A 71,811-nucleotide genomic window follows, 5' to 3' on the forward strand; every position below is an offset into this window, starting at 1 on the left:
CTTGCTGTGTTTATTTTGTACAGCACAGAGGGAGGGAGCTAGAGAGTCTCAGTGAGGGGACAGGGACGGGGAGGTCTCTGTAGCTTGAGCAATCTCAGGCTGTAAACATCTAGGAGAAAGAAGCTACAGTTGGTAGTTTTTCTACACAGTGATCAATTTTCTGTAAGAAGAATTTCAAGCCTGGTCTATACAGGGAAAGACTTTGTCCTTGGTTATTTTCACGGCTGTGCCCATGGCAACACCGCACATTCATTCAGAACTTCACACACAAAGGGCTTCCTAGGATCCCTACAGCTGTCTGGCCCACAGGCACCATGACCGACAAATACTATTAAAATAAGTCTTTATGTCATCTCTTCCTAGATCACAGTAAGAATGACTGGGTTTGCTGATGTCCATCCCTGAGAAGACTGACCAGTACACACTATTTTCTGACGCCTGTAGGAGAAGGACTCCACAGTGTGCAGTATTTCACTGATCACATACATCCAGGTCAAACCAGATCAGGAATGAAAAGCCTTCATGCCACTATAGATGTTGCCATTATGCTAAGTCCATGTTTGGGCCTATATTCAATTCCCCTATGCAAATATGATCTACAAGCCAACAGCAAGAAGGGTATTAATAATGTCTATAAAAATGTTTACCTGGATTAAGCCGTTTCCAAGACTTGTTAGATACAGGGAAGGACTCCCTCCTGGTGAGAGGAAGGTCTTTTTACCCCAAACCGGGCCACATAACCACCTAACACAAAACAGTATTGTTAAGGCTTTCTTTCTTTAAATGAAACTAGAATTTTATATTTTATATTTAAAAGAGTCGCATCAACACCAGCCAGAACACACCAAATAACTTGCAAGAATTTAAAGCTAAGCACAGCAAAGAATTTCACAGCTTACCTCTTGGTTGGAGATGGCATCTCAAAATATAGATTAGTGTTTGAAAGTGACTTGGCGAGATAAATGTGTGAGCTGTGAGGCTTGCAAACCATGAAAGAAAAAAAAAAGGTGGGGGGGGGGAACCTCTAAATTTCACTTCCAAAATGTACCTAACACAAACATTCTTTTAAGAAAGACTCTCTTCTCTCCTCTCCTTCTTGCTCTGAATAAGGAGGATTCGTGAACGGCTGCAGCCCCTGGAGAGTAATACTAGACACACAGCAGACAAGATGCTTCACACATTGGTAACACTCCCAGCCCAAACAGATGCAGAAACGCACAGCCGTTCATTCAGTGAAGACCCTCTCAGTTGCTTGTAAAATGCAGAACACTTCCCTGAGAACACAGGTTTTTCTCTTCATCTGTCATACTCACAGTTTGGACATACACTGACCAATGAGCTCATGGTCAGAGATGTGTTGACATATTTTTGTACTAAAAGTTCCTCAAGTATTGAAAGATGTAATTAATGAGATTAATGAAGTTACTAAAGTGATGTCAATGTATTCAAAAATAAAAGGAAAAATGACGTCTGTCTTAATATCATCCATGAATCAATTTCCTGTCTTAATATCATCCATGATTCCATTTCCTGTCTTAATATCATCCATGATTCCATTTTCTGTCTTAATATCATCTATGATTCCATTTCCATGTGCTGGGGAGAAACGGAGGTAGGTAGAAAACTGGAGTCTCCTTTATGAGCAGTGAGCACGAAGCAATCAAGCCACGTCGTCACTAAAGGCTTTCGAATGTAACAGACTGGTGACGGCTCTGGGAAGTAGAGCAGTCTGAACTGGCAATTAACTACATGAGATGCAATTTCCCAAATTCCCTCTCTCATCTCAGGATGGAAACTACCCAACAGGTCAAGGGACATAGTTTTACAAAACACTGTGCCCTGATGACAACTACATATGCATCTGAGTCCTGTTCAAATCAACCTCGGGATATAATCTCTTCTGTATCTGTTCCTCTAGGGATGTTACCCCAGCCTCCAGTCTTCCTCCACAACTTCCTTTTTCTATGCACAGAAGGAGAAACTTGGCTTTCTTGTTTGAACCACTGAGCCCACCTTGACCACAATGGTGCTTACCAGAGTTTCTCTCAAGGAGTAAGAATTTGTGTAAAGGCATTCAGGCCCTTTGGTCCTTGATATCAGAACGTAAGGTTCAAAGAGCCACTGGGCACACACATGAGTATCCCATGCTGAGTAGCAAACACTCAATGGTAGAGAAGTAGAATGGAGAGGAGAGGAGGCACCGTGGAGTTGGGGAGAGGGGGCTTATAGGAAGCACAGGTAGAAACTCAGAAACTTCCGTGTGGCCGGAAGGGGAGAGAGGTGGAGGCTAACATCACGCTAGCTCCTGTTTTAAAGCCCCTGGAACCAGCTGGCTGTGCCCTCCAACTCCATTTCCCTGGAAGCTCCTTGGAGGCCATCCCTAAACTCCATCCATAACAACTCTTTGATCCCTCCTCCTTCAGCCATCTGATCATTTCCTGCCGACTTCTCACCATCTGAAGCACACCACCTCGAGCGGACATACTTCTTTCCAAAGGCTCTTTCTTCTGTCTGTGCTCATGTAGGTTCTTTGCCACTGTTCCTGTGGGTCTAAACTGCTGCAGCAAGTAAGGTTAAGTTTGAAATAATCTAGCCTTGTTCTCCTTCACGCTTGAATACAGGGCTGGGAGAGCCCTTTATGAAAGGGCACTTCCTTCTAAAATCTCGCTTGCCTTTAATAAGAACCAGAAGCGGATAATCAGGAGTTTGTAGCTGCAGTACTGGAAACAGGGCCTCTGACGCAGCTGTTTCTCAGGTCTGTCACATCTGGCTGGTCTTCTCAGTGAGCTTGTTTTCTACTCTTGAAAAAGAAGAAAAAGGGGAGAAATTACTCTCTGACTTTCCGTAGATGTTAGAGATGCAGGGTACTTAACTGCCAAAGAGTCCACGGTTCAAAACCATATTAAAGGTTTGACAATTAACCTTCCTCTTCAGAACAAAACCCTTCTCCAAAACCCCTGACTTACGTGGCTAACAAGCCCTTAACAAGCTTAGCAAAACCAGAAAGATTCAGATTTCCGAACAGGCAACTGAAAAATTCCAGTCTCGCTTAAGCAAGAGAAAAGAGCCACCCTGGACACATCTTGGGTTCTCAGAAAAGGGACTGGGGCGCTTTTCCCATCAGCTCAGTGTTGCTGAGTTATCACAGGAAAGTCCCTCAGCTGTTGCTTGGAATACTGAGGGATCAGACTTCCATGTCCCAAAGTTTCTTCTTTATCATCTTTATAAATAACTGCTTACATATAACAAGTCATAATTGAAAACTGCCTCTGGCACCATTAAGGCTATAAAACAGGTATCACTGACACACACAACCCCTCCTTCTCTCCCTCTCTCCCCTCTTGCCCCCCTCCTCTCTCCCCCCTCTCCCATTCTCCCTCTGTCTCTTCTCTCTCCCTCTCTTCTCCTCTCCCCTCTCCTCTCTCCCTTTTTTCCTCTCCCTCTCTTCTCCCTCTCTCTCTTCTCCCTCCCCCCTCCTCCTCCTTCCTCTTCTCTTCTCTTCTCTTCTCTTCTCTTCTCTTCTCTTCTCTTCTCTTCTCTTCTCTTCTCTGTATAGCCCTGGCTGTCCTGGAACTCACTTTGTACACCAGGCTGGCCTCAAACCTGGAGATCTACCTGCCTCTGCCGTCCTGAGTGTTGAGAATAAAAGCATGCACCACCACCATGGCTCTTTCATACTGACTCTTTCTTACTCACACCAGAAAAAGAACAAAGTGCAAACAAGGCCTTCAACTCCATGACAGTGTTTTACAAAATCCATAACCTCGGAGAGTTCTTCCAAACAGCCAGCTCACCTTGGAGGTAGCATTTCCTCTGAGAGGGTCTGTGTTGGTGGGAGACTGAAGTCGTCTGCACAGGGACCTCTTGAATTTGCTTCCAGGCATGTGGTTTCGTTATTAACTCTTAGGAATTCCTTAACGTTCTTTATGAGTCTGACTTTGTGGAAATTGTAATAAACAGGAAGTGTTGGGGGCATTTTTAGATTTTATTTCAAGGTCATATTAATTAGTAGATTTTACCTGGACCCCAGGCCTGGGGACGCAGTGGGCACCGTCTGTTTTATGAACTCTTCTCTGCCTCCAACTCGACTCTCCCTCCCGCTTTCTTCTTCTGGTACCATTTTCCCCACAATCCTTTGCTGGCCAAGGAAACCTCAATCTGTCGATCCTACCACCTTTCCCAGGTCCCAGGACCCCTTCCTGTCATCACCCTTCCTCTCTCACAGCTCAGCCTCCGTGGTCCATCATTGGTAATTGCTCCCTTGGTCAGACCCTTCACTATTCGGACCCTCTCTCACTTTGTCTTCCCGGCTTGGCAGAGCTCCAGTTCTCTGCCTAATCTGCACTGCACCTGCTGAGCCCATTGTGGCAGGAGACACGCAGCTCTCTTTACCCTCTGGACTGGAACCTTAGAGGGGGCCCTTTCCAGTGTAGTCAAGTCCGCTACCCTGGCCAAGTCCCTGTACCTTGCTAATCTAAACCAAAGTTTCCTATCTTCTTTTCATCGTGCCTCTTCTCTCTCTTTCTCAGTTGCCACATTGCTTTTCCGTTGAGAGCACGGTAGTAGGCTGCAAACTTCTCCAGGTGCCCAGAATCACATGCAGCCCATCTGGAGCTGTGAGACACGCTCTGCCTTTTTTCCTGTCGTTGTGAATGAGCTTCCCATAATCCTCAGGGCAGTCAGTCCCAGGCCCGCTCACCTACTTGAGAATACACTCAGCAGCCTGTCCACTATCAGTTTCCCATCTCTGAGAAACGTTGCCCACCAGGCAATGTGTATTTTGTCGGCTATTCCTTCTTAGTTACTGCATACTGTTTCATAAGAGCTGTGTCTAATTTGGCTAAAACCAAGACCCTGCTGTCCCATCCTCAAGCCCCAGATATCTCCCCCAGCTACACGTCAGTTAATGGTGTCACCATTCTCCGGCGACTAATTTTTGAAATAACTCTCTTTCATCCACATGCCATAACAGGTCAGCAAATCTATAATCTTCAACATATTAAGATATGCTAAATATGGCTTTCTTATCGCTTCTTTGCGCAAACCTGGTTATATCCGCCAGCATTTCTCAACTGTGTTATCTCATTAACTCCTAACAAGTCAGTTATCTCAGGCAAGGTTCAACCCCACAGCACAGGGACTGGGTTAAAATATTAGCACTGGGCAGCTAGCTCAGTGATAGAGACATTGCCTTGCCATGTAGGAAGCCCAAGGTTCCATCCCTTTTATCCCCTGTGCCATCGCACATACACAAAAACTGATAGCAATATCCTGCATCCCATCTCTGTATGTGTGCACGCACACATACACACCCACAGAAGATTCTCATGTCATAGAATTAAGGCTATCCAGGAAGTACAGTAAAAGACCCTGCATCTCTGAGTCATCTCTGATGATCTGATGAGGTCATCTCTGAGTTTCTCTGTTCTGGATCTCACTTTCTGCCTCCTTTTGGTCTTTTCTGTTCCTCAGAAACTACTCAGGCCAGGCACTCTTGGCAGAAAACCACTTAACACATTCCCAATGCCCTACTGGGACCTTACTCAATAGCTGTCAAAGTGAGGCCTGAAATCACCCTCCCTCATCCAGTACTCCCTTCTCTTCAGTCCAGCTGAGTTACTCTCCTGTCATTATTGAGAAAGAATCTCTCTCTCTCTCTCTCTCTCTCTCTCTCTCTCTCTCTCTCCCTTTCTCCCCCCCCCCCCTTCCAATAGGGTTTGCCCAGGCTAAATAAGCCTTCCATCATTCGGCTATATCCACAGTCCTGGGTTTTTTTGTCTGTTTGTTTTAACTTGTGTTTTGAGACAGGATCATGCTAAGGTATCTAAACTGGAAATGAACATTTTAGCTCAGGCAAGCCTCAATTTTGCAGTCTAGCTGTCTTCACTGCTCTGAGTAGCTGGGGTTACAGACCTGTGCCCACCAGGCCAAGAACTACTTTTATTTTGTGCCTGTGCTAACAGGTATGCTCTCTTTGGCCACAGTAGACAATAAACCAGAACAAAACTTTCTTGAAAGTGGGGGATAAGTTGTCTATCTACTGCAATATCCGACACCTGGATCAGTACCAGACACAAAGGAAGCCCTCAAAATTTGTTTGTGGAATAAATTAAGAATGACATCTGTTAGTCTATGTCTTTTTATTGGGGAGTTGAGTCCATTGATATTAAGAGATATTAGGGAGAAGTAATTGTTGCTTCCTTTTATTTTTGTTGTTAGAGTTGGTGTTCTGTTTTTGTGGCTGTCTTCTTTTAGGTTTGTTGAGGGATTACCTTCTTGCTTTTTCTAGGACGTGGTTTCCGTCCTTGTATTGGTTTTTTTCTGTTATTATCCTTTGAAGTGCTGGATTCGTGGAGAGATAATGTGTGAATTTGGTTTTATCTTGGAATACTTTGGTTTCTCCATCTATGGTAATTGAGAGTTTGGCTTCCTTCAACCAAGCCACACCTACTCCATCCAGACCACACCTCCTAATCCCTCTAAGCAGTGCCACTCCCTAATGACTAAGCATTCAAATAGCGAGCCTTTGGGAGCCATTCCTATTCAAACCACCACACTCTTCACTATTTTACCCTGAAGCTCACTGGTCTTAGATGGTATCCTTTCTCCTTTCACTGTATGCAAAGCAAGTAGAGGGAAATGTCCTGCTCTCTCTTGGTCTAAAGGAACTGCTGACTAAGGGAGATGCAGAGTACTAGTCTCTGACTAATACAACAGAATAATGGTAGCTTAAACAAGAGAGAGAGCTTTCTCCAGAGGTTTGGGGGCTAGAAGTCCAAGACCAATGTCCCAGTCATTTCCAATGACATCATCCTGAGCTTCATAGCCATCTTCTCTCTCTCCCATTCTGGACCTTTCTGGCACATCCACAGAGTAGTTAGGTATCAAGGACAGACAGTTAACTGACTCTAATTTTTGGGCAAGGTGATTGAATTAAACAAAGTCTTCAGCAAAAGAGATGAATAGCCACACTCAGTTTTGAGACAAACTGAGACAAATGTGGGAAGAGAGAAGTCAAATGAGAAATTGCCTTTATCACATTGGCTTGTGGGCATGTCTGTGAGAGCGTCAAACCCATTCTAAGTGGTGCAATGGTGGGCATAAGGGCCTGGGCTATAAAAGAAAAGTAGAAAGTCTCTCATGGCAAGCCATGAAAAAACATGCCAGTAAAACGCATGCTCCCTGGCTGGGCTTGAGTTCTTGCTTTGGTTTCCCCTAATGATAGAGTCCTGTAGGATACACAAACCCTTTTCTCCTTGGTGAGTATTTTATTATAACAACAGGGATGCAAACTAGGACAGCATGTTATGCCCTGTGCCATTTGGGGAATTCTGCCAGCAATAAGCTCTTCCCCAATGTAGTCCCTGAACTTCACATGGGAACATAAACCAAAATAAGTCTCATGTCTTTGTGTTTACCAATCTGTGGTACTGTGAAAACAGAACGTAAACTCAAGGACCAGCCTTACAATGCTGATATTTAAGCTAGTAGATTCCCCCTAGGACGCTATCTCCACATACCACACTGGAGACCAGGATGTGTTCAGGAACAGAATCTGCAGAAGCTCCACAGCACAGAACTGGGGCCATTGGATCCTCCTGCCTCAGGCCCTGTACAAAGAAAACTACTGCTTGTTTTTCAATTCTTAGGATGGTCTTTGTTTTTCCTCACACACATTATCTTGACAGTTTAGGATTATGCTTTTCCTTCTTAATATGATTGTTCGCCATCTGTTTTAAAACAGTCAAAGCATCCTGGTGCTTTGTTTGCAAAACAAAATCACACCACCAGCAACAAGAAATTACTTAATGAGTTTTAAGGTTCTGCTCATGACCAGATACCCAACCAATACCCAAATGTTCTAGAATTTCCAAGTGCTTTTTTAAAATACTTCTTTTATTATTTCTAGTTATGTGCATGTATATGTCTCTGTATGGGGGATATGCACATGTGTACCCTTAGAAGCCAGAGGGTCATCTCTTAGACCTGGAGTTATAGGCAACTGAAGTTCCCTAGCCTGTGAGCAAAGAACCAAACTAGGGTCCCCTGCAGAAGCAATGCGTACTCTTCGCCACTGAGCTGTCTCGCCATACCCCAGCCCCAAGTGCTATTTTAAATCCATGAATGTAGAGTCCTCAAAGATCACAGACAAATCACATGGCATTGTCCTCAGATTCAAGGAGCTCTTAATCTCAGGAGAAAAGATGAACGCAGGCCATGACACTAAAACAATGTGTACCATGTATACCATGGTAAGGTGCCAGACACAGCACAAACAGTGGAAAGTCAGCCATTTCTTTACCAGGTAAACCACATGAAGCTCAGGCATTTCTAAGGATGGAAATAGTGTGAGCTTTTTATATTTCAGTGAACTTTAATCAAACATGATGCATGAATTCCAAAACAACAACAAACAAACAAACAGCAACAACCCTGATTATGAGGAAGGAGAAAAGAAGAAATGATCATAGCAGTACTTTGTGTTAATGAGGAGAAAACAGACCCCTTCTCTCTCTCTCCCAACCCTGGTATTCAAAAAACAAGAGGAAAAGGCCTGGCGGCTGTTAAAAAAAATGCTTCCTTTTAATCATAGGCTTGCTACTTTTAAAATATCTTTTTAAGTTTCAACCACAGACTATAACTGTACATATTTATGGGGCACAGTTCAATAGTTCAGTTTATGTGGATATTGTTTGATGATCAACTCAGGGTATTTAGATGACCTAGCATCCCAAACACACACACACACACACACACACACACACACACATACTCTCGCTCTCTCTCTCTCTCTCTCACACACACACACACACACACACACACACATTCACACACACTCACACACATTTGTGAAGAGAATCTTCAAAGCTTTCTCTCCTTGGCATTTTAATCTATATTTTACTGCCAACTATTATCACCCTTCCTATGTGCTGTTTGTCAAAAACTTTTAAGTCCTGACCCATCACTATAGTTCTGTTAAGTCTCCTTTAAGACCCACTTTGTAGCCTCTAAACTTTTAATTATTCAATCTGAAATACTTCTTTTCCTCAAAAACTAGTAGCAACTATTGACCATAACATTGATATATCAGCCAATACCCTATCCACCCCCCACAAGACCTTTGAAAGTCCTATTTCACCCTGTCTCCCTAAGCTCAGCTTTTTATATTGCATTCAGTTGAGAGTTGGGTAGCATTTGTCCTTCTGTGCTTGGCTTATTTCACTTAAACATTCTGAATCCCAGGTTCATCCTGTTGACCCAAATGGCAATACTTTATTCTTACACTACAGCTGGAGAATCAGGCCTCCGGACCTCCATGGATTGTCCAATCATCATTTTGAAAGCTGAGACAAAATCTCCAGTCATCAGAGGAATTTAATATTAGAAGATGGTGGCAAGGCAGAATTCTTTTTCCCCAAATTTTGCTTTCGTGTTTGTTCATGGACACTGGACTTTTTGAATCTTTCAGAGAAAAGTGATATTTTTTTTCACTTGGTTGAAGCATGTGCAAACATTTGTTCATTGTCTAATGGCGTCAAAATGCGACATAAACCATGCCTATACACTTTCTGGTCAGTAAAAAAGAGTTCTGAAGAATTCAGTTGTATTTTAATTGAGTGTTTGTATTTCATCATACTGAAGACAAGTTGGTTAAGAAACTGAAGTGTTCGAAAAATGAACAGCTGCTACTGCATACAAGTAGTCGGCTGAGTTTCCACGTTTTCTGGGATGACGACAGGCAAGATGGCATGAGTTCTGCCACCTGATCAGTATGATTGGCATTTGTCTTCCTTTTTGCAGTACAGTTCTTCATAGTGAGCAGTAAGCTCTCTACTGTAGCTCTGAATATGCTACCGTTATCTCTGGAAATGACTTGTTCACACAATGGCTGAGAAATCTGTCCAGACAAGAGGAACATGGGTAGCATTTTTCAGAGAAAAAGAACACTAATAAGCTACGGTAACTTATACCAGGACCTACTTTTATCAGCAGAGAGCCCAGCATTATGAAAGAGCTGGCACTTGGTGCTCCTTTTGGAGCATGCAGAAATCACAGCAGAAACTCTGATGAATCACAGGTCAACCCAGGAACTGTCTGCTGCTCTATAGAAGCAGCCTTGGTGTTTTCCCTAAACCATTCAACCATTGGTTCTTCTATTTGTGAAGTAGATAATGTGGAGGTCAAGAACCAGTACAATTTGGTAACATACACACTGATGTTATTAGCCCACCTTTTCTTATGCTACTACTGCCAAAGCAGAACATCTCTCTGTTTACTACTTAATGTTACATTCTACCTTTACAACAATCATAGGTTTAAAATGGTTATTTCTCCTACTTTGTCTCCAGGAACATTGTCTGCATCCTTTCCTCTGACCTGTTACTGTCTCTGAGATATTTGTGCATGCTATCCTGCCCTGATAATTCAACCCTTTAAATTGTCAGCTCCAAATGTTTCTCTTGTGTGTGTGTGTGTGTGTGTGTGTGTGTGTGTGTGTGTGCATGTGTGTAGGTACATGAAGCTGTCTATCAATGTGTATGGAACCCAAACTTGGCAAATCTTCCTTGTGCAAACTTTATTCTTCTTGAGATGACATTCAGTCAAACCCAAAGCTGGCCAGTATGGCTAGTGTCACTAGCCAACTTGCTCCAGGGATCATCTGTCTTGTGAGAAGAGTTTCAGATGAGCCAATAAGTCTATTTATGTACATTCTGGGAGTCTGGATACTGGTCTTCTTGCCTGTTTGTCAAGCACTTTAAGTCATGAGCCATCACTACAATCCTGTTAAGTCTCCTTTAAGACCTACTTTATAGCCTCTAAACTTTTAGTTATTCTATCTGAAATATTTCTTTTCCTCAAAAACTAGTAGCAACTGTTGACCATAACATTGATACATCAATCAATTATGTGCATCAAGAATATACAAGATTACAGGATTTTGAGACTGCTGGTGAGTGGAACACAGCTTCTGCTCCAGTCCAATCACGCGGGACCTGAGACTGCTCTGGTTGGGGAGGCAGAAATAAGGCCTACGTAGGGCCACAAGCCTCTTCCGGTCAGAAAAGCACCGGGGTAGCTAGGGCGCAGGGTCGGCTGACACTCGCCAGCTACCCACAACACCCGCCACAGGATCTTAAGACTTCTGGTGAGTAGAACACAGCTTCTGCTCCAATCCAATTGCGCGCGAGACCTGAGACTGCATTAGTTAGGGAAGCAGAAACCGGCCTGAGTAGGGCCACAGGCCTCATCCGGCCGGAACAGCACCGGGGTAGCTAGAGCGCAGGGTCGGCTGACACCCACCAGCTACCCACGACCCCCGCCACAGGATTTTGAGACTGCTGGTGAGTGGAACACAGCTTCTGCTCCAATCTTTAAACAGTGACAACGACAACAACTAACCCCAGAGATTACCAGATGGTGAAAGGTAAACGTAATAATCTTACTAACAGAAACCAAGACCACTCACCATCATCAGAACCCAGCACTCCCACTTCGCCCAGTCCAGGGCACCCCAACACACCGGAAAAGCTAGACACGGATCTAAAAGCATATCTCCTGATGATGGTAGAGGACTTCAAGAAGGACTTTAATAACACACTTAAAGAAATACAGGAGAACACTGCTAAACAGGTAGAAGACATTAAAGAGGAAGCACAAAAATCCCTTAAAGAATTACAGGAGAACACTGCTAAAGAGTTACAAATCCTTAAAGAAAAACAGGATAACCTAATCAAACAGGTAGAAGTCCTTAATGAAAAACAGGAAAACACATCCAAACGGATGATGGAAATGAACAAAACCATACTAGACCTAAAAAGGGAAGTAGACACAATAAAGAAAACCCAAAATGAGGCAACACTGGAGATAGAAACCCTAGGAAAGAAATCTGGATCGATAGATACCAGCATCAGCAACACAATACAAGAGATGGAAGAGAGAATCTCAGGTGCAGAAGATTCCATAGAGAACATCGGCACAACAATCAAGGAAAATGTAAAATGCAAAAAGATCCTAACTCAAAACATCCAAGAAATACAGGACACAATGAGAAGACCAAACCTACGGATAATAGGAGTGGATGAGAATGAAGATTTTCAACTCAAAGGACCAGCAAACATCTTCAACAAAATTATAGAAGAAAACTTCCCAAATCTAAAGAAAGAGATGCCCATGAACATACAAGAAGCCTACAGAACTCCAAATAGACTGGACCAGAAAAGAAATACCTCCCGACACATAATAATCAGAACAACAAATGCTCTAAATAAAGATAGAATACTAAAAGCAGTAAGAGAAAAAGGCCAAGTAACATATAAAGGCAAGCCTATCAGAATTACACCAGATTTTTCACCAGAGACTATGAAAGCCAGAAGATCCTGGACGGATGTTATACAGACACTAAAAGAACACAAATTCCAGCCCAGGCTACTATACCCAGCCAAACTCTCAATTAACATAGATGGAGAAACCAAAGTATTCCACGACAAAACCAAATTCACACATTATCTCTCCACGAATCGAGCCCTTCAAAGGATAATAACAGAAAAAAACCAATACAAGGACAGGAACCACGCCCTAGAAACTACAAGAAGGTAATCCCTCAACAAACCTAAAAGAAGACAGCCACAAGAACAGAATGCCAACTTTAACAACAAAAATAACAGGAAACAACAATTACTTTTCCTTAATATCTCTTAATATCAATGGACTCAACTCCCCGATAAAAAGACATAGACTAACAAACTGGCTACACAAACAAGACCCAACATTTTGCTGCTTACAGGAAACTCATCTCAGAGAAAAAGATAGACACTACCTCAGAATGAAAGGCTGGAAAACAATTTTCCAAGCAAATAGTATGAAGAAACAAGCTGGAGTAGCCATTCTAATATCTGATAAGATTGACTTCCAACCCAAAGTCATTAAAAAAGACAGGGAGGGACACTTCATACTCATCAAAGGTAAAATCCTCCAAGAGGAACTATCAATCCTGAATATCTATGCTCCAAATACAAAGGCAGCCACATTCATTAAAGAAACTTTAGTAAATCTCAAATCACACATTGCACCTCATACAATAATAGTGGGAGACTTCAACACACCACTTTCACCAATGGACAGATCATGGAAACAGAAACTAAAAAGGGACACAGTGAAACTAACAGAAGTTATGAATCAAATGGATCTGGCAGATATCTACAGAACATTCTATCCTAAAACAAAAGGTTATACCTTCTTCTCAGCACCTCATGGTACTTTCTCCAAAATTGACCACATAATTGGTCACAAAACAGGCCTCAACAGATACGAAAATATTGAAATTGTCCCATGCATCCTATCAGATCACCATGGACTAAGGATGATCTTCAATAACAAAATAAATAATAGAAAGCCAACCTTCACGTGGAAACTGAACAACACTCTTCTCAATGATACCTTGGTCAAGGAAGGAATAAAGAAAGAAATTAAGGACTTTTTAGAGTTCAATGAAAATGAAGCCACAACATACCCAAACTTATGGGACACAATGAAAGCATTTCTAAGAGGAAAACTCATAGCTCTGAGTGCCTCCAAAAGGAAACTAGAGAGAGCACACATTAGCAGCTTGACAACATACCTAAAAGCACTAGAACAAAAGGAAGCAAATTCACCCAAGAGGAGTAGACGGCAGGAAATAATCAAACTCAGGGGCGAAATCAACCAAGTGGAAAGAAGAAAAACTATTCAAAGAATCAACCAATCAAGGAGCTGGTTCTTTGAGAAAGTCAACAAGATAGATAAACCCTTAGCGAGACTCACTAGAGGGCACAGGGAAAGCATCCTAATTAACAAAATCAGAAATGAAAAAGGAGACATAACAACAGATCCTGAAGACATCCAAAACACCATCAGATCCTTCTGCCAAAGGCTATACTCAACAAAACTGGAAACCTGGATGAAATGGAGAAGTTCCTAGACAGATACCAGGTACCAAAGTTGAACCAAGATCAGGTTAATGATCTAAACAGCCCTATATCCCCCAAAGAAATAGAAGCAGTCATTAATAGTCTCCCAACTAAAAAAAGCCCAGGACCAGATGGGTTTAGTGCAGAGTTCTATCAGACCTTCAAAGAAGATCTAATCCCAGTTCTTCACAAACTATTCCACAAAATAGAAACAGAAGGTACTCTACCCAACTCATTCTATGAAGCCACAATTACTCTGATACCTAAACCACAAAAAGACCCAACAAAGATAGAAAATTTCAGACCAATATCCCTTATGAATATTGATGCAAAAATCCTCAATAAAGTTCTTGCTAACCGAATCCAAGAACACATCAAAACAATCATCCATCCTGACCAAGTAGGTTTCATCCCAGGGATGCAGGGATGGTTCAATATACGGAAATCCATCAACGTAATCCAGTATATAAACAAACTCAAAGACAAAAACCACATGGTCATCTCGTTAGATGCGGAAAAAGCATTTGACAAGATCCAACACCCATTCATGATAAAAGTCTTGGAAAGATCAGGAATTCAAGGCCCATACCTAAACATGATAAAAGCAATCTACAGCAAACCAGTAGCCAACATCAAAGTAAATGGTGAGAAGCTTGAAGCAATCCCTCTAAAATCAGGGACTAGACAAGGCTGTCCACTTTCTCCATACCTATTCAACATTGTACTTGAAGTCCTAGCCAGAGCAATTCGACAACAAAAGGAGATCAAAGGGATACAAATTGGAAAAGATGAAGTCAAAGTATCACTTTTTGCAGATGATATGATAGTATATATAAGTGACCCTAAAAATTCCACCAGAGAACTCCTAAGCCTGATAAACAGCTTCGGTGAAGTAGCTGGATATAAAATTAACTCAAACAAATCAATGGCCTTTCTCTACACAAAGAATAAACAGGCTGAGAAAGAAATTAGGGAAACAACGCCCTTCTCAATAGTCACAAATAATATTAAATATCTTGGCGTGACTCTAACTAAGGAAGTGAAAGATCTGTATAATAAAAACTTCAAGTCTCTGAAGAAAGAAATTATAGAAGATCTCAGAAGATGGAAAGATCTCCCATGCTCATGGATTGGCAGGATCAACATTGTAAAAATGGCTATCTTGCCAAAAGCAATCTACAGATTCAATGCAATCCCCATCAAAATTCCAAATCAATTCTTCAACGAATTAGAAAGTGCAATCTGCAAATTCATTTGGAATAACAAAAAACCTAGGATAGCAAAAACTCTTCTCAAGGATAAAAAACCTCTGGTGGAATCACCATGCCAGACCTAAAGCTTTACTACAGAGCAATTGTGATAAAAACTGCATGGTACTGGTATAGTGACAGACAAATAGACCAATGGAATAGAATTGAAGACCCAGAAATGAACCCACACACCTACGGTCACTTGATCTTCAACAAGGGAGCTAAAAACATCCAGTGGAAGAAAGACAGCATTTTCAACAAATGGTGCTGGCACAACTGGTTGTTAACATGTAGAAGAATGTGAATCGATCCATTCCTATCTCCTTGTACTAAGGTCAAGTCTAAGTGGATCAAGGAACTACACATAAAACCAGAGACACTGAAACTTATAGAGGAGAAAGTGGGGAAAAGCCTTGAAGATATGGGCACAGGGGAAAAATTCCTGAATAGAACAGTAATGGCTTGTGCTGTAAGATCGAGAATTGACAAGTGGGACCTCATGAAACTGCAAAGCTTCTGCAAGGCTAAAGACACCATCAATAAGACAAAAAAACCACCAACAGATTGGGAAAGGATCTTCACCTATCCTAAATCAGATAAGGGACTAATATCCAATATATATAAAGAACTCAAGAAGGTGGACTCCAGAAAGTCAAATAACCCCATTAAAAAATGGGGCTCAGAACTGAACAAAGAATTCTCACCTGAGGAATACCGAATGGCAGAGAAGCACCTGAAAAAATGTTCAACATCCTTAATCATCAGGGAAATGCAACTCAAAACAACCCTGAGATTCCACCTCACACCAGTCAGAATGGCTAAGATCAAAAATTCAGGTGACAGCAGATGCTGGCGAGGATGTGGAGAAAGAGGAACACTCCTCCATTGTTGGTGGGATTGCAAGCTTGTACAACCACTCTGGAAATCAATCTGGCGGTTCCTCAGGAAATTGGACATAGTACTACCGGAGGATCCAGCAATACCTCTCCTGGGCATATATCCAGAAGATGTCCCAACTGGTAAAAAGGACACATGCTCCACTATGTTCATAGCAGCCCTATTTATAATAGCCAGAAGCTGGAAAGAACCCAGATGTCCCTCAACAGAGGAATGGATACAGAAATTATGGTACATTTACACAATGGAGTACTACTCAGCTATTAAAAAGAATGAATTTATGAAATTCCTAGCCAAATGGATGGACCTGGAGGGCATCATCTTGAGTGAAGTAACACAATCACAAAAGAACTCACACAATATGTATTCACTAATAAGTGGATATTAACCCAAAACTTAGGATACCCAAGATATAAGATACAATTTGCTAAACGCATGAAACTCAAGAAGAATGAAGACCAAAGTGGGGACACTGTGCCCCTTCTTAGAATTGGGAACAAAACACCCATGGAAGGAGTTACAGAGACAAAGTTCGTAGCTGTGATAAAGGATGGACCATTTAGAGACTGCCGTGTCCAGGGATCCATCCCATAAGCAGCTTCTAAACGCTGACACCATTGCATACACTAGCAAGATTTTGCTGAAAGGACCCAAATATAGCTGTCTCTTGTGAGACGATGCCGGGGCCTAGCAAACACAGGAGTGGATGTTCACAGTCAGCTATTGGATGTATCACAGGGCTCCCAATGGAGAATCTAGAGAAAGTACCCAAGGAGCTAAAGGGATCTGCAACCCTATTGTTGGAACAACATGATGTACTAACCAGAACCCCGGAGCTCTTGTCTCTAGCTGCATATGTATCGAAAGATGGCCTAGTCGGCCATCAATGGAAAGAGAGGCCCATTGGACTTGCAAACTTTATATGCCCCAATATAGGAGAATGCCAGGGCCAAAAGAATGGGAAAGGGTGGGTAGGGAAGTGGGGGGTGCTATGGGGGACTTTTGGGATAGCATTAGAAATGTAATTGAGGAAAATATGTAATAAAAATATTAAAAATTTTAAAAAAAAATGGAAAAAATACAGAAAGAATGAAAAAAGAAGTAACTTAGAATAAAAAAAAAAAGAAAAGAAAAGAAAGCAGGATTATCAGGCCATTAAAAGCAAGCCAGTGAGTAGCACCCCTCAGTGGATTCTTTGTCACCTCCTGCCTGTAGTTCCTGCTGTTTGAGTCTTTGTTCTGACTTTGTTCATGTAGGAACAGTGATATGGAAGTGCAAGCCAAATAAACCATTTCCTTGAAAAAAATATATATATATACAAGATTATGCCTTCTCTTCTCTAGGCCCAGTTTCCTCAATGTTTAAATGGTATTTTTTTTAAAATTTGTCTCATCTATGATTTTCATCCAGAATACAATTGTAAATTTCTTGATAAGAGCAATCATAATCCATTCAATTCCCTGAAGCAATGACTCTCAATCCTGATCCCTGGACTAGCGATGTCAGCGTCTTGGAACATGTTAGAAATGTAAATTTTTACGTGACTCCTAAGACCTACTGAATCAGAAATTCTGGCTGAGGCCTAGCAATCTATGCTTTAACAAGCCTTTGGGTGATCTGGTTGTTAAAGTTTGGGAACCAATGCCCTAGAGCATCTAAAACAATCCCCTGAATATTTATTCATTCCACATCCATTCAATAAATATTTATGGGTTTCCTACTACCTGCTTGGCATTAGGTGAGGTACACAGCACAAGAACAGACATGGACCCTGCTCCCCCACATTTGTAGGCTAGAGAAGAGACAGATATTATTAAGCAATCTCATGAATAAATATAATATGGCAGCTGTCATAAGTTGTACACAGAAAGGCACATGAAAACACGCAATGCTATGAAATCTTATGGAGTGATCATGTCTGAGGTATGCCTCTGAAAAAGAGTACCACTTCAGCTGCAAATGAAGGACGACTGTGTATTAACCTGTGATGAGAAACCAAGGCACTGTCCTGACTGGGGAGACATCTGTGCAAAGACCTGTGTTATCAGAGGCTGTAACCAGACAGGCCAGAACTCAGCAAGTCAGGAGAAACCTAATTTGAGTTCTAAGATGGAGTTTCAGTGTATATGGAAAAAAAAAATCATGACCTTGTAAAAGTATGGAGATCAATTGAAGAAATATTTAAACAGGAGCTTGGGTGGGTTTAGGGTATACCATGACTATAGCTGTCTGGAACAGATGTCAATGTGAAAGTGAATGAAACAGCAAAGGAGAGGAGATGGTAAGGCATTAGCTTTTGCTGCAGTGTAGAAAAGAAAGATGCCAGCCTAGACCATGAGCATGGCAAAGAAGGGAAGTAGAGTTGGGCGAAAAGAAAGAGTTAGGGGTTAAAACTTGGCAGAACTGATGGTTGATTGGATAAGTGTCAAGGATGAGTCTAGGGTTCTCGGGTTTGAATGATGGAAGAACGATGTCATCATTCCCAAAGGTAATAAACACTGATGAAGAATGAGAGTGGGCTTGGGGGTAACCTGTAGATTGGTTGTCAGGAGAATTGATGAGGGACGTGTAGGAGGCTGCTGAAAGCACTAGAGAGTATAGAACACCAATGAAATGACTTATTCAGGAGGCAAACCTTCTTTACATGACAGAACAAAGAACGGCTGATGTCTGGTGGGACTAGGCTGGGACGTTTTAGTAGAAGGATCAGGTAGGTCCCATCTAACAGATCCTGCACTTCCAGGGACTAAACCATGTGGTCTGCTTAGAGGTGGGATGCAGTGTTTGGTGGTAGCCTGTGAATGGAGAAGATCTGAAAGCTGTTGCAAGAGATGAGATTTATTTCATCAGAGAAATGGGATCACATGAGAAATGGTGGGGTTAGTTAATGTTTTGAATTCATCACAATAACTATCTGACCTAGGATGCAAATTCCTCTTGAAGGTCCCCTTGTCTTACCATGGTCACAGAGGAAGTGAATGAAGTTACACTAAATGAATTTGAGTTTTTAATCATTAGTGAGATGAAATGTTGAGAACTTAGAACCTAATAGCAGTGCATAAATTACTTAGTGGATGGTGAGTGACGAATGAATTCTATGAAATGCTTGAGTTTGTTCATGTATGAAAATAATCACAACTAGACCATTTTACGTACGATTATATATCATAGCAATGTTACACTAATTCTAACCTTGCTTGAAGGCAGCCCTGGCGCAACTATTGCAGCATTTTCTCTCAAAATTTCGGCTGTCACTTTCTCTCTTTACTTGTTCCATTTGATGAGCCCAAATTGCATGGGGCCTAACTGTAACATCAGGGGCTAACCTCAGGGAAAGGTTCCAGGATCTCATTACTGGTGACCTGATTGGGGATGAAAGGGCCTGAGCTCTGCCTGTGGCACTGATAAAAAGCCTGTGTTCCTTCTCCCCTGCCTGTTCCCTGGCAGGGTCAAGCCCAGCCTGAGTCCACCTCTCCTACATGATAGAATTTTTACTCTGCATCAGGACACAGCCTAGGTGAGGTTACTAAATGCAAAAGTGGGTGGAGATGGAGAACACAGAAGGCCAGAAATCTTCTAGAATTCACTAGGAAATGAAATAAAAGTAAAAACGTCTAATTCTTTGTATCTCTATCCTACCTCTTCCCTTCTCTTCTGATGCCTGGATTGTGAAGGTTCAAGAGGATAATGATTTCTGAGAGAGAGAGAGAGAGAGAGAGAGAGAGAGAGAGAGAGAGAGAGAGAGAGAGAGAGAGAGAGAGAGGCTTGTATGTTATTTTCCAGTGAACAAAGGTCCCTGAGAGAGAGTGGGGTGTTCACATTTCCCTCTCAGCTCTGACTCCATAGCAACCATCATAACCTGAGTGCAGGAGGCTGCAGAAACAGCTCAGTGGGCAAAGATGACCTGAATTTGATCTCTGGAACCCACATAAAAGTGGAAGAAGAGAAGTGGTTCCACAAACTTACCCTCTGACCTCCACGTGTTTCACGGCACACACATACAAATAATAAGTAGCTTTTAAAAATTCAAAGACTATGACAGGATAATTGCTTTTCGAGGTCCTGATAACTCTTCCTTCACAGGAGCAAATGAAGACAGAACACTGGAGGCCTGCAGGAGAAGGAAGTCTGGCTCCCGTAGTAACTTCTAAAGCAATTGTTCTTAAATGTCTTGACTTCAGGGCCCCCTTCACATCTTTAGTATTTACGGAGGATCTTGTTTTCCCTTGTTGCTTACAGCAATGTTTAAGAAATTAAATTCTCCATCACTGGAAAGAGAGGCCCATCTCTGGAAAGAGAGGCCCATTGGACTTGCAAACTTTATATGCCCCAATATAGGGGAATGCCAGGGCCAAAAGAATGGGAATGGGAGGGTAGGGAAGTGGGGGGCAGTATGGGGGACTTTTGGGATAGCATTGGAAATGTAATTGAGGAAAATATGTAATAAAAAAATCTCTTATATCTGGCTGTACTTCTAATCTGTTACATTATTTTGGATGATAGTATACAAGGGGAATATACATTTGGGTGGAGAAAGGAACCTTATTCCAACCTCTCAGAAAATGATGAATAGGGCTGGGGATATAAGACAGAGAGCTTACCTAGCATGGAGGAGATTCAGTTTCCAGTGCCATGAAAACATTAATGAAAGAAGCCAAATAATTGTGAATTTTCTTACTCGGTATTGCATCAAAACTCAGCAATTGCACATGTGTACATGCAAACAGACCTGGACAACTACATCTTCATAAAGGATAGCTGCAGTATGATGTAATCTGGAAACATAACAATCAACCCCTGTGGAAACGGCAAATCACATCTTAGAATTAGGAGAGAGAATTTGACTGGGAGGAGTTGGTTCTCACCCTGGCAACCTTTGCAGTCTCACAGCCACACTCGGAGAAACCTTGCCTTAGAATCCTCATGAAGAATCTGAATGACTGATGTGGATGGATAAATCCAACTAAAACATAATAAGCTACATGGCATCAGCTCTACATCCTAAATATATTTTCAATGACTAGAAACTATGATAGAATAGGGAGCTATCAAAGCTGAAAGAAGCATTGATGTGATTAGCCTAAGTTCTTATTTTTCGGACTAAGGAATGAATACTAAACTAGGCTTTAGCGGTGATTTCGTCGACCGCTTTGGCTCCTTGCAGGATACACATGCTGTACCCATCCAAGAGCTCTCTGAATTTGCAAATGAAACACACACACACACACATGCACGCACACACTTGTCAGCTAATTTTGATATGCCTTGACTAGCTCAGTGGTTGGGCACTTCTAAACCTCCCCACTACTAGCAAGGAATTCCTGAGTTAACAGCATTTAATATCTATATTTAATCTCTGCTACTCCAGGCCCAATAAGGGCCACATTCCCGGATTCTTACATGCCAGCAGGCCTTTCAGTTTCATCTTTCTGCTTCCCTGTTATGGTGATTTACCCCTTCTCTCTCCCTCTCCCCTCTCCCCTCTCCCCTCTCCCCTCTCCTCTGTCTTCCCACTCTCTGTCCCTTACCCTCCCCCACCCTCCCCACCCCTGCAATCTAAAAGTTCTGCCCAGTCTCCCTTCCAGCCATTGGCTGTATGGCAATTCTTCATTAAGAATCGAAGCCAGCTGGGTGCAGGGACCCTCAGGTCTGGAAGTGTGGCTTTTGGGAGCTGAAAATAGACAAAGCATTAGAACCAATTCCCAACACAAGACCAAAGGTAAAATAAAAGGCCTCTTACCAATTAAAGAGTCGAACATGGACTTCATCTTATTGGCGAGTTATAAAATATTGGGATCCATAAGCTTATGGCATATTTTGAGTGCTCTAGAGTATTTTCTTAATACTTATTTTTATTTACATGTGCATCTGTGTGAGTGAACGGTATGGATGTCTAGGTGTCTTCAGAGGCTAGAAGGGGGCATTGAATCCTCTGGAGTTGGAATTACAGGTGACTGAACTACCTGACTGGGTGCTGGGAACCAAACTTGGGTCCTCTGCAAGAGTAGTACACTCTCTCTACTGCTGAGCCATCTCTCTAGCCCCTCAGTTCTTCTTCTCACCATATAGGCCAATAAGAAGATGAAAGCATGCCAAATATCAAAAAGACTCTCTAGGGCTAGAGAGATGGCTCAGAGGTAAAGAGCACTGGCTGTTCTTCCAGAGATCCTGAGTTCAATTCCCAGCAACCACATGGTGTCTCACGACCATCTGTAATGGAATCTTATACCTACTCTCTTCTGGCATTCAGGCACAACACTGTTATGCATGATAAACAAATCTTTTCAAAGAAGACTTCTCTAAAGCCTCGAAGAATGCTTTATTTTCCACCTATGTTGTTTTTTTTCCCCCCTTCTGGACCACTGGCATATATCTGACCTTAAAAAAAGAACATCTTAGAGGTCCAAATGCCAGGCAACCTTAACTGATGAGAGAATAAAACAAGAAAAAATGGCTTCTTAAAGACATTATAGTTTGTGATAATAATGCTCTTGGCTTTGAGCAGGGTACAGCCCATGCCATGTGCAGCACTCCTGCCAATCTCCTATGGGGGGGGGGGGAATGCCCTTATGGGTTCTGACTGTCTTGGTCACTTCCCCCACACACTGTTACAATATTTTAATAAAGCATTTATATTCCTGGGGCTATCGCTTCTCGGCCTTTTGGCTAAGATCAAGTGTATTCCTGGGGCTACTTACTCATTTATTCAGTATATGTGACATGGCAAACAAAAGGAAAACAGAGATACTTTCCCAATAAAATACTTAAAAATACTTTGTTAATTAACAACACACACCTGTCACAATCTCCAGTGCTTGTGTTACACAACAGTTTAAAAGAATGAAAGCCTCCTGTAAAAAGAGTTGTTTTCTTTATGCTAATGGACTTTCAGATTAAATACGTGAGGGCCGGAGAGATGGCTCAGAGGTTAAGAGCACTGCCTGCTTTTCCAGATGCCCTGAGTTCAATTCCCAGCAACCACATGGTACCTCATAAGCATCTATAATGAGATCTGGTGCTCTCTTCTGGTGTGTACATGTAGGCAGAACACTGTATATATAGTAAATAAATACATCTTTAAAAAGAAAAGGGATCAGTTTCAAATGAAATACCTGGATGTTCTGCTTATCAGTGTATATTGCATAGAAATGGTTCCACGAAACATTTAAATAAAACATTAAGAAACCAATTTTTGAATGGCTGCTCTACCTTAAATTTAGTAAGTCAAGTTGTATTCATACCTTTAAAATCATATGTTCTGTAGGTATAAAAAGTTTTTTAAGTCATTCCAGATTAATTTTCTAAAGGCTTCTAAATTTTATTTTCAAACACCATTGTGGTTTCTGTAACCACTGTCTCTCAGGTGCATTTAGTTAGTTCTTTTTCTATTGCTGTAAAGAGACACCATAACCAAACCAACTTCTAGAGCAAAGAGTTCATAGAGACTTACAGTTCTAGAGGGTTAGAGTCCGTGACCATCATGGCAGGGACAATGGCATCAGGAAGTCAGACATCACATTGAAACAGTAGCTAATGGCTCATATCTATCTTATCTACAAACACAAGGCAGAGAAAGAGGTAACCAGGAATACTCTGGGTTTTTGAAGCTGCAACTGCCAGTGACACACCTCTTTCAATGAGACCACACCTCCTAATCCTTCCCAAACAGTTCCACTAACTGGGAACCAAGTACTCAAATATATGAGTCAATAGGGCCATTCTAAGTCAAACCACCACAGCGGTATAGCTGTATTATGGTATAGTTTACTGTCATTACAAACAAATAATAATTATATAGCAAGGGGATACTTATGATATAATCATAAAATTTTAATGAATAAACACAAAATTATAAGTTTCAGATGATCATGAGTAATAACAATACTGTACCTCTGTGAAGCTGTCCTGAAGAGATATCGTCCCCAGTCTCAGTATCCTATAGACTTGGCCCAAATACCAAATAAACTACTATCTATGTTCAAGACAAGATCTACATCATAACCACTGCTTCATACTGAGTCTGCACTCACCTCGAATTTCTCAATGTTTATTTTTTTCCAATATGCTCCTGCTTCCTCCCATGTGTTAAGTCCTCCTTTATTTCTCTTTATTTCACTCCTTCTACCAACTCAGAGCCCAAGAGTGTCCAGGCAGTTTCCCAGAATCCCCACAGAGATCATAGAGAGAGATGAGGAAGAGGAGGGGTGGGACTCCCCATTGTTTCTCTCCCACAGCAACCAGAGCAGATTTTTCTTACACATGAGGATACTGACAAAATTCCATATGCTGTGAGCATTCCAGGGAAAGTAGCTCAACACCACTGCCATAGCTCATGTCTGAGCAGAGGGAACTCTGGGTCTATGTGAAGTTGTACATTTTCTTCTTCCCATATTTTATCTCATAGGTTCAGATCAGCATTCTGGTAGCTAGTGTCATTTCTATTCTGATTTCTGCCATCACTGCATTTTTCTGTCCCTCCCAGCTTTGTGCCATCTGCAGGGGTGACTCACTTGACAGCTCCATCCTTAAACTAATTCAGTAATAAAAATGTTGAAAATAATTCAATCCCTGAGCAAGCCCCTAGACACCCCCCACAGGTGTATTAATTCATTAATTGGCACTCTGGGACTGACTGTCCAAAGCAGTTCTCAGCTGAGAGAACTATACACACCAGCCCTCTTTCCTCGAGTCTAAAATTGAGATGCAAATATGTTTGGCAAAACAGATAAGCTTAAGAAGAGTAAGCTTTCAGGAGTCAGCTATCTGGAGGTTTCTGGCTGAGATTTGAATTGGTTGTCTTCCTCTTGTTGTAACCAAACACCTGACCAGAAACAAGTCGAAGGAGGGAGCATGTGTCTTGGCTCACAGTTGCAGAGGAGACAGCCATCCTGGAAGGAAAGCACACAGCAGGAGAGAAAGCACACTGCAGGTAAGTCAAGGGTGCAGGTGTGCAAGGACTCTTCACCCATTTTCTTGTCAGAACAGGAAGTAAAGAGTGGCCAGGAAGTGATACCCACCTATAAAGTGCCTGTAACCTACTTTCCCCAGTGATGATCTTTCTCCTGAAGGTTCCATAACCTTGAGGAACAGAACCATCCACCAGGCTCCAAGTGTTGAAACACATAAAGCTAAGTGAGACATTTCACATTGAAATTATAACAGGGATGATGAAGGGCACTATACACAGATACCTGTTATAACAGGGCCGAAGACAGAAAGATAGAACCACACCCTCTTATTTCAACAACAACAACAAAACCTTATTCTGAGCTATTTCATATATTCTCTTCTGTGAAAAATTCACCAAGCAAGATTTCTTGCTTAAAAAAAAAAAGAAGAAGAAGAATTTGTGAGTGAGAATTTTTTTTAAATATTCTCATCTGCAAGCCTAGTTATATTTTAAAAGTTCACCTGTCTAAAAAAAAATTTGCTTCAGAGCCTCTTATTTTAAAGTTCATACCCTGTTCATTAATCCCCACAGCTAGCAGCATCCTCACATACTTATCTAAAGGTCATATTTATTCTATTAATGTAGAAATGACCAATTATATTGGTCACCATGCATCTCAGAGAGGTCATGCTTAATAAGGACGATTAGCATCAATTCGGTGGAGGAAATTAATGCTGTTTTTCTAATGTGAATAATACAAAATCAACAGCAATCCTCGGAAAACGATGAGTTGTATAATCATGGAGCTGCAGCACGGAGGGGAGGGGCCCAGCAGGTACCTCCCCAAGCACAGCAATTCTCAGCTAAGATGCTACCATCTGCAGAAGCACTGCAAATACTTCACAGCTGTGCTTGCACGCATTAAAGTTTAATGCCACTGTTTGGTCAATGTGTAAAAATCTATTCATTCTTTTTTCTGTGTTAGCCAGTGCTGTTGGTTTGAGATTGTGTAGTACCAGCTAACACTTGCTGCAAGTTGGGAAGGGTCAAATGGAACTTAACACTAAATCTGGCACCCAAGAAACAATTATGCTTACTAAAATGTGATACCGTGCCTTATGAATATATAGGAAATTCTACTTGAGGAAGCCCACAATCTTACTCAGCCCAATGTTCATGAATGTAGGACAGAGATGCCAAGAAATAACTACTAAATGCCTCTGTCATTAATGGAAGGCATGGTGATTCAACATTACTGAATGACTTATCAGCATTTGCCTTTTGAGGGGGAGGTTTGTTTTGTTTTGTTTTTTAATTTTTGAGACAGGGTTTCTCCGTGTAATAGCCCTGGCTCTGCTGGAGTTCTTTAGGCCAGGTTGGCCTTCAACTCATAGAGATTCACCTGTTTCTGCTGCCCAGACTGTTGAAATTAAAGGTATGTGCCATCATTGTCTAGCCTATGTTGGCCACAAACTCATGATTCTCCTGTCCCCACCTCCTTCAGCAAATCCTACCAGTGAGTGCCACCACAACTGATCTTGTCACCATTAGTGACTTAATGTTTGTTTGAGTCTTTTAATTTTTTCCAGCGTGATCTACAGGGATAAGAATTCATAAAAATAGAAAGGATTCCCAGGTAATACAACTCTTAAGATTTAAAACAAAGAGGTCTTCCCTCTTTGGCAAGGACACCAAGACCAACCATTGACATGCAATAATGCCATTGTATTCTTCAAGTAGGGTAAAACAGTAAGCACTCTTCCTTCCGTCCCAGAAGGGTAACAGGATGAAGCACTTACCAGTCTTAGAGACACCATTAAGAAGGAGAAGTACCAGCAAGAGAACAGGAACATGTCTTCTGTCACAAGGAAGCTATTGAGCTAATGTCATAGGTCAGCTAGCACAGTGCTGACCTAGCGTGCCTAAAACCCAGGTTAGAGTCCCAGTATCACCAAAACCTGGGTGTGCTGGTGTACAACTATAATCTGAGGCAGAAGGATCAGAATTTCAAGTTCCCTTAGCTACATAGCAAATTCAGTATCAGCATGAACAACATGAGTCTCTGCCTCAAAAGAGACAAAGGGTATGCTGTAATATTTGAGAATACTTAGAAAATGATTAGACTTGTGGTGTACATATGATAAAGGCCGAATATTACTCATATCACATGTTATGGGGAGGTCAGGAAGGAATGCATTAATTACAACAAGTACTGATGGGGACAACTTTGATGGAAAGAGAATAAATATAAATTATAAATGAGGGACACTTTTGAGATTCTCACTTAATTTGCATTAATTACATTCTTAGCTGCAGTTACCAGACTACAAGCTTTAACAAAACAACGATGGTTTTACTGTTATAGAACTTGAAATTTTTGTATGATATATGTTTATATGATATATAAAAATACTTTTATAATTTATTATATAATATAATTATGTTATTAAATAATTTATAAGGTATTATTTAATGAAATTGAATATTATATAACTATATATAAATATATAAATTTTATATGATATATAATGGTTTGGAGATTGTTGTTTTTTTTCCTAAATTTTTCATCCTTAGTATCCTATATGCAACAAGTAATGAGAAAAGAATTTAGAGTTGGGCATGCTGATAGAACCCTGCAATCCTAGTGTTTGGGAAACTGAGGCAGGACAATCATGAGTTCTGTTGGGCTACATAATGAGATCCAGCCATCTGGGCTGCACAGTGAGAGCCTGACAGAGAAAGATGGAAAGAAGAAAAGGAGATTTAGGTACAAGAAAAAGTAGTGTAAAGTATCTCATAACCAGAGAAGATACTGTGTATAAAAGCAGGACTGAGAGAAGATACTGTGTATAAAAGCAGGACTGAGAATCAGTGAGCTGGGATGTGGTCAGTGAGAGGCAGAGCTGGCAAGGAAGGCACATGACCTGGAAAGGCAAGATGGTACTAAGACATGAATGCTAAAAGTCTCAGAGAGGAGTTTCTGTTTCAGGATGCAAAGAGCAACCAGAGAAGAATCGAGGAGTTAAGTCAAGCTACCTAATGTCAGAGAACCTCATTTTATAAAAACAAATGTTATTAATCCTAAATGAAGAGAGAGGTTCTTACAGGCGAGATTCCAAACACCTATTCTCGTAAACAGACAGATCATTCAAACAAACAAACAATAATAACCAAACATCAGGATTAAACTGTGCTGTGGGTTACATGAGCTCGACAGGCATTTACAGAACATTCTATTCAACAGCTTCAGCTTCAACACTTCTCTATCAAAACATGGAGCTTTCTCCATAATAGACCATATATTAGGCTACAAGCAACTTCAAATGCATCGAGATCATATTCTGTCACAGATCTGCTCACAATGGAAGGAAACTGGACATCAACAACAAAAGAAATTATGGAAAACAGACAAATAAGACAACAGCATGCTTTTCAATGAAAAGGTGCATCCTTAAAGAAGTCAGAGAAAAAAATTTAAATTTCCTCAAAACAAATGAAAAAGAAAGGGACAACACATCAAAGACTTAGGGCCAAAACAAATCAGTAGTGGGATGGAGATTAAAACAATGAATGTTCATTCAGTGCCTACCAGAAAAATAGACGGAATGGCCTGAAGAGGTGGGTCTGTAGTTAAGATCAGATACTGCTCATTCAATGTCCAGCACAAGTCAAGCAGCTGACACCTGGAGCCTGTACCTCCAGCTCCAGGGCCATCAGATGCTTCTAGCCTTGCAGTACCTACACACACATGTACACACCCGGATAACATATAAATATTTTTTAAGACAGGAAATATTTTTTTATGAATTTATTTATTCACTTTACATCCCAATAACAGCCCCCCTCTCCTCCCAGTACCCCCTCACATGGGTCCTCCCCCCATTCACCCTCCCTTTCTCCTCTGAGAAGTCCTCCCCTGGGTCCCATGTGTTCAACCCCATCCCCTGCCCTCCTTCCCTGCCCCAGATACCAAGTCATTGCTGAAGCCAGACAAGGCGTTCTAACTGGGGGAACAGGATCCACAGGCAGGCAACAGATTCAGGGACAGGCCCCATGTCAGTTGCTGGGGGACCAGCATGAAGACCAAGCTACACTTCTCCCGGGGAAATATATTTCAAATAAACAACCTAACAATATATCTCAAGGAGTTAGAAAAGCAAGAATAAACCAAAAATAAAATTCGAAGGAAAGAAATAATAATCATCAGAGCAGAAATAAACTGATGAGAGACCCCCCACTCTCTAAAAAGATGAAAGCACATGAGAGATTAATGAGGTGAAGAACAGACTCTGTGTAAGCAGAAAATGAACGAACTTAACTCAACTACAAAAAAACAAGAAAGTGCCCGAATAAACAAACTTAGAAATTAAGACAAAAGTTTAAAATAAAATAAGTACAACAGAAATAAAAAGAATTATTAGGAATTATTTTGGATAAATATAAACTAATAAAGGAATTCTAAGAGAAATGAATAGATTTCAACTTAGCAGACATAGAAAACGCAAGTAGATGAGTTATAAGAAATTCTATCATTAGGAAGAAAACACCCACGGAAGGAGTTACAGAGACAAAGTTTGGAGCTGAGACAAAAGGTTGGACCATCTAGAGACTGCCATACCCAGGGATCCATCCCATAATCAGCCTCCAAATGCTGACACCATTGCATACACTAGCAAGATTTTGCTGAAAGGACCCTGATATAGCTGTCTCTTGTGAGGCTATGCCGGGACCTAGCAAACACAGAAGTGGATGCTCACAGTCAGCTATTGGATGGATCACAGGGCCCCCAATGGAGGAGCTAGAGAAAGTACCCAAGGAGCTAAAGGGGTCTGCAACCCTATAGGTGGAACAACAATATGAACTAACCAGTACCTCCGGAGCTCGTGTCTCTAACTGCATATGTAGCAGAAGATGGCCCAGTCGGCCATCATTGGGAAGAGAGGCCCCTTGGTCTTGCAAACTTTATATGCCTCAGTACAGGGGAATGCCAGGGCCAAGAAGTGGGAGTGGGTGGGTAGGGGAGTGTGGGAGGAGGGTCTGGGGGGACTTTTGGGATAGCATTTGAAATGTAACTGAAGAAAATACCTAATTTAAAATTAAAATTTAAAAAATAAATTAAAAAAAAGAAATTCTATCAAATTTGTTATAAAATTTCTCCAAGGAAATGCCCAAGGCCAGGCAGCATCTTGCTGAAATTATACCAAACTTTTAAATGCCTAATGTAGTAATGTTTTCACTACAACACCTGATGGAGGAAAGGAAGAGGCAGGCGTTCAAATGGGAAGAGATGTTTACCATGATTTGCTAGTGACACTCTTCTAACAGAAATGACTAAAGACTGAACCAAAAGAACATTAGAACTGAGAAATTCGGGAATGATACAAAATAAACGTACAGAAATCCTGGCTTCTCTAAACAATAACAAATTTACAAAGAAATCTTGAAATGAATCTCAACAACAGTTAACAAAAATATTTACAACCACCTAAAATTTACACATACCTGAAAACAGGTTTAACTGAGGAGGAAAAGAAATTCCAGGATGAAAAAACCTTTCATGTTAATGAACGAGATTGAAGACACTGAAGCACAGTAAACCAAAGTGAGTTGAGTATTACTGAGTGAGGGATATCTTCCCACAAAGCTGCTGCAAGGTGAAGGGAACTGTCCACAGTGAGCAGGCACCCTAACAAATGAAGAAAGCACTTGTCAACTCTGACAGAGGGTTTACATCATACTTTAGGTTTCTATTACAGTGATAAACACCATGCTCAAAATCAACATGGTGACAAAGGCGATTACTTTGGCTTACCTGTCTAGATTGCAGTCTGTTATGGTGGGAAGTCAAGCAAAAACTGAAGACAGGAAACAAGGGACAGAACTAAAGCAGGGACCATGGAGAAAAGCAGCCTTCTGACTTGATTAGTTTGTTTTGTGCTTGTGTGTGAGTGTGTGTGTGTGTGTGTGAGAGAGAGAGAGAGAGAGAGAAAGACAAAGACAGAGAGAGAGCGTGCATGCACACATGTGTGTGCGTGTGTGTGTGTGTGTGTGTGTGTGTGTTTGAGGACAGGGTCTCACTATGTAGCCCCAGCTATCCTTCTATGTAGACCATGCTGGTCTCAAACTCACAGAGATCCTCCAGCCTCTGCCTCCCGAGCACTGGGATTAAATGCATGTGCTACTTGCCCAGCACAGCTTGCTTGCTTATATATCCCAAGGCCACCTGCTCAGAGTGGGCTGGGCCCTTCCACATCAGTTATTAATCAAAGAAATGTCCCACAAGAATGCATACAGGTCAATCTTATGAAGGCATTTCTTTTATTATTATTATTAGATATTTTCTTTATTTACATTTCAAATGTTATCCCCTTTCCTGGTTTCCCCTCTGAAAATCCCCTACCCTCTACCCTCTCCCCCTGCTCACCAACCCATCTACACCTGCTTCCTTGCACTGGCCTTCCCCTACACTGGGGCATAGAACCTTTGCCGGACCAAGGGCCTCTCCTCCCATTGATGTCCAACTAGGACATCCTCTGCTACATATGCAGCTAGAGCATTTCTTAAATTAGATTCCCTCATATCAGATGAACATGGTTTGTGTAAAGTTTACCAAAAAGAAAAAGAGTTGAGGGAGTCAATTCATATCCAGACTATACACAGAACTCAACACTTACCAAAAAAAAAAAAAAAAGAATCCAATTAAAAATTGGAAAATAATTTGAATAGACACGTCTCAAAATGGCTAATAAATATATTTAAATAACCAGTATCATTAGCTATCTCGGAAACACAAATGAAAACTCTATCCTGAGACCATCTCAACTCAGTTAGAATGACTATTACCAAAAATAAATAAATGACAATTGGTGGCCGGTATTTGGATAAAAATGAATTCTTATACATTATTGGTAGACATGTAAATCAGGACAGCTTTTTATGGAGAAATATGGAATTAAAAAAATAAGATTAGAACTATATATGGTCCAGCTTTTCCACTCCTGGGTAAGGATCGGACCCAAGAGAACACAGAGTGAGTGCAGTGGGCAGGTAGGGACTTGCACCAGAAAGAACCTCAGTAGGAGAGGCAGGAGGCGATCCCAGTCTATATACAGTTCACAACTCTTTTTCATGGAGTCTGCCACAGAGGGATAGAAGCAGAGATAACCCTGGCCCTCCACTACTCGTTCTCCACCTTCTTCACAGAAGTAACCTTAGTACCTTGGGCCCCCTCCTACAAGGTCCGTCTGTGGCCCCAAACTTCCCTGAAGCAGTGGGCTTTAACTTTATAATTCAAGCTGCCCTTGTATGTTATTGTATTGTGTATTCACCTTTGTTGTGACATGATGTAATTGTTAATTGTCTATTGGCTTATGCAATTTTGGTTTTGCTGAGATTCAGAAAGCTTTCCTGATCTTCCAAATAACAGAAAGAGATGACCCTTTTCTGTAGAAAGACTCACAATCTCCTGGATTACATACTACTACATCATGAAAGAAGGTATCCAACCACCACTTACATATTACCTATTAGAGGTCTCTAGCTAATGGTTGTGCTTTCAGGATGAGTCAGAAAACAGGAATCTGGAGCAGCATGGTATCTGAATAAACCATACAGCTTCATAACAAGAATGCCTTCCTGTAACCAGGAGAAAGCTCAGCCCCAGAGAGTAAGAGGGTGAGTGAGGGGCTTCACCCTGCGTGGCTCCAGGAATCAGCCTAACTTGGACATTGAGGGCATAAACAGATGAAAAGCGCATGGACACAGAGAAAAACTAGAAGAATTAGGTGGCCTAGAACTTCTCTGATGGAGTAGCAATAGCATCCCAGAATCCCAGTGTATTTACCTAGTTGAACAGGGAAGGAGGCATGGTTTTTACACACAGCTGAACAAGGAGGCAAGGATATCCATACAGAAAAACAGGGAGGTGGTGTTATTATACACAGCTGTTGCTGTGTACAGCAGGAAGCAGGGTTAGCTAATCTAGGTAGGAGTCGTCTCCAAAGGGGAGCAGACTTCAGGCTGCAAACATCCAGAGGGAGAAAGCTATGGAGATCATTGTCTGCACACAAAGTCAACGTTCCCATTCAGACCCAATGACAGCCTTCCCATCATCCTTCTGAGTCTCACCTTGAGAAGGGTTTGTCACTCTCATAGGGCCAAGGCTTATGATATGACTGCTGATATAATGCAGTTGCTCAAGACTCCGGTTGCTCCCTACAAAGAGGAATGGCCAAACACAGGTAGAATGTGACCTAGGTCAAAGACCAAAAGTCAATAAGATCTGGTAAGTGGGTGACAAGAAATGGTTTTTTTAAAAGAATGGGAGAAAAGGAGAATGTTATGGAGAAATGCTTCGCTTCAGAAATGCTGTTCACGGAAATGAAAAAGCCCAGACATTTTCTGAAGAGAAAACAGGAGTTGAATTTTACCTCCGCTGCCCTTCCAGCAATAGCAGAGATGGAAATGTCCCAAGAAATATATTTGGAGTCATTACTGAAAAGTTGAACCTTTAGGAAAGAATGTGGTTTTCAGGGATGCTCCTAGCTCTGACTGGTGGGCTGGCTCTGAGTCAGCAGAGCTGCAGGGGGAAATAGCAGGTACAAAGCCTGTGGGAAAGAACTTCTCAAGAGAAGCGAGTCCTGGGGGTGAAGAGATCTGGCACCCGAGACGATGTAAATAAAGATAGGGAAGATGCTGTGAAAGAGGAAAGGTTTCAAGAAGGTACTTCTCATAGAGCAATAGGAAAAGAAGCTCAATGCAGAAGGCAAAGAATTTAAGAGAAAATGGTGGTGATTGATGTTAGCACATCAACTAAAGCTGGTGGGAAATTCTATGATGTATTAATCGTAATCTCTCCAAATGGAATTCAATCTTCAGCAACACTTTAGAGCAACAAAGAAGAGGTTCGTCGTGTATTAGCCATATTGCTTCACTAACAACGGAAGAAGACTATCTGGAGGGACTAAACAAAAACTTTTGGCAACAAAAGTTCCTTCTGGTTTCTCCAAAGGAAACTCTTACTAAGCCTAGACTTGTGGTTCAGCAGTACAGCCCTTGGCTAATGTACCTGAGGCCCTGGGTTCAATGCCTGGCACAAAAGAAAACAGATTATGAGGGCATGTAAACTAGAAACAACACACATCTGTCTTTGTAATTTCTCTTTCAAGAAATAAGAGATGGAGCAGAGCTGCAGCTCCATTGGTGTGTAGTTGCATAGCATGGGCAAGCCCTGGGTTAATCTTCAGTGCTGCATAAATAAAACCTGCAACAGGGATGTAAGCCTGTAATTCCAGCACCCTGGGAGCAAAGGTAGAAGGATCAAGGCAATCCTCAACTATATTTCAATTTAGAGGCCAGCCTGGGATACCTGAGACCTTGTCTCAGAAAGAAAGAAAAAGGTTGGGGAGGAAAGGAGAGAGGGAGGAAGGGAGGAAAGAAGGACAGAAGGGAGGGAGGGAAGGAGGAAGGAAGAAATTTGAACCAATCTAGTAAGGCACCTTCTAGCAAAGAGAATGATTCTCTGAGTTTATCCATATCTGAGAAATAAATAAATAAAGTCAAATCCAGTCCAACCACACTGACTCCATGCTGGCTGGGTTGGCCTGAAGAAAGACATTTAAGCACCCCCTGCAGGTACCACTACAGAGAACAAATGTATGATGGAGAGATGGGGAAAATGAAGTATGCATACAGTGGAGATATGGAAGAGGAAAGTGAAACCAAGTGGTTTGTACACTATGCTGAAAGGTGGAACTGGGGAGTCAGCGCCAGTGAGGAACAGGCGGAAATGCGGGGCCTGCACAACCTGAGACCACAGTGGTGTCTGTGGTCTGTGCTGCCACCAAGGTCCACATCTGTGTCCAGCCGGGCTTCTGCTGATGCCTGTGGTCTGAGTTACCACCAAAAGCCAAGCCATTTGTCCATGGTCTGGGCTGCCCTGTGGATATTTGAGGGCTATGCTGCTGTCCGGGGACATGCTGATCTGAGTGGCCTGTACTGCCACCTGAGGCCATGGGGAAACCCAGGCCATGCTGCTGGGAGTCATGTCTGATCCTATGGTAGCTGGAGTCTGTGTTGATGTCCCAGGCCTGTGTTACCACCAAAAGAACATAGAGATATCCGTGGTCTGGACTGCGGTCTGAAGCTCTCATCAACCACCACGATCAGGAGAGCTGACCCCGCCCCTTGTCTGTCTGCTGGGAGTTGATGTGGGAAAGAGAGAGATACCTTTCCTGCTGCCTGCAGAGCAACCAGATGAGCTGGCCCCAAGGTCATGAAAAGTGAAAGGGCTGGCCCCACCCCTCACCAGTTGCAGCACTCAGGAGAATGGTCACAGCACCTGGGCGGCACAGTAGAACTGGCCAACCGTGAGATCAGGAGAGCTAACCCTGCCCTTTTGCCAGCTGCAGCATTGGGTGGGCCAGCTGGGGCAGTGCTGGAGAGCTCACCCTGTAGCTACTTCCAGGCCCAGATCTAGGACTTTGAGTTGGCCCACCCTTACATCTACCCCCATCTATGATCTGCTGAAGTTCATGAAAGGGCCAGTCCTACAGATCCAAAGCTGCAGGATCTCCATGACACAGGGTAAAACGGGATGTCTGAGAGGAGTCCCAGTGAGGGTCCGATAGTGTAGCAGAAGCCAGAGGCCTGGAAATAGGTCAATGCATTTGCAAATAAAGATGTGTGAAGCATAGAGTATACTGTTACTGTGTAGCACACTGTGACACACTACAGCTTCCACAAGATTTGTTTTTATTGTATATTATTTTATTTTCCTTTGTGGGGAGAGGCTGTAATGGCAGATATGAAGGGATAGGGAGATAAGCAGGAGTGAGGTGCATGATGTGAAATTTACAAAGTCAAAAAGAAAGTTGTTTAAAAAAAAAAGTAAGATCCATAGTAAGAGTTTGGTTGGTGATATAGTCCAGTATAAAATAGTCAAGAAAAAAACCCTACCATTGTTCATATCAAGTGGCTAATAATCCATTGTGTGATAGGGATTCACACTAGGAGAGTTGCATATGTGTGAACTGCTTCTTTGTTGGCCTCAGGGTCTAGCTCTCTTGCATAGTATGCACATTTACCATGCCTTAGTGAATAAGCAAGTCAATAAATTTAATAATGTTTCCATCTAATCATGAACTCATTGAATTCTAAACACTTTAAATATCATTAATGCTAATTTTTGAATCAAAATATTCTATTGGCAATGTGATATAACTTTTATTTCTGCTGCCCTCCATAATAGAAAAAGTCAATTAAAGCCATTCCTTCCAAAAAATATAATTCCTTTTGTTGCTTACATTAAAATGCATACATTGGTCAAATTGAATATAGTAGCATATTTGGTCACTTGAATATAATAGTTCAAGACAGCAATTCCAATAAAAAGAAATGTTATAGCCAAGCTGAAGGAAGGAAGTAACCTATACGGGACGAGAAAATTACTGTCGGCAGCTGTGTAAGGGAACTCGACCACAAACTACTTAATGATAAGTAGGCTTATCAGTGTACCCAAATCAAATAATTGCCATTACTTACCTGTTTGATTTGCATTTAATTAATAACTGGTTTTAAAAGGTGTTAGAAAGAAAGTATTCAACACATACAGATGCACACAACAGGTTAATACTGTTGAATTTAAGAGAAAAAAATTGAATATATAATAACCAGAACCATCGGAAATATATCCATATCTTCGTCATTGCAGTTTCCAAATGTGCATACAGAAAGCTAAGGCAATTCTGTGATCATGTTTTATAGAGTAAGCTATACCAGTTCTTGGTATAGAGGAATGCATACCATCATTTACTTATTGACTTCATAACATTTTTTGCAGCTCTTTAAACACTGTCTACAGTCTCTAGTTCAGGTAAAATGTTATGAATATTACATTTGAAATAATTTCCCACCATTTTTCTTTTAAGAAACTATTCTTGCTAGCTGAATTCAAACAACTGCTTGAAATCCTGAAATACCTGGGTGCTTATTCATTTTACAGAATTAAAGTCTACTGTGTAACAAATCTAACTAGAAGTGATAGACTTCAAGTCAAACCACTGAATGTCAAAGTCAAAGCTGAGAGCTCTTCATAGGTTTTGCTCCTTTGGAAAAGGAAAAGGAGAAAAATAATAATGATAAAGTAAATGCAATCTCACCTTTGAATTTCTTTATTTTTGTCTATTTGTCATAAATAACATAAATAGCCTCAAGGTTAATGGTTTCTCATTTTATGTAACAGTATAAAAATGGATTCATACATAACATGAAATAACAGAGGCCAGAGTATCTTCTTTGTAGCAAATTTTATTTCAAATAACCATAAAAGGTATCCAGGTACTCTTCAGAGTAATTTCTGAGATCATGCATGGTGTAAACAGAAAAGTCCAAAGGAAAGAAACACTCCTGATGGTTCTAACAAGTGAGCTGAAGGGACACAGAAACCGACACCAGAACTTTCTACCCAGGGCTGATGCCTGCATCTTTATCCTTGTCTCTTGACATTTCAGCACAAGATAAAATGTAATATGGAGAAGCAAAAATCAACAACCTAAGAGAAGAGAAACTTGCCAATGGGATACATGTTTGGGGTGGTTAACCTTTTTGTTACTGTTCACAGAGAAATGTATCGAGCAGGAGGTGCTGTCTGGTTGAAACATCTATTTTGCAACACAGTTAACAAGGAAATGAATCCTGGCAATTATATCCCTGCTTACATTCTATTCAGGGATTTCCTTGAGCATCATGCACAGTTCTGAACTTGTTCTTTTTGCTATGAAATTCAGCAAAATAAAATGGGAATGTTCCCAGAAGGTATTAAAAAGAATATTTTAACTTGGGATTTTATTTTGAAGATAAAGGAAATCATATTAACTTGAGAAATATTACAAAGACAAAAAAGGCATGACAAAAAAAAAAACAAAACCAAACCAAACCAAAACAAAACAAAAAAACACCTAAAAATCAAGAGCAAAAGCTAAAGAGATTCAGTTCCAATTTTTTGACATTCCAATTTTTTGACATCGCCTGTAGAGCAAAGAATTGTACATCAGACTTTTGGTGTTTTAGTGTTACTTTCCTTTCAGTCTTCAGAATCGACTTCCCATTAGAAATAGAAAACAGATTCACCCACAGGCCAATACAGACCTTCTCTATATGCACGGTGTCAAAGAAAATGCAGCAGTACTTCTTTAATCTAGACTAAACCCCAGTGTTCTTACTGTCTCCTGATGTCTACTGACCATACAGGATAAAAGATCTTGGATCTCCGTGACAGTTCATAATCTTCCTACAAGCAAAGCTACTGTGCTAGTAAAACAGTTGAAAATGAAATAAGAAAACTCTACCCAAAACTTTATATTCTTATAACAACAGCATTATCTTTTGTGTTTCCTTAAAGGCCTACAATGATAGAAGGCTGTGGTTCTGTCCCAGCACTTCCTGCTTCCAATGCTTCACACCCCAGTGTTCTCTGCAGGCATACTGCTCTAGAAAAATGATGCTATCTTATGTGTGGCTAATAAAAGAGGCTTTCACTCTGAAAACTGTACAGCAAAGTCCACTGGGGTTTGGCTAAGTAAAGCTATTAACATTTTAGGTCATGAAAATCACCAAGGCTTTAAGACTTGAGTGCTTTGGTTTCTCTGTTACGAAGTTTTGCCCTATTTGAAGTATCAAAAGCCTACCTACTATGTAAGTCAATATTACAGTGATAGTCAACCAAAGTTCACAGATACTGTCGGTAAGAGTTTGTGTGCCTAGGATCAATTTGCCAGAAGTTAGACTTGTCTAGGCATTGGGGAGGTAGAAACTATAAAATCTGGTGCCCTGCACCCATCTAAAACGTCCTCAGTCTTCCATGCCAAACAATAAATTTGCAGTTGCCCAGACTGAAGACTGCTGTACATGATAGGAAAGTGTGTTGGACCTTCCAAGTCTGTTTCACGTGCTTTTTCCTCTTCCCTAGCACATAATTAGTGTTCTTTTCCTCTCCTTTAAAAAAATGTGCCTGTTTCAAATTTGTATTATTTTTTTCAGATGTCTAATTTCAGCTTCGTTTTCTCTCTCCCTCTCTCTCTTTGGTCTCTTCCCGCACTTCACATACCAGACAAATAGTTAAAAGTCTGCAAAACCAGGCAAACTTCCAAAATATTTCAAAATGAAACCACCCTCTAGGTGACAGATCAGGAAAAGAAGGCAGAGCTTCCAGAACCATGATTTCAACACTGACTGAAAATGTATTGGAAAAATCCATTCAGGTTGCTAGTGCCATGAGAGAGAGTCCGACGAGGTCTGAGCACCCAAGGGACTGACAAAAACCAACATGCTCCATGATCACTCAAAGTAGTCCACTTGTCATGGTGCGTTCTGGGAGACTGTTAGGAAGTTGGCACCTGTCCTTGGAACTTTTTCCTCCCCTTGTTTAGCATTCAGGAAATCAAAGTGTTTGGGAAAACGTTCACAATTCTGAGAATAAATACAAGTGAGTTTTGTTTTGTTTTTTAATGTCTGTCATTCGTAAAACTTACATCCTTTACATAGGGTTTATTTTGTATGTAATAAAAATTTCATAAGGAAATTTTTTCTGGCAAGTATTCTACATGCTAACTTGTTTAACATGTGCTTTGGATATACAGCTACATAAGAGTAGCTTTACAAAACTTCTTTCTTCAAGTATTCCCTCTAACAGTGAGAAAAAGCCTCATCCCTAAATATTTGCTCTTCTTTCCCATTGGTCCCTTGTTTCTGATGCCTTGTGCACCCTGAACTATACAAAGAACAAAATGTCAAAGCTCAAAATATACTTGTATGCTTCAATAAATTTGCTCATTGCATAGTGAACATGTAAACTCACAGAGAATCTATAAATGTTACCCTAGAACTAAAAATGCTTGCTGAAATTTCACATAATAATTTATTCTGATGTTTATTTTTGTTGTCATTTGGGCTTGCTATTTCATTTTCATCCATGTATAAACTAAATATAATAAGTGAAAAAAAGCCATAAAAAGTTAAAAAAAAAATAACTTCACCTCATTCTCTAGTCTGGATTTTTCCCCCCTGGGCATAACAAGCTACAAGTGTACTGCCCTGCCTCTTTGAGACAGTGCTCAAAATTAATTTCAACAATATGTGCTTAACATAAAGTTAACTATGTTTGCATCAAATAAAATGTTTATTAATGAAAGCTATTTATCATACAGGAAACAGCAAAGTCATCATTACAGAGGTGTACACTAGAGGTGTTACATGCAAAAGTGCATGCAGAGCCTTCTGTTTAGAAAGGAAGTATAGACAATAATACTAAAATTACTGGGCTTGGTCCCTAGTCTCTCATTAATGAGTTAAAAGTTATTCTCTGAATTTACAATTGGAAAATGCCATTAACAGGTAGGATTGATACACATTAGCAAGCAGATGAAATGGATGCTTTTGGACTTTATTTTACAGCTATTGTGCTCAACAAATGTGTGGAATTGTTTCAGTAATAATTTTCTCCAAATGTGGGGAGGGCATATTACTGCCAGCTTGCTCTGGTTTAGATATGGTTTATCTCGCTCTTTTGTTAAACCACATGAGGCTAAGCCCTCATTTGTGTCAGACATCATAAAGAACAGGTTTTCTTAACATTCAATAAATGACACTTAAGTCTCACTCTCTCTTTCTCTCTCTCTCTCTCTCTCTCTCTCTCTCTCTCTCTCTTTTGGTTCATAAACTTTTAAATGTATGATTATCATAACCTAATAGTGTCTTTGTCTTCACTGCAGTGGATTTCCGATCAAACTTTTCCCCTTCTTTAAATACTTTAGGGAATTTTCAAACGTCGGGATGTTTGGCTGTAATGCCCCAAGATTTGTTCTCCCTGAAAAAAAATCATAGTGACAATTTATTAACTACAGAGCAACTTGGCTTTTAGGGGTCTGCAATTTCTATTTAGATTTACAAATATCCACTTGTGCTCAATAGACCTGATATTAAATCTTAATCATATTTAAGGTTTCTTTTCATGCAATTACAGATCTGTTCATTTATTTTTATTCTAAAAATTGAACTGAGTCAAATCAGTGGGGCATTACTTTTATTATAAACATGAATATTTAACAGTATTTCAAGACTAAATCAGATTTTATCTTCAATGGTGTGTGCATTTGATATGAATCAGAAGTATGGAAACCTAAAAGCTATTTGTCTGTTTGAATTTTTGATTGAGCTGCTATTTCTTATCTTTTACACATAGATATTGAAAACAAACTAATGCAAGTAAAACTTAAATAAAACTGATGGGAAATAAAACTCCTTAGATTCAAAATGGTTTATTCACACAAATTTAATAGGATATATCACAATTGTTTGGTCCATAAATATTTAGGGGAAATAGTTTCTATACAATGCATTTATCAATAAACAAAGGAACATGGACAATTTTGCTAGATCACTTACTGTACTATAAACACGAAGCTCAATATATAAGATTATTGAATTTATCAACTATTTTTGAAAGAGTGCACAACTGCTTTCTATGACATGTTTGTCCCCTCTAACAGGATACACCATAAAAAGAGTTTCAGAAATAAGAGGTAAAACAGTACAAAACTAGCGAGGTGTGGAAAGGGTTAACAGTTAATATAACAAACAACACATATATCCTGATTTTTCACAAACTCACTTCCATTTATATCGTAAGGCACATAGGAGAACTGAGTTATAATTAGTCTACTTAATAAAGTAGATCTGTAGTACCATACATTGTCCTGTCAAAGAACAAAATTTATAAGTCTCGATATTTTACCTGTAAAAGTGTGTAAGTAAGATCTCAGCCTTACCAAGATTGTTTGGTCTGGTTAGTGGTAAATGCCCAAAATGTAAGAGAAATACGAAAGGTCAAGATTTAAGCTCCATAGAAGATGACCACACTTGCTAAATATATAATGGCGATCACACTTTTCTTCTGTTACAGTGTTAACTTCTCTTCCATCATCATCTTTTTTTTTAAAAATAAGCTACTTTCTGTGCTAATTTTCTAAAGACCCTGAGCAAAAGATACAATAATGCACTTTAATGTGGGCAGTGAACTGTCGATATGTAACCACACATTTATACAGCCAGAAGGGCACCTTTAAAATCTATTAAATAGCCACTTCGACCACCAGAGGAGATTTAAGGGGTGCAAAATGGTGGACAGTATGTGCAAAGTTATTCTTAACAATCCACTAAAGCAAGACATAGATCTTGACTTCTTTTTTTTTATTATTATTTTAGGAAATCCACAATCTAGTTGTTTTATTATTTTTTTAACTACAACAGAAGCAGATAGATGAACATTCACCACTGCCCAGACCATTAAGATTTCACCTCAAATTAAAAGAAAAAAAAATCGCTAACTGTAAACTAGGAAATATAGTCAGCCTGGCATCCACAAGGCTTCTGAGTTTATCTACTTAAGAGTCACAACTTCACATCTGTAATGTTAAAAAGATTTTATACATAAATCAATCTGTGCCAAAATAAAATAAAGAAAAACCAAATAATTCTCATTGTTGGTATTAGTTTACTAAGTTGGTTTAAAAAAAAAAAAAACAGAAAAAGAAAGAAAGAAAAGATGTTATGTAGAATGCCAGATACAATATCATGGTACAGCTGAAGCCAATTAATCAAGTATTAATTAAATTATGCCAATATTTTTACTTCTTAAAAAATTGTATTTTGCTTATTTCCATTTCTCGAGGAAAATCATGATAAAATAGAAAGAATAGTTTCAGAGACTGGCTGAGTTTTCTTTGTGTGTGTGTGTGTGTGTGTGTGTGTGTGTGTGTTTGGGGGGTCAAAAGTATAGAATTTCAAATTCTAAGTGTAATTTTCAGGGAGTTTAAGGTTTTTTTATTTTAAGCAATAAAGCGTTGGGATGGGGGACTATACAACTCTAACAGCAGGAAGTAACATTCCTGAGTCAGACTGCCCACCCAGTTAATCATTACTATTTAAAACTGATTTTAGCGTTTTTGTTTAATTATAGTCTTCACTTGAATTAGTAGTTCAAGTTAAAAAACAGTAATAATATATTTGATTTTTAAAAATGTCTTTAATATAAGCATTTTAATTGTAAGATTTTAAAAAAACAATTAATATCTGGTTCATTAATAACCTGATCACAGAAAAAGGAATATAATTCGCCCATCGTAATACCATTCTTTTTTCCCTTCGAGATTCTGGAAATAAGTAACATACAATTTTAAGAGGCACTTATTAGAATGATTCAAAATCTTCCCTTACCGACTAAAAAAAAAAAAAAAACTAATTAAAGAAAAAAGGTCAAATACATCTTGCGGACCAAATTTGTTCATTTAAAAGCGACAATACTGTAAACTCATAGCCAAGTGGTGTAGATGCTACACACCAAGCTGCTATTTTGTTCCCCAAATATCTTGTGGGTTAGAAGAAGGAAAAAAAGTCTTGTAAATAATAAAATAATAATATTAGAATAATAATAAAAAGAGAAAGAATTCTTTTAAAAAACAAAAAAACAAAACCAAAAAAAACCAATGTTAGAAAAGGTTCGTTAAGGTAGTTTGTGAGGGACTTCCGGATTCGTGGCTGTCCATGTTAGAGGTCACAGTTGTCACTACAGTGACAGTGGGATTGGTCAGGTCTGTTAAAGTGGTCGCAGTGCCGGGTGGAGTGAGAGCGCCGCTGTCTGCTGAGGGCGGGGCCGGAAGCGACGTGCCGTCAGCTTTATCAACACCCCCATTCTCCTGCCGCAAAAGGTTCCTTCTGAATTTGGCTCGTGCGTTTTGGAACCAAACCTGCAAACCAATCCCAATTGATTTCTTTATCGATTTTTTTTTAAGTTCTTTTCTCTCTTCCTTTTTTTTTTTTTCTCTTTTTCTTTTCTTTCCTCTATTTCTCCTTTTAGATATTTTTTTTTTCTTGGAAAGAAAGTGGACTTTCTACTTCTTTCAAAATAAACTAATTCCAGTAGTAGAATAGATTTATACTCTCTTAATTTATATATTCCTGAATTAAATGTGCCACTTGGGATAACTGATGCTGAAACAGAGATACTACAAGAAACAAAGGCATGGAATCTAGGGGGAAATACACCATCCCTCAAAAGAATGGGGAAAAACGGGGTCATTAAATAAAAGTGTCAAAGTAGGAACTTGAAGGAACTCACTTGAAGGGAACACCAGAAAGTTTAAGCCGTTTGCTAGTCTGTCACCTGACAAATTCTGTACAAACAGTAAAACTCTTCCGAGTCACAGACCCCAAACTGCCAGAGAGGCACAGGAGAGCAGAAAATGTCTGCTATTGGTCACTGAGGAGGGGGAGATGGCAGGTCGCTGTCTGTGTAATTTTATAAATGGCAACCCTGTGTAATTTTATAAATCTTCCCAAAAGTCTGGGAACGCAATTCAAAGCCAGGAAGAACTCCTGGTTTTTAATTACGAATTGGTAAAATGGAAAAATTCCTACTCTAACAGCTTACTGAGATACTAGCCTTATTTTTGACTGCTCAAGGGCTAGGGGTGGGCCACTTGAATTCGGAAAGTCATAACATAGGGGTGGGCTGCCGAGTTTGTGGATATGGGACAATAGATCCTTAGAAACTAGTACACTAAACCCGACTGGGAGGGGGTATCTCTACAGGCAATACGTGTTTAAATAAAGTCATCGCCACGGATACAGCAATGAGGTTTTGGAGCCCACCTCTGCATCTGTAGGGAGAATGTGAATCCTGGATGTCTATCCATCCCTGAGTTCCCTCCAGGAAGTCCCTGTAGGAAGATAACTAAGGAAGGAACCAACTAGGAAGCAGAGTAGGAAATAGTCATGTCCAAGTAATTAGGGAAGAGAACCAGTCAAGGTCAGGGGGAAGGGAGGAGATATAAACAAAGCCAATGATGTGGCTTACCTGTAAAACTCTTTTGGTCAGGCCTGTTTTTTGAGCAAGCTGTTTGAGGTCCTTGGCATCTGGGTTATGGTTGATAGCAAAGTAGGATTTCATGGTCCGGAGCTGGTGGTGCTTGAAAGAAGTTCGCATCCGTTTGGTCTTCTGTGAAGGTGGATAAGGCTGCTGGTCCCGGTCCAAGTGGTCTGCCTCGTTCTCATTACAACCTGTTGCAGCAAAGAGTGAACAAGCAACTGCTCAGTGGAAACTTCTACACTGGCTTAAAGGATGCAGGGTGTGTGACAAAGCTTCTTCATGAAGCAAAAGGCTGTCAACCCAGTGGTGAGTGATGGCTAGACAAGAAGACAGTGGCTACAGTCAGCTAACCTGGGCGACCTGGACACAGCTGACTTACATAGTAGAAAACCTGAGTTAAGTCCTTTCCTGTGCTTGGTACTCAGTAGAAAACCCTGGAGCAAAGGTGGGAAGGAAGAGGAAGAACAACATCAGAAGAGGAGGAGGAGGAGAAACCCTTTTCTGATGGTTTATGTGTATCTTCACCCAGGTATCTTACAGCGCACACATATTATATTCCAAATATAATAAAACAAAGAATGACCTAAGCCATTTCCCTGTGCTCATAGAGCTTTCTCAACCAGGAGAAAGAACGTGCATGGTTGGGAAAATGAGGAGAATTGAGAAAAATGACTTTTTAAAAAAAATATCTTAGAGAATCATAGAGCGCTGTATTTGGAGTGTTAGCTATCACTGGTTGGCTTAGGCTATGCCAGGAAGAAAACACTTTTCCCTTGGAGTTAGTCTAATAAATATTTCTGAAGGAAAATGAGCCCAGGCTTCTCGTTCACTCCGGCCTGAAGCACTCCCCACAGCTCACTGCTGGGATGCATGTGAGTCAGCTGTGAGCTATGCCACTCACTGGCCTGACAGTGAGAGAGAGAGCAGCCTCTCAGCTCCTGGAACATCCTCCTTGGCACCAGGGGCAAAATAAGTCACACTTTCAACCCGGGGGAAAGTTGTTCTCATCCCCGGGATGTAAAAAGCTCCTCACAGTTAAATCCCTTTCCTGGTTCTGCACAGGCACATGAGGTGAAAACATTTAAACAATAGTTACTGACTTACCTTTGCAAATTCGTGGCCTTTGGTTCTTTAAACCCTTATTTTAACTATTTCTCTGATGTATTGTCATATCTGACAATCCTGTGCTTCGATGAATTACTGAAAATCAACCTGATTATGTCTTTATGGAGGAAAAGTTTAAATCTTGAAACAAGTGAGACATCTCTCAGCAATACCCTTGTCCTGCTTTTTACAATGTTGCCTGCCTGCCAGGCTCTGGTTAGAATTTCTTTCAGACTTTTCTAGCCAATCAGTATGTCTATATACACATATGTGCCCAGAAAGCAGCATGTATATTGTGGTAAACAGCCAGGAAATCTACTTTTAAAAAGAAAACTCGTTTAGTGAGAAATTATCCCAAATATAATAAAACAAATTATGACCTTTTGTGTGTCCTAAGACACAAAGGGGGGGGGCACATACAGAAGGGCAATTATACAAAAGAGCAGGTGTCTCTGAGTCCTCTGAGGGAGAAAGGACTGTGCATACTCTCCTTTGGTTTCCCTAAGTGAAAAACAAGGCTGTGAACTCAACAAGTCTGAGCTGCTTGTTCACCAAGAAATTACAAGCTCTTATTAATACAAAGTCAGATCAGGTGGAGGGAGTGTCCAAGTCAGATGTATACTGTCAGACTCTGAGCTTAAGCTTCTTTATAAGCCAGTCAGAATGGAAACACAGTTCCCAGAGATAACAGAAAGGACATATTTTACATTTTACCCTATTTCATCCCAGTGGGGATATGTCAACTTCAAATAGTCTGCACAATTGCACTTTCAGATCCTCAGACGGATGAAACAGTTTCTTGTGACTGTAAATGTAGGTTATCTCCAGGAAACTGAGCCATATTTCACAGCCAGATTACAAACATACCCTCAGCAAATGGCCAAAGAAGCACATTCCATTCATCAGAGGCCTCTTCAAATGAGATAGCAGGCCCAGCCTTTGTGAGCAACTTTTCCTGAGCAACACATCAATAGTCACAGAGACATTAACTTGATGTTTAAATAATACACTTACTTATTCCCCCTCTCCCAGGATAACACTTCCTAAAAATGAATAATATCCCCAACCTAACCATCTCACTATTCATCACTAAAATGAATCTAAGGAGAAATAGAATAAGATTTGAGGACATCGCTTCTCTATGTACTCTCTGTTTGGATTTTCTCATTGCAAACTTGATATAGCAGTTGAGTGTATTAGAAAAATGTTATTGGGTTTGTTGCCACATACCAATTCAGTGTATGACACAGGTATCAGGTCTTTCTTACAATATATGATTCTCATATGGCTATGTTTGCCCTACATTATCCAACGGGATAGAGAAATCTATTTCTGACACAGTTTAAGTCATCATATCCCAAGCTGCTTGTGTTTAATGGCAAAAGCTTTATGGAAATCTGCAAATGATTGTTTCCCCTGTGTCTAAGCTTTAGGAATACTTTCCCCCACTCCTGAATTATAAGAGCAAATAACGCTTTAAATCACTTCAAATATCCACCTGCAACTACACATTTGTTGTTACTGAAGTTAATGAGAGGAGCTAAATAGTTTACCTTCCTTGGCTTGGGAGATGGTCACCTATCTAAAAGGAGTTTCTGTTCTGGCCAGTTTGGAACCTTCTGAGAATTAACTAATTCCTGGGAGACCACTAGGGGTCAGTGCCAGGCTAATTTAACAAGAGGAATCTTGCACATTTAGAAGCAAGAACTTCAGGAGGGAGGTTTTAAGAAGTAGCAAAAATCCAGTTTCTAAGTTAATGGTCAGTTACCCACGGAGGACCTGTGTAGTGTAGGCTAATCTTTTCACCTTTGGAGGGCTTTTGCTTCAATCCAACATCTCAGATAAATGATCTATGCCTCCTCCAAAAATATCAGCCTGATTAATATGTTCAAAGAGGTAGAAACTGAACTAGGAACATTCTCATAGAAAGGTACTTGCCCTGTGGCAAGCACTAACTGATGTCTGCCAAGTCTCCCAGCCTCTCTGATGGTCTTTGGATCCTCATCATGTTTTATGTATGTGCTTTTTAAAACCCATTGTATGAACTTATTTGGATCCCATAAATGCTGTTCTTTATGTAGCTTTACATTTCAACAGAAGTGGCCATCGAAAACCCAGAGCATGCTAAAATGAATGGGCTTAAAATGTGGGTGACTTGTATGTTCTATATTTTACCGTGCTCTAAACTTGCTGGCCCACACCCCCCTGCTCCATCTCCATTGGACGGTGTGGCACGGTATCATCTGCATGGTAAGCACGTTTTGTAAATGGAGGTGATTTAGGTTAGATTACTTTAAACCAATTCCTCCAAACTCTCTTCACCTGATCTTAAAGGAATGTGCACTATTTGTTCATGCCTCTGGGAGTCTCCAGGGAAGAGAATGCATATTGGGACGCTGTGGTGGGTTAAACAGCCTGGGCTCCTGAAACAGGACAAGTTACTCAAAGACTGAGCCCTAAGGAGCAAACTAGGAATCCATGCCAGGCTTTTTTTTTTCCCCCTGCTCTATTCCTCTCCAGAAAACTAAAAACCAAGTAAAGCTAAACTCTGTTATTCTGAAAGCTTCTTGGGTCTAGCATAATGTAAGATCCAAGGGAAAACCGAATTTAGCTAATTAGATTAAATGAAACAAGCAAACAGCCCAGCTCGCTCCCAGTTTGACTAGAAATCCCCAACCCTCTGGATTTCAATGGGTGCAGGCACAGTCCTCTCTCTCTCTACTAGTTGTTTAAAACCCTGTCTCCCTCCCTTCTCTTCCCCTCCGACTTTCTGTTCCTCCTTCTCTCCTCTTCTTTCTCAGTAGCACGGTCAGGTCTTAGTAAGTGGCTGGAAATTTCAATGTCATCTTCTATCAATAAAGAACAATTAGTGTCCTGCCTGTCTTGCCTTGAATGTCGTGCATCAAAGAATATGGAGTGTGCCCTGGGCAATTGGACCCTAGGCAAAGCACTCTGCCTCAGCTTAGCAAGGGTCCCCAGGCCAGGGTACAACCAGGCACAGCTACTAAGCCCTTGGCCAACCCCTGGGCTGAGCTCACTGCCCTGACAGGAACCTACCCTTAGCCTCTGTGTTGGCCCCTTTCCCTTGGTCCAGCAGCTGCCCAGATGTGAACTCACTAGAGACAGATGCAACCTCCTTGGGCTACATGTTCCTTTTCTCTGAGAAGCCCTCTCTTTGTACCATCCCAAAATGAATTCCTTTAAATTGGGAAGAGAATCCCACACAGCCTAGCTTAGGGACCACACCTGCTTAGGACCATCTGAGAACTAGGAAATCCAAGTGGGGATCTCAGTCCAGATGTTCACAATGTCTGGGACCTCAGGCAGATCACTTAAATAGGATATTGTTCTACTATCTTCCAGCTACAAGTCACATGCCACACCAGACACTGAAAACTGGAAGGTGATACTCATGGCCAGTTTGTCACTTTTAGTAGCCCAAAGGTCCCTGTGTGCTGAGTACCCAAATGGGTTGGGGCCAGGGCATGGGAAGTCAGAACAGACAAGTTCCTTGGGCTTCCCCAAACCAATCTGTGTTTCCTGGGCCCCTTTCCTTGCCCTCTGCGCTTACTTTGAATAAGAGCTCAGGTCTTCAGGGCCTGCCAGCATCCTGACCTCGAGGATTTGAGGTGGGGACAGGCTATCAACAATAAGTAGCCTCACTTGTGAGTGAGGCAGATTGATAAATGATAGGTGTATCTTCCAAAGCAAGGAAGTCTATAGGGACTGTTGCCTGTACTCTGATTTGAATTGGGAGAAGGCTGGCAAACGACAGACAAGCAGCCTGAGGTAACACTAAGCCACCCCAGCGGACACTTGAATTGGAGATACTTCTAGTTATCTGAGTTCTAGATGACCTGATGATCTCTCAGGCCGGGAGTGAAGAGGTTAGATGAATACCCTGAGCCTCCAGAGGCACAGCTGTCTCAGCTGTGCAGAGTGAGTCCCACCCTATAGTTGCTCATTGCTGAGATCAGAGATGCCGATTTTTTTTCAATACCCTCGCCAACTGTGTTGCTGATTAACTTTGGGCTGGTGACCACAGCCTCTGCCCCCTCTAGACAGAGTGGAGCTGGGCTCTGAAGTCTTTTCTTTTCCCCCATTAACTATTTAGGAAAACCTCCTCCAGGATCTATAATTTGGCTCCAACAAAGGAATTGCCCTCGGGCTGTTTTGCTCCAACTGAGAGCCAGAAACTAATGGGCTCATTAACTAATGGGCAACAAGGATTTGGCTTTGCCTGTTTGGGGGAAGTCACTTCGGCCTCACGGTTATAAAAAATTTTCCCCTACAAGCTCAATAACCAATAACCCATCCTCTCTCCCCTTCCATCGCCTTTACTTCTTTCTCTTCCTTAGACTGAGAGAGGTGTGGTGAGAACAGGGTCCTGTTAGTCAAAGCACTGTCTTGGTGACTTGGTGTTGGAGCAGCACCAAGTCCAGCTAAATCCTCCTCCAGCAGTGTGAGATCTGAGCTGTCGGGGTGGGTAAAGGTAGGGGCCCACCTGAGTTGTAATTCACGATGTCCACTCCCAGAGCTGGGCTCTTCCGCTTCCGGGGCCGCCCCTTCTGCACCGTGCCAGTGCCATTGAAGTAAGGCAAAGCCAAGCCGCCGCTCTTGGCCGCCAGCTCTGTGTAGCTCAGCTGAGGTGGATATTCCCCTTGCAAGAGGGTCTCGAAGTGTGCGCGGCAGTACACCAGGCTGTCCTTCATCCCGAAATGGTCGCCCGTGGTCAAGGTCTTGTTGCAAGTGGAACAAGTGAAGCAGCTCAGATGGTAGACAGAGTCTCGGGCGCGCATGACCATCTCCGAGGCGGAAATGCCAAGGTGGCAGCGGGCACATCTCTGCACAGAGAACCTTCTGGAAGCAAACAGGAGAATCAGAGAGCCAGTTGGTACAAAGAGGATCCATCTCCCATTCGCAGCACCAGGGCTTAGTTTACAGGGGCCAAAGACTAGCTAGGGAGTTCTGGCTGAGGACCTCTTTGGATATCAGCTTTCCTTGCTCGGTGACCTCCTCCGGTCCTAGTGAATCCGGTCCTAGTGAATCCTTATATTAAAGTGCGAAGAACCTGGAACTAAGCTTCAATGTATTTTTTTTAAGCAAACAAACGAACTGGCCAATTCACGGAGCTATTGAAAGAATATTAAATTTCAATGCCAAATGAAAGAGGCTGATCTTACTGATGACAAAATAGTACCACTCTTTCATGTAAGAGCCTGGAATCCCAGAAAACAAAACAAAACAAAACAAAAAAAAACAAAAAATGGTAATTCCACAAAGAAAAAGCTATCCCTTTAGCACATCTCCTGCTTCTGCTTAGACAGGAGCTAGATAACATCCACAGACGCAAACAGTTCCCAACCTGCTGGGATTTTTGTTTTGTCGGGTTTGTTCGATTGTTTTGTTGTTGATGATGTTTGTTTCTTCTTTATTGTTTGTTTCCTTTTGTTTTCCTTTGCTTTGCTTTTTTGTTTACTTGGTTGTTTGTTTGGTTGATGGGTTGGTTGGTTTTTTTGTTTGTTTGTTTGTTTGTTTCTTTCAATCTGGTTCTGACTAGCCATTTCTGGAACAGTGGCCTCTGTAACTTTTTCATAGTCATTTACAGGACCATTGTCACCCACCTGGCTGCTGCTTTCTGGGCCAAAAGTGGGGAGCTGGCCAATTCATATTGAGGGGGACCAACAAAACACAACAACAACAACAAAATATTGTCTCCTTCACCTGCTACTTGTCCATTTCCTCTTCTCCCTGATTTTTCCCGGGGATGCTGTGAAGAGCTGAGAACCCTGATAAAACTCACTACACCCTGGGATCCTTCTCGCCCATCCTCACCAATGGAGTATACACAGTTTTAAGGCAATTTCCCTCATTTACAAAAAACAAACACAACACACACACACACACACACACACACACACACACACACACACACACACCTGTATTCTGAACGTGCCAAAAAAAAAGGGACAGAGAAGGGACTCCGAATTCCCGCAGTGGGTCTATCGCAGTGGTTCTAACGGGTGAATTGGGTCAGAGGAGTGTGTGAAGGGGCTGGGGGTGGAGGCAGTACCTGTAATAATCCTCCTTGCAGTAAATGCTACCGTCCTTGGCAAAGCAGGTGAGCTCAGATTCCAGAGCCAGCTTACATTCACAGCACTTCAGGCACCTAAGATGCCACTGTTTGTCTACGGCCAGCAGATAGTACCTGTCGGAGATCTTGCCCCCGCAGCCGGCGCACAGAGCAGGCTTCTCCGGGCTGAGAGGGGGCATACCCTGTGAAACAAGCACAAGGCAAGGCTGAAGGTGGGTTCGGGGCGTTGCCGCACAACCCGGGACGTCCTGGCAGAACGGTAACCCCAGCGCAAAACAGCACACCATTACAAGAACCACAGAAACATTTGCAACTTCCCCCCATTTTCAACATTCTGTTCCCCTTCCTAGCATCCTGATCCTCCTAGCCCTGTGACCCTAAAAAAAAAAGCTCGACATCTTGAGCTTGCTGAGAGCCTACAGGATGTTTTGATGGGCGGTCCAGAAGGAGAATAACTAAGGCTAAAAATGTGTAACTTGCAAATAATACACAAAATAAAATAGCAAACTGTTATTGAGAACGAGAATTCTGAAGTACGTGAATCTTTTATACACAAACAATACTACAATTCCTATTTTTTCTAATTTTTATAGGCAGAATAATTTGGCCGTCGTTCTGATTCGGACATACTTAACAGATCTTGCTGTTCTCTCAGCTCAAGGCCGTCGCCCTAGCTCTATCCTTGGTGAGAAAGCGAAGTGTCTGTCCTGAAAGAAGAACCCCATCCATTCTTTTCCGTACACTCGCTCTTTTCTCTAGCCAGCACAAACAGCACAGATAATTATCTTGGATTTTTGATTCCCAAACTAAGATTTAGGTCCCAAGTGAAGCTAGCTAAGGCGGTAAAACTCATTCTGAGAAACACAGTTGGGATGTGGTTACCGCTTTTAAAATAAAGTAGCCATTACAAGTAAAACGTTCACCGCTGGACCCTTTCCTCCGACTAGCAGACATAGACCAGGCTTCCCTTATTACATTCTGGTGGCATGGGAAGGATAAATTTCGTCCTTTACTCAGACATTGGATTCTCACTGAATTAATTATACAAATAGCGATAGTGGGCTATTATCCCAAAACCTCGCTGTTCTTGTCTAGAGCCCTCTCAGGTCAGTTTGAGCTACAGTCCTTGCTGTTATACAGAGGGTCTACACAGCACTCTTTGCCCGGAATCATCTCCGCAAACTTCTGTAGTTTTCCCCCCCTCTGGTCCGTGGAAGGGGGACATGTTTAGGTTACTAGTATTTTCACGAAGACATAATAACTGCTGTTACGAATAGGAACAGCAATAGTAGATTCCATCTCTTGAGGTTGTAGCGCTCATGTTCTTGCTTTTAGACTAGGGACCCGCTCCTTCGCATTTTATTTGATTTGATTTCCCACTATCCAATACACTGGCCCCATAAGGAAGAGAAACGCAATTTTGTGACGACCAGAGTAGCTGAACTGTCGTGCAGAGCCCCTAACAATCTCTGGTTTCGGGTGCTGAACTCCGAAGAATGGGAAACGGACCAGAGCGTTGAGGTCTACTCTGAAGGTCTGGTCTTCTATCCCAGGGCTCCAGCCTGTCAAGGACGCCAGGCGGGCAAGTAGTCACCTATTACCAGCACCAAGGCTTGCCCTCGGGGCGAGCGGATCCGGCCTGGCGGCCAGGTCGCGGGAGACTGGAGTTTGTGGTTGGCAGGGAGCACGCCCGCTCCTTCCAAGGCCCGCTGCCCTGTCGGCTCGCGATCAGCTGCTATACAAAGGCTGGAGAGCTCAGGACTACAACATCTTAGACACCTCGATTCGCAAAGGGAACCTTGCCTAGCAAGCACGCCTCTCGTGAAAACCTTGCGAGCATCCCTAGGCAAAAGTCCCCGGGACTCGCCATCCCCAACCTGGGCGGGCCCGGAGACTCGCAGTTTCCCGGGCGCCGCGCGGGGCTGGTCCTTACCGCGTCGCGTCCGTTGAGCTGAGTGCCTTTGGTCAGACGGGCCTCAGTTTTGGATCTGCGCTCCATCTCCTCCATGATACCTTGGATGTGGCCTCCGGAGATTCCGTGGAAGAGCATGGCTGGGGGGCGGAAAGGACACGAATTGTTTTCGGCTCGGCACCCCACTATTTCCATAAACACACGCCTGGGGCTCTCAGTTCATTCGAGTGAAGAAGCAAAAGCGACCGCACAGGGCTCCGCGAAGCAGGAGCGTAGAGACGCGTTGGGGGACAGGGACAAGAGAGGAAAGAAGAAAACGACAGAGTAGAAATAGCTCTACTTGAGAGGGAAAAGACCGAGGCAAAAGAACGACGGGGAAGGGGGCGGAGGGGGGGGGATATCCAGGGTTTTCCTGAAGGAGATGTGCAGAAAACAAACAAACGCGGACGGAGGGAAAAGCAGGCGATTCTAACTGCAGCGAGAGATCGAGTTACTAATGGAAAACAACTGCCGAGGGGGGTTGAAGTGGGGGGGGGGGAGGAAAACAAAATCTAAGGAAGAAAGAAAAATAGTTTTGAACACAAAGAAAGAGAACGAAGTGCTAGATTCAGCGGTCCCCGGCTGCCTGCAAGTTCCCAGTGCCTGTAGGTTGCGTTGGGGACTGCTCCAGCCGGAGCTGTGTCCAATTTGTTAAGAGACTAAAGCCAGCCCATTTTTGATAATTTAGTAGGAGGAGTCCTCTCCCTGGAGCTGCCACGGATTTTTATTCAGACAACAAAGACCTGTCATACCTCCTCTCAACCCCCTGGTGATGGGCAAGCAGGGACAAACATTACAAAGGGGTGGGGGACTGGGGGGAAAGGCAGAAGGAGGGGGTCTTTACCCCCTCCCCACATGCGCGCCTGCACACACACACACACACACACACACACACACACACACACACGCACACACACACACACCCTCAAGCATACATCTTTCCAAGAGTTCCAACAGTCATATTTTTAAAGCGGTAAAGGAGCCCTTATTGTCCGCATCCCGGATTTGATCCTAGTTTATCCGACCCCAGCCAGGAGTGCACAGAAGATCAGTTCCAAACCTTAAGTTTCCTTCTCATCTACAGACTTTTTTAAATCCCCGTTTTACAAGACTGTCACCAGAAATGTATAAAAACCCCACAGACTTTGAATCACTCCACGGAAACGGTACTTTTACTGTGTGCTCCCTTCCTCCCCATCTCTTCTTAACTTACTTATTAAAAGCACTCTTCAGACAGTTGTCTGCTTACCTAACCTCCCCGAGGGCAGGCGGTGCCACCAGGCTCTGAGACGTCCACCAAAGTGAAAAAAGGGCGTGGAGAGCCTACTTTTCTGAGTAATACTTTTGGATATATATATATATATATATATATATATATATATATATATATATAATCTCTAGTAAATTTTTCGAGTGTACAGGCCAGGACATGATTTTGTAGACCTGTATACTTAACAGAACCTTGACCGTGGAGTGGGTTACTCTTTTACCTAATTCTAAATTGAAGGTAAACTTGGAGATTCTAGAGTCCCCTTTGGAATTTATCACCGTGCACAGATCTTGGGTGAGCTAGACGCCCGAGTAGGGTAGGACGGCGAGGCAATAGCCGCTAGTGTTCCACACACTTAGAAGGGTGTGAAAGAGACTCTGGGTGGAGGCGGGGAAGTGAGAACTAACAGGCAGGATGGCAGACTGCTCCTCACAAGAGATGGTATTGTTCTGTCGCCCTCTGTTCTTGTTAGCTCGGCCCTTCCCCTCCCTCTGGACCCATTAAAACGTGTCCACAATACCGCAATACTCTGATATTGTGGATTCACTGAAACGGCCACGGGGTGGGGGTGGGGGAGTCCTAGGATCGTGATGCCAGGAGCAGCGACGAGAACTTAACCCGAAAGGGAAGAAAGCCTGGCTGCTCCCGCTCCTCTCTGCGTGCTCGCCAGTCTCGGCTTCACCACCACTTCTCCGGCTTGCGGGCGAGCAACGGGGCTTCTGTCTAGAAAGCTGGAGAAGCACCCTGCGGCACCGCCGCCTCCCTCCAGCCAGGCAGCTCCACGTGGAACTTTAACCCAATCTGAAAGGAAGGCTGAGGAGAAGAAGCTGGGGAAAGGGGCTAGGGAAGGAAAGGAAGAAAGAAGAGAATAAAGGAACCGTGTGAATGAGAGGGGGACTTAGGAAGGAGAGAGCGAAGGACATGAAAGGGGAAGGAAGAGTCGGAGAAGAAATGAAGAGGAGGAAACGACTCCCCGTGCTGCAGTCTAACTTCCTGTCCCAAAGCTTCACTTTCTGGGGCTCCTGGGGTCGCTTCTTCCTGAAACTCAAGTCTCCACTATTTCCCCACCTTTTCCCCCTTCTGGGTCAAAATAATGTTATTTGCAGAGTGAATGCTTTTAGGGTCCTCTGGGTGCCAGAATACAGCTCATAAAACACAATTTCACACACAAAAATGAAGCCAATCAAGTGAACTAAGCTGGAGAAGTCCCCCTCCCCATTTTGGCAGCCCTACCTGACAGCAGGACGGCTATTTACTGTAAGTAATGTAATTAGCCCCTTTGGATGGAAATCAATGAGCTCTCTAAACCCACGTGCACACAGGAAGGGCCTCAAGGAGGGGCTGGGTCAGGGGCCCTTTCAGAGACAGCAGGTCTGCTCACAAAGGGGCAGATTGCCTTCCTACAAGACAGCAGTTAAACTGACTCAGAGCCCAAGGAGGAGGAGAAAGAGGAGGGGTCTACCCAAGGAACTAGTCAATTAACCCAAGGGGGCTAGAAGCCCAATATAAATATAGGACTGGGGTCCCCTCTACCTAAACACTCCCCACTTTCAGATGGAAGCGTTTGGAAATGGCCTTGGATGTTGGATGTTGCTCTGTCCAGCAGGAGCATTAAAATAATAATAATAATTAAGAATAACAACAACAAAACCCTAAAATTAAATGAAGGAAAACTTAAAAACAACTCTCAGAAAAAGTCATAAGTTTGGGCCAAGCACAGATATATCTTGTAAGCCTGCGTTCATTCATTCATTCTTTCATTCATCCAATCTGCTTTCTCTACAGATATCTTTAAATTGTCTGTAAGGAGAAGCAGGATAGAGTACCTCTTACCTCTGTTTCTAGTTGAAAACTACCTAAGACTGTTCTTTCTTACAAAACTCCAGGAATACATTCCAGGGCCAACAGGGATTGGCCCCTTCCAGAAAGAAGCCAAAAGCCAAGTGTTTTGTTTTTGTTTTTGTTTTCTTGCTCTGAGAATGCAGGAAATCTTTGGAGAGGTGGCAATGAAGCAGGGGTCTAGTGGAGTTTGGGAGGTCCTAGTTAGTTCCGGGAAAATAGCTCCCCATTGGTTCAACCCACTCTTCTCTTCCAGCTCCTCAAAAGGAAGCCCTCAAAAAGTAGGGAGGTGAGAAGGCCTGAGAAGTGGGCGTGTCCCTCACAGTACGCTACCTTTTTGTCTAGGAGCCCTAGGAGACTGGTGAAGAGCACATCTCACCTCCTCTTCTTCACTTCAAGTGTTCTCCGTGATCTTAATAAGGAGGGCATCTTGGCATCTTTGCTAGGTAAAAACACTCCTTTCACGCGGGAAGTGTTTCTCTTCCTCCCAACTCCGGGCTGAATGGGTGGCACATGTTCCACAGAAACTAGAACAGTAGAAGTTCAATTCCAGAGACAGGTGCCTTTGTGGGGACTGCATGGCCTGCGTTCGACACGAGATCTGGAGTCCTCTTTCCAAACCCAAAGTATCATTAGAGGTAGTGGGACAGATTCCTGACCTGGCACTGCCCCCCTTCCCCCCAGAATAAGAAAGATACTCTGCTCTTTTCTGCTCTGTGGCTATCCATACAGCTATTGTTAGAACTTTAAGTAAAGTGGAAATTTGGATTCAAATGAAATTAGAAGTGTTTGTATTTAGTGTACCAGATGACAGCGTCTCTAGAAGGGCATAGGAAGAAAGGATGAAGGGCCATTGTCTGGGCTCAGGCAGTCCCACCTAGGAAAAGGTCCTCCTGGCTTATGACTCTTGAGTGGGGCGGGGGTGGCTAGAAGAGGAAAAGTAGAGATATCCTGGTTTGCTCCAATAACTGCTTGGCTTTAGTCTTCAGAGAGGAAAATAACCCCAGCAAACACTCATCATTTAGCTGTAAGAGACTTGGTGTCTCTTGACCTGAATTTTGTTAACACTGATCCAATGCTTGCATGTTTGGCCATAAGAAGGTATATTTCCTTTCCTTCAGATCCTAAGACTACTGTTGGTTGGGAAGGCAAGGTTTTGGAGATCTTGTCTAGGTTCTGGCATGTGGGGGTATCTAAACAGCCAAGCAAAGTCAGAGGTGAAGCTAGGAGCCCTGTTTCCATTGGTGGTGCCAACTGGGCTTTGAAGACAGGGCTGCTCCCTTTTTGGCCATCAAGTCCCCAAACCTTTCTCTGGACAGCTTTCTATGAGTAAACCTTCCCCGAACGGTACTGGCGGGGTCCAGTCTGCTTCTGCATCACAGACCGCCTCCCTCGGATTCCGTCTTATGAGTAAAGCTTTTTCTCTAGACATGCAAGTGAGCCCTCAGATTTGGGGCTGCAGGATCCTGGGAGATGCTACTCCAGGCAGGCAGGCAGCTCAGCTGCTGCACTCACACTGTTGCCGGCTGTTCTCTGGGACAGATGTCTAACACCGGGTTAGGGACAAGCAAGTCTATGCCCTGCTAGTGCACGAACACCTGCGACCACAAAGGCCCATGACAACTGCTTGCTATCTTCAAATCTGTGTTCTTGAATCCTGACCCCACCTCTACCCCCAACAAAGGTCTAAACTATGGGCGCTTCTGAAACTTGAAGCTCTTTTACCTGTGACTTGCTGTGCCCTCAGAGCCCCCCAAAACGGACAGGAAAGTCTACGCAGGACGATGGATTAGAAATGAACAACCAAGCAAAATGTTAATAAAATAAGTTGCTGTTCAAGCCCTACAAGGTAGTTGCTTCCTGCAAGGAGACATCCTGCAGCTCCACACAGGGTCACACTTCCCTGGTGACTGCGCTTTCTTCAGGCCCAATGATATCCTGACCTCTGCCTAGAGTTCTGACCCTAGACTCCAAAGAAAGTCAATGGCATAGAAGAAAAGAGCCAAACGTTGGGTGGGGGGAGGGGGCCAGTTTCTGGGAAGCCAAAATCTTTTCTAGCTTCCAAAACACAGCTTAATTTTAAGACAAATACATACGGTTCTTTTACTCAATGAAGACATGCTTATGGACGCACATACTGGGACACGCACAAAATCTCCCTCTCTCTCTCTCTCTCTCTCTCTCTCTCTCTCTCTCTCTCTCTCTCTCCCACCCCCCCGCACCGCCCCCCTCCCCTACTTACCATGAACATACGCCCAAGAAAACATTGGCAAGGAAAATACTGCGGAAGCTGGAACAAACTCACCTGCCTCTAGAGTGGTGCCGTTCAGCATTCTTTCGGCAAGAGGGGTGGATCGCGCAGTGAAATGCGGTTGTGCTGTTAGAAAAAGAAAATCTGGTGTGTCCGCTAGACATTACCGCCCGGGCGCCCGAGAACCTTCTCCCCTTGGTTGGGCCCGACTCAACCTCTTGTCTGCTAAGATTCGGGGACCCAGGCGCTTATTGCCTAGCTGAGTTTCCCATCCAGAGCTCCGGGGACGCCCCGGACTCGAAGCGCCTCTCCCCGCCTCCCCATCCCGGGGGTGGGGGTGGGGAGACAGAAAAGCACTCCCCACTACAACATAACGGGATGTTACCTTGATATCTCTTCTTGGTGTCAGCTGTTCTTCTCAAGAATTTGGTTTTTGGAGAGGAGGTGGCCAGAGGTGGTGGTCAGGGGTGTGGGCCAGTCCCCACGTCTCCTCACTCGGTTAATCAAATAAATAAGCCAGTGAATGAACTTAAGCGCTCTCTCTCTCTCTCTCTCTCTCTCTCTCTCTCTCTCTCTCTCTCTCTCTCTCTCTCTCCCTCCCTCCCTCCCTCCCTCCCTTCTTTCCTCCCTCTCTCCCTCCCTTCTTTCCTCCCTCCCTCCCTCCCTTCTTTCCTCCCTCTCTCCCTCCTTCCCTCCTTCCGCTCCTCCCTTCTCTTCCCAGTATTGACCTGAATCTCTCACCTCTGACCTTCAGCCTCCTCCACCTGTCTTTTATTTTCTGTTTATGCTTTCTCAAATCGGAAAAAGAGGGGTGGGGGTGGAGTGGGAGGTGGGGATAGCAGAGGGCTCAGCCTCCGGCCAGTGCCCCGACACCCGTTCTGAGGCCACGCTCAGCCCTGCCAACCTCTCAATAATCCAAGGAGGTGTTAATGGAAGACTTGGCGGCAAGGGAACCTCATAAAGCCACGAGCATCCCGAGGCTTGGGCGCAGCCGGGGTGGGGGGTGCGAGGGGAGCTGGAGCCCCGCAGTGCACACTGGACTCCCGGACCCCTAGCCTGCCTTTGCCTTGCTGAAGCTGGTACCTAAAAGATGCTGCCGCCAGCTGGTGCCTGTTACATAGACGGTGAATGGGGGTAGCTCCTGGGGAAAATGGGCTAAGCTATTGATTGCTCATACACCATCCCCGCCTTCCTTTCCTTATCCTTCACTCAGCGTTGGTGCTCCGTAGCCGGGCATTAGAAACCCAGCAAGTTGGAGAGCATTCTGCTCTGGATGGGAGACCGGTCCGCGAGGGAGCCCAAAACACATGTCCCTCTTGAGTCCTTGAGCAAGGGCTGAAATTAACCTTCTAGAAGGAAACCTACACTCAAGAGCCGCGTAGACGGCTATCGCGGAGATGCTTTGGGACCCGGGACCGAACGAGGCCCCTGTTACCTGGTCTCAGGTTCCGCTAGGACTGCGTAGCCCCGAGTTCCCACGAGCCTCTGAGAAGTGGAGGAGACTCTGAAGCCAGACCTCTGGCCAATTATTTACCCCACTCCACACCCAGGGCACCCCTCGCAGTCGGAGATGGGGAGGCGGGGGATTAGCCTGGGCTCCCGCGCCTGTGGGGAAGGAGGTGTGAGCAAAGAGATTGGCAGCTCCGGAACGCCGGTCAGCTCCGGCGCCGCCCTCCCCCACCCGTCTGCTCCCCAAAGCCTCGCAGTCTTAGCGGCTCCTTGACTTGGCACGGACCAAGGACTGGATGAGCTAAAGGTATTCGTGTGCCTTGAAGCCACCAGCAAAAACCACGGAATTGGGGGTGAGGGGGGGAGTGGAAGCCAGACAGTCCCACAAGCTCTCCACAGTTCGGGGGCTTTAAGGGGCAGCTGAGGAATAGTGAATCCGAGCCCTCCATCCCCCAGCCCCCAAAGGGTGCTCACTCGACATCCAACGCTGCGGAAAGTCTCTCGGAGCCCTAGGGACTGAGCCTCGGGTTCCACTGGACTTCGTGAACTAGTATCTTCGGCCAACCAGACTTTCCCAGGATCACCCTGGGCTATTCAGCTTATTTTTAATATTGTACCCTCGCGGAGGGAACAAGGCTCTTGGGTTTAGCTTTTATGCTAATCATTGAACGAGCTATGGGAACTCTTAGATGTTCTGGAGTTCTGTCCTATGCAGTGCCTTTTAATTTCTTTGGGTAATCTTTTCGGGTATTTGATAAAGACACACACACACACACACACACACACACCCGCACAGGGCACACGGCGGGGGGGGGGGGGAGGGAAGGAGAGAGAGAGAGGGAGAGGGAGAGAGAGAGGTAAGAGAGGAGAGGGAGAGGAAAGAGAGGAGAGGGAGAGGGAAGAGAGGAGAGGGAGAGGGAAGAGAGGGAGAGGAGAGGAGAGGAGAGGAGAGGAGAGGAGAGGAGAGGAGAGGAGAGGAGAGGAGAGGAGAGGAGAGGAGAGGAGAGGAGAGGAGAGGAGAGGAGAGGAGAGGAGAGGGGAGGGGAGGGGAGGGGAGGGGAGGAGAGGGGAGGGGAGGGCAGGGGGAGGGGAGGGCAGGGGGAGGGGAGGGCAGGGGGGAGAGGGGAGAGCTTTTCCCCCTAAAAGGAGAGAATCATTTTGGAATCTGGAATAGCCGGGCGTGGTGGCGCACGCCTTTAATCCCAGCACTCGGAGGCAGAGGCAGGCGGATTTCTGAGTTCGAGGCCAGCCTGGTCTACAAAGTGAGTGCCAGGACAGCCAGGGCTACACAGAGAAACCCTGTCTCGAAAAAACCAAAAAAAAAAAAAAAAAAAAAAAAAAAAAAAAAAAAAAAAAAAACAAAACATCTTAACTATTGTAGTATTGTAGTATAGTGAAAAAGTAACGCATAGCTTTTAATTCTCCACCACCGACAGACGTCGGTTCACAAGCTTCCACCACCGGTGGAAGGTAGAGAAGATGAGGCTGAGGCAGGAGGTGAATCAAAGCCCTACCAATTTTTGATGTTACCGCTGGCTTTGTTGAGCAAAGGACTTAGCAAAAAACTGCCTTTGGAAGAGGGACACTTTGCTGAAACAAAGACCCTTGGCAGAGCATGAAAACTTCAGGATCCCATCTATTGCAAACACCCTATTTAGAGCTTCAAGTTTTACTTTAAAAGATAAAAATTATTCTTCTTGACCTTCTTAATCAGTGGGGACAGTGCAACTCCTGAAAAGAGAGGATTGCCATTCACAGCAAGGGAGGACCTTCTCGCAGCTGAGGCACTGCAGCCTCAGAAATCCACCTCCACCTCTGCTCCAGTAATCTTAGTCTCCCTTGAATCATTCAGTGTTAGAAACAATCCAAAAAAGTCAGCCTCTCTTGATTTATTGCACTCTGGGGCAGGAGGAGTCTCTAGAAACCTTGAGAGTAGAGCTACACCAGAGTTGATTTATATGGGGATTTGCTGTTTCTGGGCATCTCCATGTGTTCGTATCTATGAACCCACTCAGAGACCTGAGTTTTTACTTTACAATGTGTGAAAACAATATAGCTTAAATCCTCTTGCAGCCAAGTCCATTTATGTGGCAATATTGTGTTTACTGTGGAAGCAGCTGCTGTATTCTACCATTCATGGTACAGATGAATCGAAGCCCTGGCAATTTTATTTTTTATTTTTTTGATGTTAGGACTTTGTTGAGCAAGGGACTTTGCAATAAATGCCCTTGGAGAGGGGGCACTTTGCTGAAACAAAGACCCTTGGTGGAGCCAAGGTGGATCTCTTCAGAACCATAGCAGACCTCTCCTTCTGGCATCAAGCATAAGCAAGAATAATTGCCTCCTCTTTCCTCCCTAGTGCAGCAGCTACTAAGCTGCACATTGAAATCCCAAGAAGTGCCAACCTCCATAATGGCCGCTGTTTGTTTGCAAGGGATATATTGAGAGAAAGGAAGGGCATCCTTGGGATGCATTGTTGTGGACTGGTTCCAATGCTATTTGTATGAATTCAGCTCCCCAAATCACCCAGGAACCCACACATCTGCCTGTCAGACACTGAGGATCCATGCCCCCCAGTTGGCTCTATCCCAGTGAATAAAGTTGCCAGTGGCCTATGACTGGGCAGAGAGACAGAGGCAGGACTTGGAGGTTCCAAGTTAGCTCTGAGCAGCAGCCCCCTGTTACTGCCTAACTCTTCCACTGGCAGACAAGAGCCTCCCAGTGGTTGTTGTCCTATAGGAGAAGCTGAGAAGGTGTGAGAACAACTCCTGGAAGATGCTGCCTCACTGGAGGCTGGGCTCTCACAGGGCAATTCCCAGAATGGACAGCAGCTATACAGAGTTAGAAAGAGGTTCAAAGGTAGGTTTGCCTGGGAGGTATTGCAAGAAGGGGAGGAGGACTGTATAGAGGGAGAATGAAAAATGGTCTAAGAGAAACATGTCTGACCCCCACATCAAAACGGTAAGAAGTCTACACTGAAAGAACAGATGGACAGATGATGGGAACATCTCCTGCTGCTGGGTACTCATATGCTGTGACCCATGGTACCGTATCCATCGCCTTAAGCTGAAGATACAGATAGAATAAAGAATATGCCTGCTATTTGCCAGCAACCTTCCTCGCATGGATGAGAAAAAGATGGAAGAAGCAAAGCTAAGGAAATCTCCGGGACCTGAGGGCTCCTTTCATGCAACAGGACACCCATCTTTTTCTCCTTCAACATATGCCTGTGGTTACACAGCAAAAAAGAACAGAAGCTGGGCGTGGTGGCGCACGCCTTTAATCCCAGCGCTCTGGAGGCAGAGGCAGGCGGATTTCTGAGTTTGAGGCCAGCCTGGTCTACAGAGTGAGTTCCAGGACAGCCAGGGCTATACGGAGAAACCCTGTCGAGAGAGAGAGAGAGAGAGAGAGAGAGAGAGAGAGAGAGAGAGAGAGAGAGAGAGAGAATAACATGCATCTTGTGGACCTTCTTTTGGATATATGTATTTAATATTAACTCAGTGTTCAAATATTCATAACAGATAATTCTAGATTAGGGCTTTATTTTCAAAAACACACACTTAATTTGACAGGCTAGAGATGAAGTTGTTGTCAAACATAAAAATAGGAGTTGAATTGCTTCTTCTTAGATGGATCTTTCACATTGACTTGGCCATACGGACACTGAAAAAGATAGACAGCAAATTATTATGGAATTATTTAACAGTCATTGTAGGAAAGTACATTTCTCATGGTGGGGAAAAAAGTGTTGTTAGCAATGTTTTATATCACTGGATCTATAAGTCTTGGGGACTAAAGAGTACAATGGAACTTTGGTTAAACAGCCCTAATTAGGATCCAGGAACCACTTCCTAAGTGTATCTTTGCAGGCTCTAGAATTTTATTACCAAACCCCAATTCTTACAAAATCCACAGGTGTGAGATTAACATGATGCTCTTATGACTTTGATTAGAAACAGTTCCTGGCATAGCCAGGAGAATCCACAAAGTGAAGGCTGACTTTCAGAACACTGCCCACAGTTCTTAAGAGCATTTACTGTCTAGTCTTTAATTAGAAAGTGGACTAGTACAAGGAATAATATCTTCTTTTAGGAAAAACATACAAAATGTTCTGTAAACAGATGTTATTGGGTTATAATCTTAACATAACAACAATGTACCTCAGAGATACATGTTCCAATAGGAAACACACAAACTCTGATTTCTTCTTTGCACAGAAAAGAGGAAGGAATAGTTCATTAGCTTTGATTACTAAGCATAGGCATGAGAGTCTTGAAATAAGCATACTCAGACCTATAGCACTAACTTAGGAGTTTAAACACAGACCAGAAGAAAGCAGAGGATGAAGTGTGAAGGGGAGAAGGGAAGGACAGGAGATAGAGAGAGGCAGAGAGGCAGAGAGAGAGAGAGAGAGAGATAGGGACAGGCATGGAGACAGAGACAGAAACAGAGAGACATAGACAGGGACAGGCATGGAGAGAGAGACAGAGAGATAGAGAGACAGGGAGAGACAGGGACAGAGACAGAGACAGAGACAGAGAAAGACTATGAACTATAGCAAGGTCAGGGCCAGCACTCAGATCTGTATGCTAAGGGAAAGAATGTGAAGCAGGGATTGGGAGGGAATGAAAGGGAAGAAAGAAGTCTTATCATTTCAAGATCCACCTTCAATACTGGGAAAATTTCTGCTTCTTAAGGTAGCAGTATTTTAAGGAGCTGGTCTGCAACAGTTTTCTTTTTTTCTTTTTCTTTTCTTTTTTTTTTTTTTTTCTTCATTTGGTTTCTCTTCCTGCCCTCTGTGCCTGCCTTTCAGACTTCATGAAAGCTTTCCTCGATATAAAGAGCTCCCCTGAATTTCAAGTCTTAGCATTTGGAGAAGCCGATGCTTGCAGTGAAATGTTACAAAATTCCATTAACTTTAAAGGTCCTGTGTTGGTACTAACAGCTTCATTGTCCTTTGCTAAAACAGCTTGTGAAAAGCACACTCTAGGTCTATTTAGCTTTTTTATTTGACTTGTTGTTCAAATAATAGGTATTTATGAAGTTACAGAAGCTCAGCAAACTGCCAGGGTAATTCGAGAATTGTTACTCACGTGTCTGCAGGCAGAGCCACAGCAGGCGCCTCTCCGCAAGTGGGCCAGCCTTGTGAGAACCACATAGCCGGTAGCTGGGTCCATATAGCTTAGCTGGCCAGCCTGAAGAGTAATAAAACAATACATCAATCTTTGTTAATGTTCATCATATCTCCCTAGTAATATTTTTAGTCCAAAATGATTGTTTTTTTTTTAAAAAGAACAGTATTAAATTTCTTTTCCAGTAATTGTAGTGGCATTTGCAATTAAAGAGCACGTGCATTTCTACGCTATATACAAGCTAACTGTATGTGATTAAAGGGAAAAGCATACAATTTTGAGTAAAATGAGAAGTGGGTGGAAAAACAAGAACTCCTCTGTATGCGACAACTATGTGGCTGCCGCTCTGATATTTTTCATTCCGCTTCTAGGTAACGAGCTTAATAACAGGTGATTTAGATGACTTTAAGAGCTTAAGAGGCTGGAAATGAACTGCACTCAGAAGCGGCAGTTACAATTTCAGTGCTTACAATATGTGGATAATGATTTAAACTCACAGAAAAGGTGCTAATCAAAGCCAAACAGGCCTCACAGAGAAGCATTGCCTTTGCCGTTATTGAATGTTTTCTAGACCTTCCCGATGTGTTACTGCCCTGCAAGGTCCACGGTTTTCCTGTCCTCTCCCTCACCAGTTTTGGTAGATCTAGTCTTAACTGAGAAGGTATTGTTTTGCCACATTAACACTCACTGGCTTAATAAGCTTGATCAACAGCAACTTCTAGTATACCACTTCAAAATTCAGGGATGCTTTTCCACTTATATGCAATTGTGATTTAAAAAAATAAATCCCCCAAAGCACAGTGTGTGCAGGGAAAGGCAAATTGTAACTCCTCCCTTGGACGTATATCACATTAATGATGTTTCTTAGCCTCCAGATTTTATAGGGGAACTTCCCAGTGGGTTTTTTTTTTTAAAGATTTATTTATTTATTTATTTATTTATTTATTTATTTATTTATTTATTTATTACATGTAAGTACACTGTAGCTGTCTTCAGACACTCCAGAAGAGGGAGTCAGATCTCATTACGGGTGGTTGTGAGCCACCATGTGGTTGCTGGGATTTGAACTTCGAACCTTCGGAAGAGCAGTCGGGTGCTCTTATCCATTGAGCCATCTCACCAGCCCCCCAGTGGGTTTTTATATAGCACTTTGACCATTAGAAACTCAGTGTATCACTTCTGCCTATAGACTTTCATTAAAATATGCATGAAGGCAGCAGGTCTTCTGACATACATCCCCCTCTCTCTCTCCCTTGCTCTTTCTCTCTCTGATGCTCTCACTATATGGCCTTGCCTGGCCCACAGCTTTGTAGATCAGGCTGGCCTCAAGCTCACAACCAACCTGTCTGCTTTAGCCTCTTGAGTGTTGGGATGCAAGGCATGTACCAGTTCTGCAGCCTCTGGCAAACAGTTTCCATTTGGTCATCAACAACTTCAGCTATCCAGCGTTATACTTAATGATGTCACTCATTATGGTTGACATTCAGGTCAACTTATATTTTAGTTCAAGTCTGGGTTCACTCTAAGGCATCGCTGCACAGATAGATCAGGGCAGTTAAGAATCTAGCAAGTTCCAATGCTGCTCTCAAATCCCAAGGCCATGTGGCACCAGATGCACCCAACACTACTTTAGAATGACCCACTGTCAGAACCTCATTTCCTTTTTTCTCTTTCTCCTCCCACAAAGCTCATGTTTGACGACCTGGAAGGCAAATAAATGAAACACTGCAAAGCCTTTATATTCTTTGCTTAGCTTCTGTGTGTTTTCTGGAGACAATTATCTGGCGATCCAGAAGCCTAGCAGGTTGCTCTACATGTGGATGGCATGCCTCTAAGTTTGCTGACTGCCTACACACAATTTCTTCTCACTAAATGAGCCTTGGATAAAGATGGCAACGAAGATGAGGCAAGTTTGCTGACTGGAGAGCAAGATGTCAATGGAAAGCAAGATAGCCAGTGCAGGAATGAGAGTACGGTAAGGGCACTATCTCCCTTGAGGCATGGAAAAATACTGTCATGTGGGAGCTATATATACCAAGCATGTTTTTGGGTTTGCTTCTGGTCTCCTCGACAGTCACACGACCTGTGAAACCCCACTGATGAAAACGTTGTGGGTTCCCCGGTGCAAATACTTGCCTTCCTTTTGCTATGTTGATCGAACCAATCTATACAGGCCACTGTTGTTTGCCTTGAAAAATGATGAGACTTCTGGCTTTTACCCACCATATTTGTATGGTGACTTGTGGAAACAAACTGCATGTGTTATATTTAAAATAAGAGCACAAGCAAGAACGGTCAAAGGCTGTCAATAATCTTTCGATAAATCTTTATTCACTTGCAACACATGAAAAGGTTAGACAGTGGATTTTTGGGACATACTACTCCCAAGGCAGAGTGTCAACCTCAGGAAACGTTCAATGTTTGCCTCTGCCTGTGTCTCAAGCCAAACCAAATAAGTGGTCTTATCAAGTACTAGCTAAACACAGAGCTTAATACATAGATTTATTACAAGTCACTCTTATTCCATTATAAAACTTAAAATATAAATAATGCTATCTTCAAACTATTGTATTCTAAAGTGTCAGGAAACTGAAGGGAGATAAGGCTAGATATGGGTGGTGACAAGCAATTGTTAAATCCATAAACCAGAAGAAAAGGTGATTTAAGAACACCTAAGGAAAAATGCAAACTTGCCTGACTATAATTTTTTTTGCTCATTTGGACTGGAGGCAAAGGATGAGAGGACACAAGGCAAAATGTAAAGCGTCTGTCTTATGTTTTCATTATTAAAGACACTGGATGGCAGGCTGCTCGAGTTATCACGCACAGGCAACACGTCTGTACTACATACGTTCCCTGAAAGAGCTCAGTCCCACCCTCAGTTCCGCAGCACCCATTTCCCCCACACAACACACTCACACACTGGAGGGCGCGCACACACACAAACCGAGACAAGACTTTAGCTGGGACGCAGATCAGAAACCGAGCCTCGCGAGCCTCCCATCTCAGGGCAGACACCTCTCTGTCCCGAACGCAAAAGTGCGACCGGGTTTCTCGCAGGACCCTCTGAGCGGACGCCCCAGGCCGACCCACCCCAGGCCGGAGGTCGAGCACCCCCGGGCCGGGCTGCCTCGGGATCGGGTGGCCGGGCGCGCGCAGGCGCAGAGGCCGCGCGCGGGGCAGGCTGGAGCGGGCCTCACCGCGCAGGCGGCCCGGTGCAGCTCGACGATGTGCCTCTCCGCTGCAGTTAACTCTCGGCTCCCTGGATGCCTCGGCTCTCCTTCGGGCGTTCCCCAGGAGTCGGCCACGGAGCCGCCGCGGGCTCCTTCGGAAGTCGAACCGAGGCTTGAGCTGAGCTGCTGTCGGAAACCTTCGGCCCTAGGCGGTGACCTCCAAAGCGACACCCTCGCCAGCGTCCAGATCCCCTGGGCTGCCATGGCGCCGGCGCGGTGGGAGGCGGGGTCGGAGGTGGGGCGTGGGCGGGGTCAGCGGGTCGGAGGTGGGGCGTAGGCAAGGGAGGCGGGGTCGGTCTAGGGGCGGGGCGAAGAGGGGAGGCGGAGCACTGTTCAGTGTAGACTCTCAGTCTTCAGCTCACTCTATCTGGGTCCTCTGCACAGAAAATTATGCACATGAACACTGGAAGAAGGTGCCTTCTTTACTCTTAAAGTCTCTACTATTTTTTTCTCAGATAAAGGACGAGCATTTTCATTTCCTATCAAGCTAGATCGTATTTAGCATAATCATACTTGTTTAAAAAAATAATAAGAAAGAAAGCACCTTCAGCCCATATAGAAAAGGCTGCTTATTTGCTGGTCATGTGTGACAGGAATGAAGCTGGAATCACAAGCTTGGTGATATGGTTCATTGGATCACTCAAGAATGAAAATCAAGGAAAAGTCTCACACAAAGAGTGTAGTGAAGTTTTCACAAAACCAAACCTAAAATCCTGTTTGAGAAAGTGACACCCATACTCCTACAAAATTAATTTAGGGAAATTAGCACGATCCCAAGAAACAATTTTATGTGTTCATTAAATTAACAGCACCCCCAGCCTTGGACCCCATAGCCTGAATTTCAAGAGAAGGCAGTGTTATTGAGTAGTTAGTGCTCTTTGGTGTAAAGAGCTAGTGGCAGGAGTGGATCCTTGATAGCAAGAGTGGGTTAGTTGGACAGGAGAAAGTTGTCAAAGTCACCAAAGACAATTCAATTCCTTTTTACACTGATTTACCCTGCAACCCCGCAACCACAATTTGATGTTTTTTGTTTTTTGTTTTTAAGATTTGTGTATTTATTTATTTTATGTATGTGAGTACACTGTTGTTCTCTTCAGACACACCGCCAGAGGGCACTGGGTTCCATTTTAGATGGTTGTGAGCCACCATGTGGTTGCTGGGAATTGAACTCAGCACCTCTAGAAGTGCTCTTAACCACTAAGCCATCTGTCCAGTCCCCAATTTGATGTCCTTAATCACAGATGGAAACAACTCTATTGGTATATTGTAAAACTCAGTGAATTAATAAATTGGAATCCTGTGTTTAAATGTTCCTTTACCTTGGAGTAGTGTATTTGCCATTTGAAGACTACCTGATGTTCTGAGGGGCTTTAAGGAAATCTGGAGAGATGGGACCAAAGTTAAATTCACCCAACATGATTATCATTAAACTTGAGAATTTAAGCAAAAGTCACGTTCCTGTTCGCCCCCAACCAACACCACAAAATTAAGTTTATGGGCTTCAGAGGTGGAGGCATGAGGATTATGTTTGTGGCCAGCCTGAGCTACCTACTCAGTTCCAGTGATAGCCCAGTCTAAGAAAAAGAAAAAGAATCATCCTGGTTAGTCCATGCCTCTGGGCACACAGGCTGATCTTTGTATTAGTCACATGATACCACTGCTTGCACTCTTACAGATGCATCTTTAAAATGTAATCAAAGTTGAAATGAGATGAGAGAATAGCTCACTACTAACAACCCAAAGCATTCTAAATATCTATTTTCAGGTTTCATCTGACCATCAGCATCCAGTTTTCTTTCCCGTGTCTCTTGCTTTGAAAGGCCCCCGTTGGCCTTGAATTTTAGCTCAACCCTGTGTGCATTCTTTCATTTTCAGAGTCTCCCCCATTCACATTAGCCAAAGCTGTACGTAAGTGAGAGCACCAAGTCCAAGCTCAGAAGGTGGATGTGGAGTTTGAATGAGAACGATCACTATAGACTCACATGTTTAAACACTTGGTCCACAGTTGGTGGAACTATTTGGGAAGGATTAGGAGGTGTGGTTTTGTTGGAGGAAGTGTGCCCCTAAAGGTGGGCTTTCAGGTTCAGAAAGCCCACACCATTCCCATTTAGCTCTCTCTTTGTCTCTGCCCCTATGTTTATGAATTAGATGTAAATTAGATGTTCCAGCATCATGCCTGCCTGCCTCCTGCCTTACTCTGCCCCATAATGTTTATAGATGATAACACTCTAAAATTGTGAGCCACAAAATTAAACGCATTCATTAGTAAGTTGCCTTGGTCATGGTGTTTTGTCATGGTTCTAGAAAAGTAGGTGAAGTTTTTATTTTATTATGAAGCCATTATAGTTGGATATTCAAGTAATATGATATTGGGCAGGTTTTCTAATTCTTCTCCAAAATTTGGGTGTGTATATTGACTTAAACATGTTTATCATATTTAAGGGTGGGTTCCGTGGAAATGCATTCCCCCTTGAATTCATAGGTATGTTAGGACTCTGGGTTGTAAGATTACCCACACATATATACATGTGCACGAGCACACACACATATACACAAGCATGCATATAAATGCATACATACATCA

The 71,811-nt window shown here is 42.8% G+C and overlaps 2 protein-coding genes across 7 annotated transcripts; both read right to left on the bottom strand.

Annotated features, from left to right (window-relative positions):
* Positions 1–40,753: 40,753 nt before the first annotated feature.
* Positions 40,754–59,867, bottom strand: Lhx9 (LIM homeobox 9). Of its 4 annotated transcripts, none has more exons than XM_021169588.3 (7): positions 59,799–59,867; positions 59,468–59,539; positions 54,036–54,154; positions 52,082–52,284; positions 50,513–50,868; positions 44,893–45,095; positions 40,754–40,845 (listed from the first exon to the last, which is right to left on the bottom strand). In XM_021169588.3, the coding sequence occupies exons 2-7, from the start codon at positions 59,493–59,495 to the stop codon at positions 40,789–40,791; spliced, it is 966 nt and encodes a 321-aa protein (XP_021025247.1). In that variant the 5' UTR covers positions 59,496–59,539; positions 59,799–59,867; the 3' UTR covers positions 40,754–40,788. The 4 variants fall into 4 exon arrangements, with proteins under 4 accessions (XP_021025247.1, XP_021025257.1, XP_021025239.1 ...); XM_021169580.3 differs by lacking the exon at positions 40,754–40,845 and adding an exon at positions 43,526–43,783; XM_021169598.3 differs by lacking the exons at positions 59,468–59,539; positions 59,799–59,867 and having other exon boundaries at positions 54,036–54,216.
* Positions 59,868–64,347: 4,480 nt separating this feature from the next.
* Positions 64,348–69,442, bottom strand: CUNH1orf53 (chromosome unknown C1orf53 homolog). 3 transcript variants are annotated; one of them, XM_021174517.2, is made up of 3 exons: positions 69,195–69,442; positions 65,956–66,057; positions 64,348–64,525 (listed from the first exon to the last, which is right to left on the bottom strand). In XM_021174517.2, the coding sequence occupies exons 1-3, from the start codon at positions 69,429–69,431 to the stop codon at positions 64,454–64,456; spliced, it is 411 nt and encodes a 136-aa protein (XP_021030176.1). In that variant the 5' UTR covers positions 69,432–69,442; the 3' UTR covers positions 64,348–64,453. The 3 variants fall into 3 exon arrangements, 1 of the variants encoding a protein (XP_021030176.1); XR_015047852.1 differs by having other exon boundaries at positions 64,349–64,525; positions 69,088–69,440; XR_003837111.2 differs by lacking the exon at positions 64,348–64,525 and having other exon boundaries at positions 65,980–66,057; positions 68,942–69,440.
* Positions 69,443–71,811: the final 2,369 nt, after the last annotated feature.

This window comes from Mus caroli, unplaced genomic scaffold (genome assembly GCF_978045245.1).
Source record: "Mus caroli unplaced genomic scaffold, Mus_caroli_1 scaffold_1, whole genome shotgun sequence".
Classification (NCBI taxonomy): Eukaryota; Metazoa; Chordata; class Mammalia; order Rodentia; family Muridae; genus Mus; species Mus caroli.

Coding starts and splice junctions, on each gene's coding strand:
- Lhx9 (XM_021169572.2), bottom strand. CDS start 54,209: ATGGAAATAGTGGGGTGCCGAGCCGAAAACAATTCGTGTCCTTTCCGC. Junction 52,285..54,035: donor AGCTCAACGGACGCGACGCG/GTAAGGACCAGC, acceptor CTTGTTTCACAG/GGTATGCCCCCTCTCAGCCC. Junction 50,869..52,081: donor TGCAAGGAGGATTATTACAG/GTACTGCCTCCA, acceptor GTTTGCTTCCAG/AAGGTTCTCTGTGCAGAGAT.
- CUNH1orf53 (XM_021174517.2), bottom strand. CDS start 69,431: ATGGCAGCCCAGGGGATCTGGACGCTGGCGAGGGTGTCGCTTTGGAGG. Junction 66,058..69,194: donor TGCACCGGGCCGCCTGCGCG/GTGAGGCCCGCT, acceptor ATTACTCTTCAG/GCTGGCCAGCTAAGCTATAT. Junction 64,526..65,955: donor GTGGCTCTGCCTGCAGACAC/GTGAGTAACAAT, acceptor TATCTTTTTCAG/TGTCCGTATGGCCAAGTCAA.